The sequence below is a fragment of the Triticum dicoccoides genome, chromosome 7B (assembly GCF_002162155.2).
Source record: "Triticum dicoccoides isolate Atlit2015 ecotype Zavitan chromosome 7B, WEW_v2.0, whole genome shotgun sequence".
Lineage (NCBI taxonomy): Eukaryota > Viridiplantae > Streptophyta > Magnoliopsida > Poales > Poaceae > Triticum > Triticum dicoccoides.
In genome coordinates this window covers 661,335,905-661,395,431 of record NC_041393.1, presented here as the reverse complement: position 1 = coordinate 661,395,431, position 59,527 = coordinate 661,335,905, and the positions used below count along the sequence as shown (strand labels likewise).

The 59,527-nt window shown below is 43.9% G+C and overlaps 1 protein-coding gene and 1 long non-coding RNA gene across 2 annotated transcripts; one reads left to right on the top strand and one right to left on the bottom strand.

The window, feature by feature from the left end:
- Positions 1-29,026: 29,026 nt before the first annotated feature.
- Positions 29,027-31,609, bottom strand: LOC119335806. Its single transcript, XM_037607881.1, has 4 exons — positions 30,643-31,609; positions 30,359-30,556; positions 30,011-30,290; positions 29,027-29,333 (listed from the first exon to the last, which is right to left on the bottom strand). Exons 1-4 carry the CDS (start codon positions 31,552-31,554, stop codon positions 29,296-29,298), a joined length of 1,428 nt encoding a protein of 475 aa, XP_037463778.1. The 5' UTR covers positions 31,555-31,609; the 3' UTR covers positions 29,027-29,295.
- Positions 31,610-32,154: 545 nt separating this feature from the next.
- On the top strand, positions 32,155-33,866 carry LOC119335260. Its single transcript, XR_005161769.1, has 3 exons — positions 32,155-32,393; positions 32,496-32,680; positions 32,762-33,866. It is a non-coding gene; the product is annotated as an uncharacterized LOC119335260 (long non-coding RNA).
- The last annotated feature ends 25,661 nt before the right edge of the window (positions 33,867-59,527 follow it).

The window sequence follows — 59,527 nt, the reverse complement described above, 5'->3', positions numbered from 1 at the left end:
ATTTAAAAATCCTACCGAGTGGAGAGCAAACCTCCCACTTGGGGGCTTAGCTGCAGTCCCGTACTCGCCTAAGTATTTAAAAATCCTACCGAGTGGAGAGCAAACCTCCCACTCGGGGGCTTAGCTGCAGTCCAGTACTCGCCTAAGTATTTGAAAATCCTACCGAGTGGAGAGCAACCCTCTCACTCGGGGGCTTGGCTGCAGTCCAGTACTCGCCTAAGTATTTGAAAATCCTACCGAGTGGAGAGCAACCCTCTCACTCGGGGGCTTAGCTGCAGTCCAGTACTCACCTAAGTATGAAATCCATTCCGATCCGCAGGCACGACAAAGTGCAGGTCGACTGCCGCCGTCTCCTTCGGAGCTACGCCACAAATACAATGTGCGCTCTGCAAGGACGACGAGGTGCAGGTCGACTGCCGCCTTCTCCTTCGGAGCTACGCCACAAATACAATGTACGCTCTGCAAGGACGACGAGGTGCAGGTCGACTGTTTCCTTCTCCTTCGGAGCTACGCCACAAATACAACATGCGCTCCGCGAGGATGACGAGGTGCGGGTCGACTGCTGCCTTCTCCTTCGGAGCTACGTCACAAATACAACATGCGCTCTGAGGGAGTCCTAGATTTGGGGGTGTTCGGATGGCCGGACTATGACCTTTGGCCGGACTCCTGGACTATGAAGATGCAAGATTGAAGACTCCGTCCCGTGTCCGGATGGGACTTTCCTTGGCGTGGAAGGCAAGCTTGGCGATACGATATGAAGATCTCCTCCCATTGTAACCGACTCTGTGTAACCCTAGTCCTCTCCGGTGTCTATATAAACCGGAGAGTTTTAGTCCTTAGGACGAACAACAATCATACCATAGGCTAGCTTCTAGGGTTTAGCCTCTTTGATCTCGTGGTAGATCCACTCTTGTACTACCCATATCATCAATATTAATCAAGCAGGAGTAGGGTTTTACCTCCATCTAGAGGGCCCAAACCTGGGTAAAAACACCGTGTCCCTTGTCTCCTGTTACCATCCGCCTAGACGCATAGTTCGGCGCCCCCTACCCGAGATCCACCGGTTTTGACACCAACACGCTCCATCCAGGTCCGCAAGGACGCAGGTCGATTGCAATCTGTGCTCCATCCCTACCTGCAAGAGCGATGAGGTGCTGGTCGACTGGAATTTCCACCTCAGAGCTGCGTCACAAGCACTAAAGCATATTCCGAGTGAAGAACAAAGTTTGCTCGAAGGCAAATGCAAGCATATTCAACGATAAGCCAAGTTCAGATAACATCCTACGGATTCAGAAGTGCTCAGGCATCAAGCGTGTAAAAGTTTATCGGTTACAAAACCACTCGGCGTTCCGAGGCAAATTTAAGGTGAAGCATAGAAGTTTTTCTTACTCCTCGGGTGGAGGACTGGAAGGCGCGACGAACTGGCCCAGGTCGATTCCATCAGCAATCCGAGTGGCAGCAGCAATGAAGGTCTCCATGAAAGATTGGAAGTCATGCTTCTTGGTATTAGCCACTTTGAGGGACGCCAGCTTGTCCTCTCGCGCATCCTTGCTGTGGACACGGACCAGGGACAGAGCAACATCAGCACCGCACCTGGCAGAAGACTTCTTCCATTCTTGCACTCGACCTGCAACTTCATTCAATCGAGTCATTAGAGACTCGAGGTCATTCTGAAGCGTCTCTCCTGGCCAGAGTGTCGTGTCGATTCGCGATGCCGCAACCTTCAGTCGAGCAAGGTAGTCAACCACTCCAGCAACACGAGACTCCAGTCGGAGCACGTTCATAGCAGCTTCATCCTTCACAAGAGAGTTAATGGGGTCCAAGCCTATCTCCACTTGACTAGTCTCCTCCTCGAAGTTTTGGCAGAATTCTGTAAACACAACTCAAAGATAAACCAGTAGTTCTACGATAAGTCGATGATTACAAGACAGTCGGGCAGGAGTGATTACCCTCAAGCATGATGAATAATTTCTTGGCGAGCCCTCCCAGATAAGCCTCCAGATCGTTCTTCTTCCCCACCAGTTCACCAACCTTGTCATTCAGAGCTATCTTGTCGTTCTTCAGACAACTGACTTCCTTGTTGGCCGCGTCGAGAGCAGCTTTCAGATTGGCGTTCTCCTCTTCAAGTTTACCGACTGAAGCCAGTTTTTCTTCCGCAAGCTTCATTTTTTCCAAAGCCGCCTTCTGTGCCTCGGCAAGGTCGTGGTCCTTCTTCTTCAGAGCCTCCTTCATTTTATCTGCAAAATGACAAAGAGATCAGAATCAAGAATGGGCAGAAAGATAAAGACAGTTGTCAAGTTCTCACCAATCATACCTTTTGCCTCGTCCTTCACCTTCTTAAAGTTCTCCTGAACAAGCTTCAAGTCAAGGTCGAGCTGGATATGTTTGTTTTCCAACTCAGTATAGCGAGCCACAAGCTCGCAAGATTTCTGCGAAGAGTCAGTCGACAGACATCAAAGAGAGGTTGCTTCCGAGTGACTAAGAGAAAAATTGTAGCATTTCTAAGACTACAACCGAATCAAAATATTCAACAGTAGTCTCCGGGACTACACCCAGTGGGTGCACTCAGCGTGCCCCCACTGGTTCTACCGACTTGGTCTGATCAGTCGACCGAAAGAGACATAGAGGTTATGATCCTAAACCATAGCGAACTGCCAGCAGTCAGCCATGGTCTCATCATGATCTACCAAAAAACAGGTTCTTCAGACTACAGTCGACTGCCAGCAGTCCACCATAGTCTCGGGGACTACACCCAGTGGGTGCACTCAGCGTGCCCCCACCGGTTCCAAGATTCCATTCGACATGGTCCGACCAGACCGAGTGAAGAAGTTAGAGTGAAAAAATTCAAGATACAAAGACTACAGTCGACTACCAGCAGTCCACCATAGTCTCGGGGACTACACCCAGTGGGTGCACTCAGCATGCCCCCACCAATCCAAAAATTCAATCGACACACCCAGTGGGTGTACAGAAACAAAGATCTTCGGAAAGAAAGTCTTCAGATAGCATATCCTAACAGAACAAGCGGTGACCAACTAACCTGGACGTTGCTCTGAAGGGCTGAGCTAGCGTCATAGGCCGCTTGGCTGGCTTCCCGGATCACCTTCACCTGCTCCATCATGATCCCCGCCTGGCGTATAGCATCCTTAGCAGCACCCGCTTGGTCCTCTAGGACGTGCTGTGTGGCAAAAAGGGAGGGCGGGTCAGCAGTCGACGACGAAGGCCGGGCACTCGTCAGTGGCACAGCGAAGGACACAGAGTTCCGAGTGGTGTTGCCACCCTCTGGAACCAATGTCTCAGGCACTGATGCAGTCTGAGTAGTCTTGCCAGCCGGCGCCTTTCTATTCCTCCTTGACCTCAGTGACGCCTCGTCATCATCATCAGGGAGATCGATGACATGAGGAGGAACTACAACAAAATCCAAAGCTGAAATCGAAAATCCAATCGACCAAAAGTGAAACTACAGAGAGCGTACCAAGGTTGGAGGTGGTGGCGTCTTCCATTTCCTGGTCTTCGTTCTTGGTGGAGGTCTCGGAAGTAGTAGCACTGCAGATTTCAGAAACCAGTCGGATAGTCAATGAGTCAACCAAGAGTTCGTCCGAGCTAAACGAGAAAACACAAGTTCTGTTGTTACCCAGAAATGGTGGGAATGGCCATTCTCATCTTGGGCAAGGCCTTCGGCGGCTTTGATGGCGCCGCTCGTGGATGCTTCAGTGCTTTTTCAGTCGGCGCTGGAGAAGCCGCTTGAGGGCACTTCGACGATTGCCCAACGGGCACAGTCGCTTTTCCATGCTCACTCGCGGGATCGTGGGTGAGCTTGGATCGCCTTTCCGTGCAAGGATGATCGACTTCCTCCTCCTCCTCCTCTTCACTGGAGCCATCGTCGTCCTGTTCCTCCTCACCATCAGATTGCCACTCCTCCTCACTTTCACCTCCACTCGCCTCTTCCTCCTCGGCCTGTTCTTGCGCCCCGTTGGGCATCGAGTACATCTCAGTAGTGGCCTAGAAGACAACAAACAAGACAAAAGTCAGTCGACTGAATTTTAGCAAACGGAATGAAGAAAGCAGGATCACGGTCAGAGATGCAGAATTGGACCTTGTCTGGTTCATATGATTGGTCGAGTGGAGGAATCCTCCTGGCTCCACGGGGGTTGTCTTTGTTCCCTGTGATGCTCGCCAGCCACCTCTCCAGCGTGGCATCGTTAATATCCTCTGGGTGGATCCGAGTGGTGTACTCAGTGCCAGAATACAACCACATTGGATGGCCTCGAGCTTGAAGCGGCTGGATGCATCGTCGGAGGAAGACCTCCAAGAGGTCCATGCCGGTCACCCCGTCACGAATAAGCTAGACAACACGTTCGACCAGCACCTTAACCTGCACCTTCTCTTCCAGGAGCACCTTCAAATAGGAAGGCTTCCTCACTCGGTCCATGGAAAAAGGAGGGAGTCTGGTCGACTGCCCTGGCGTCGGCTGGTCTTTGCAGTAGAACCAGGTCGACTACCACCCATGAACCGAGTCGGGTAGGATCATGGCCGGAAAAACACTTTTCCCCTAATTTGAACCCCAAGACCCCCACACATCTGAATCACTTGTGTTCTCTCGTCACTCGGATTGGCATTTTTCACCATCTGGGAGCGACAGGTGAAGATGTGCTTGAAAAGACCCCAATGAGGCCGACAACCCAAGAAATTCTCACACAAAGACACGAAAGCAGCGAGGTACACGATAGTGTTGGGTGTGAAGTGGTGGAGTTGCGCCCCAAAGAAATTCAGAAATCCCCGAAAGAAAGGGTGAGGCGGCAAAGAAAACCCACGGTCGCATGGGTGGCCAAGAGAACGCACTCACCCTCCTGAGGCTGCGGCTCAGACTCCTTCCCCGGGAGCCGCGCTGATCCATGGGGGATTAGTCCTCCATCGGCCAGGTCGTCAAGATCTGCTTGACGAATCGTCGAGTGGATCCAGTCGCCCTGGATCCAGCCCTGCGGCAAGCCAGCCGTCGATGAAGATCCGCCTCGACTGGTCGCCCTTCCCTTCGCCTTCGTCGTCCCCTTCTTCGCCTGCTCCAGGGCCGCCGTCTTCTCTTTCACCATCGTCACCGGCGAGACGCGCACGGGGTAGCGGCACTAAGACGGAAACGAACATGGCGGATAAATCTAGAGAAGAGAGGAGGAAATGAGAATGCACTGTTCAAAAACCCCCGTCCGGCGCCTTATATGGGGTTACTTCCGAGTGACTGACTTGTAGGCCCGGGCAATCCTGTCAAATCCCGCAACAGTCGTGCGCATGATACGTGGCGAAAAAGGTGGCGCGGAGATCGAGGCGTCCCTGCCTTATCCCATCCGATTACTGCGGCCTCCTCCGCCCCACGCTCTTCCCGAAAATACGAATCCCGCTAAATCCGCGAGCTGCAGAACAACTCGTTAGACGGAAGATCTCCTCCGCTCTGTCGTTCGGAGTTCTCCAAGTAAAAAGATTCACTCGACGGATACAAAGAATGGATCAAGGCGACTGAAAAATAAGTTGGTGCCGTCAAGTAAAGTTCATTGATCCAGAACAAGACATACGCATAGCACGAAAATGGGTCGGAAGTGTGTTCAACTCCTTCCCCACTCAAACCTCGATCCATTCGGGGGCTAATGATGAAGCTATGTACCTAGGGTAGGGTCATGGACCTGTCCAAGACACCCTCCCCAAGGACATCTCTAGAAGAAACCACCTTTCAGTCGACCCGGAAACGTTCCACTCGACGGTCATAAAGCCACTCGGCCATGAAGCCATCCACTCGACAACCAGGAGACCTAAAGTCAGTCTGCACGCAAACGGTTGGTCATTAAGTAGCTTTTATGGTCATTATGGCAATTTATTGGTAGTGTTACCAGTAACGCCCGATCTTAATGTATCTTAAACCCTGAATAACTGAGGGCCGGAGGGGTCTGGCAGACTCTATATAAGCCACCCCCTCCTCAGTGTAAAGGGTTCGCACCCCTATAACTCATACACACATAATATCAGTCGACCGCCTCCGGGCTCCGAGACGTAGGGCTGTTACTTCCTCCGAGAAGGGCATGAACTCGTAAATCCCTTGTGTATACAACTACTCCATAGCTAGGATCTTGCCTCTCCATACCTACCCCCCTTTCTACTGTCAGGCTTAGAACCACGACACCTGCCGAGGTGCTTGTTGACGGGCAGACCAACGGGGTTCTCGATGCCTAGATAATTCATGCAGTAGGAGATGCACTCTTCGGTCAGAAAACCCTTGGCTATGCTTCCCTCTGGACGTGACATGTTGTGAATGTATCCTTTGATGACACCATTCATCCTTTCGAACGGCATCATGTTGTGCAGGAACGTCGGCCCGAGTTGGATGATATCCTCCACGGTATGGACCAGCATATGCACCATAACATCGAAGAATGCGGGTGGGAAGTACATCTCAAGCTCGCATAGTATCACCACGATCTCTTCTTGTAGCCTTCTGAGTTGCCTCACGCCAACCGACTTTCGAGAGATGACGTCGAAAAAGTTGCATAGGCCAAATAGCGTTTCACGGATGTGCGCGTCCATGATCCCACGGATTGCAACTGGAAGTATCTGCGTCATCAACACGTGACAGTCGTGAGAGTTCATCCCGCTGAACTTCTGCTTCGCTGAGTCTAGGTATCTGCTTATCTTCCCCGCATAACCGTAAGGAAGTTTTACTCCTACGAGGCAGGTGAAAAACTGCTCGATCTCCTCCTGACTTAGAGTGAAGCACGCGGGAGGGCAGTCATTTCCGATCTTCTTGGCCTTTTTGCCTTTGCGACGACTTTCCGTGTCCTTCGCCTCATCATCATCATCATTAGCGTGAAGCTCCTCCCTGATGCCCATTGATTTCAAGTCTGCCCTTGCTTTCGGCCCATCTTTGGTCCTCTCTGGCATGTTGAGCAGGGTACCAAGCAGACTCTCGCACATGTTCTTCGTGATATGCATGACATCAAGGCTGTGAGGCACATGGAGGATCTTCCAGTATGGCAAGTCCCAAAAAGTAGACATTGTTTTCCATACCTTCAGCAGCGGCTCTGGCGCCTTTCGCTTCTTTCCCGACGGTGGGCACTCTTTCCAATTTTTCAACAGCTCGTCTATTTCCTCGCTGCTCCTCATACGCGGGCGTCTTCGGGGTTCGGTTTCACCATCGAACAGATCCTTGTGTTTTCTCCATGAGTCATCGTCGCGAAGCCACCTTCGATGTCCCATGAACACGGTTTTCGAAGACCTGGGATCTCTGTCTAGCTGGTGATACATTGTGTCATCCATGCACCTGACGCATCCAGAAAATCCGTGGACCACCTACCCCGCGATATATCCGTAACCGAGATAGTCGTGCACCGTCGTGAGCAGTGCGACTCTCATAAGGAAATATTCTTTCTCTACAGCGTCCCACGAATTGGCTGGCGTTTTCCACAGTGTGTCTAGATCCTCTTTCAGCAGCCCCAGATACAGATTGATGTCGTTCCCTAGTTGTTTTGTCCCTTCAATTAGCATACTCATGTGAATGTACTTCCTCTTCATGCACAACTGGGGGGAAGGTTTTACATCCACACAAACATAGGCCGGGTGCTATGTGTGCTTCTCTGGCTACCAAATGGATTGACTCCATCGGTGCTCGCGCCCAGCATGATGTTTCTTGGATCGTCCCCAAATTCTGGGTGTTCGAAGTTCAATGCTTGCCACTAGCTCGCATCCTTAGGGTGACTCGGCATCTTGTGTTTTCTATTTATCTCCGGATCATTTCCGTCATCTTCTCGTTTCTTATCCTCCCTATCTGCGTGCCAATGCAGGAGCTTTGCTACCTTAGGGTCCGCGAAATACCGCTGCAGACGAGGAGTGATCGGAAAGTACCACACCACTTTTCGAGGAGCTTTCTTCCTCTTCTTGTATCGAGTGACGCTGCACACCGGTCATATGGTAGACTCCGCGTGCTCGTCCCGATAAATGATGCAATTGTTCATGCACACATGGTATTTCACGTGCGGTAAATCCAGAGGACACACGATTTTCTTCGCCTCCTTGAAACTGGTCGGGCACTTCTTCCCCTTGGGAAGACGTTCGTGCCAGAATGACATGTTCTCGTCAAAGCATGCGTCGGTCATTTTGTGTCAGAGCCATGAGCATTACTTTCAGGCGGGTATCCTCGGGCTTGCATCCTTCATACAATGGAGTAACCGCGTCTATCTCCAGTTGATCCAGCTTGGCTTTCTCTCAGGCGGCAGTTCTTGTGTTATCCGTCTGCTTGAGAAGTAGCTCTTAAATATGAGGGTCATGCACCCATCCCATCGATGGTCCATTGTCGTCTACTCCGGCATCTTCATCGCCCTTCGTCTTGATCTTCCTCATCATCATGTCCGGCATCTTCTACATGATGACTGTGTACTGCATCTACTTCGTGATCATGTCCTGGAGATTCTTCGTCTTCACGCCCGCCCTCGCCGCGGTTGTCTTGCTGCCCTTCCTCATTTCTTGCCCGGCCCCCATGGACGACTTCATAATCATCTTCATCACCTTGCCACTGATAGCCATCCATGAAACCACGCAAGAGCAGGTGGTCCCGCACCTGTACGGAATCCGGGTCCATAAGGCTCTTCAGCTTGCATCTTCGACACAGACATCTTATCTCCATCTCGTTCTTTTGAAGCATCTCGGCCTTCACGGAGCTCAAAAACCTATTCATGATGCCTTCGGTCATCGTGCGGACCATGGTTGCCTGCGGGGTAGAGCAAAACAATATTTTAGAACCAAAAAAATTTTGGCATGACTTTGCCTAAAAATAGGACCAAAAAGAATGCATAGTGCCAAATTCTCGCCAAAACGGAAATGAATCAACATTCCAGCAAAATATTGGCAACTATCGCATTTCAAATACCAGTACCTGCAAACACAAGCATATGCAACACCACAAACATGCGTAGATCTAGGCCATAAAAAGTGTGTACGTTGTTGGAGGGTGAAAAAAGTAGATCTAGAACATAAAGAAAGCTTTCCCCTTACTTACCTATCAAAAAAAGGAAATTTAACCACTTAATTTGGGTGAATCTATGGTGCAAATGAGGTGAGGAGGAGGAGGCAGCCGAGACCAAGCTTGGTAGAGGTGGAGAGAATGAAGTGGGGAAAGTGAGTGTGGTAGGTGGTTGTCCAAAATATCTAGCTACTCCCAGGTTACCAATGGCGCACCACCTAAGAATGATCCATTAGTAACCAGGGTTACTAATGGCGCACCTGGTGTGTGGTGCGCCATTACTAGTTTTGAAAAAATTATATAAAAAAACATGTTAGTAGTGGCGCACCAGTGGATAGTGCGCCGTTACAAGTTAAAACTAGTAATGGCGCACTATCCCCTGGTGCGCCACTAATAACAATTTTTTTTATCTTTTTTCAAAACTAGTAATGGTGCACCACATGCCAGGTGCGCCATTAGTAATGTGGCCAATAATGCCGTACTTGTATCTGGTGCGCCACTGCTATATAGCAGTGGTGCACCACATACATGGTGCGCCATTAGGTGTCCATATTAGCTATAGCCGTTTTCCTAGTAGTGAGGCATGGTGTGATACAAATTGTTGTATGAGATGATCATATTTTGTAACAAAGTTATCGGCAACTGGCAGGAGCCATATGGTTGTCGCTTTATTGTATGCAATGCAATCGCCATGTAATTGTTTTACTTTTATCACTAAGCGGTAGCGATAGTCGTAGTAACAATAGTTGGCGAGACGACAACGATGGTACGATGGAGATCAAGGTGTCACGCCGGTGACGACAGAGATCATGATGATGCTTCGGTGATGGAGATCATGAGCACAAGATGATGATGGCCATATCATGTCACATATTTTGATTGCATATGATGTTTATCTTTTATGCATCTTATTTTTCTTAGTACGACGGTAGCATTATAAGATGATTCCTTACTAAATTTCAAGGTATTAGTGTTCTCCCTAGGTATGCATCGTTGCTACAGTTCATCGTGCCGAGACACCACATGATGACCGGGTGTGATAAGCACTATGTTCACATACAACGGGTGCAAGCCAGTTTTGCACACGCAGAATACTCGGGTTAAAGTTGACAAGCCTAACATCTGCAGATACGGCCTCGGAACACTAAGACCGAAAGGTCGAACGTGAATCATATAGTAGATATGATCAACATAGTAATGTTCACCATTGAAAGCTACTCCATCTCACGTGATGATTGAACATGGTTTAGTTGATTTGGATCACGTGATCATTTAGATGACTAGAGGGATGTCTATCTAAGTGGGAGTTCTTAAGTAATATGATTAATTAAACTTTAATTTATCATGAACTTAGTCTTGATAGTATTTTGCAAATTATGTTGTAAATCAGTAGCTCGCGTTATAGCTTCCCTATGTTTTTTATATGTTCCTACAGAAAACTAAGTTAAAAGATGATAGTACCAATGATGCGGACTGGGTCCGTGATTTGAGGTGTATCCTCATTGCCGCATAGAAGAATTATGTCCTTGATGCACCGCTAGGTGACAGACCTATTGCAGGAGCAGATGCAGACGTTATGAACGTTTGGCTAGCTCAATATAATGACTACTTGATAGTTTACTGCACCATGCTTTACGGCTTAGAACCGGGACTTCAAAAACGTTACGTCACGGAGCATATGAGATGTTCCAAGAGCTGAAATTGGTATTTCAGACTCATGACCGTGTCAAGACTGAGCATGTATTCAGAATGTCTGGGTACTACAATCGCCTAAAAGATGGAGGAGAATTGCTCAACTAGTGAGCATGTACTCAGAATGTCTGGGTACTACAATCGCTTGAATCAAGTGGGAGTTAATCTTCTAGATGAGATAGTGATTGATAGAGTTCTCTAGTCACCATCACCAAGTTACTGGAACTTCATGATGAACTATAGTATGCAAGGGATGACAAAAACGATTCCCGATCTCTTCATGATGCTGAAATCGACGAAGGTAGAAATCAAGAAGAAGCATCAAGTGTTGATGATTAAATAAGACCACTAGTTTCAATAAAAGGGCAAAGGGAAAGAAAGGGAACTTCAAGAAGAATGGCAAGCAAGTTGTCACTCCCGTGAAGAAGCCCAAAGTTGGACCTAAGCCTGAAACTGAATGCTTCTACTGCAAAGGAAATGGTTACTGGAAGTGGAACTGCCCCAAATATTTGGCGCGATGAGAAGGATGGCAAAGTGAACAAAGGTATATTTGATATACATGTTATTGATGTGTACCTTACTAGTTCTCGTAGTAATCCCTGGTTATTTGATACTTGTTCGGTTGCTAAGATTAGTAACTCGAAACAGGAGTTGTAGAATAAATAGAGACTAGTTGAGGATGAAATGATGATGTGTGTTGGAAGTGGTTCCAAGATTGATATGATCATCATCGAGCACACCCTATACTTTCGGGATTAGTGTTGAACCTAAATAAATGGTATTTGGTGTTTGCGTTGAGCATGAATATGATTAGATCATGTTAATTGCAATACGGCTATTCATTTAAGACAGAGAATAATTGTTATTCTATTTACATGAATAAAACCTTCTATGGTCATACACCCAATATTGATGGTTTATTGAATCTCGATCGTGGTAATACACATATTCATAGTATTGATGCCAAAAGATGCAAAGTTGATAATGATAGTGCAACTTATTTGTGGCACTGCTGTTTGGGTCATATCAGTGTAAAGCGCATGAAGAAACTCCATGCTGATGGACTTTTGGAATCACTTGATTATGAATCACTTGATTATGAATCACTTGGTGCTTTTGAACTGTGCCTCATGGGAAAGATGACTAAAACTCCGTTCTCCAGAACAATGGAACGAGCTACTGACTTATTAGAAATAATACATTCCGATGTATACTATCCAATGAGTGTTGGTACTCGTGGCGGGTATCGTTATTTTCTGACCTTCATAGATGATTTGAGCAGATATGGGAATATCTACTTAATGAAACACAAGTCTGAAACATTTGAACAGTTCAAAGAATTTCAAAGTGAAGTGGAGAATCATCATAACAAGAAAAAATAAAGTTTCTACAATCTAATCGTGGAGGAGAATATTTGAGTTACGAGTTTGGCCTTCATTTAAAACAATGTGGAATAGTTTCACAGCTCACGCCACCTGGAACACCACAACGTAATGGTGTGTCCGAACATCGTAACCGCACTTTATTGGATATGGTGCAATCTATGATGTCTCTTACTAGGTTATCACTATTGTTTTGGGGTTATGCATTAGAGACAGCTACATTCATGTTAAACAGGGCACCATCAAAATCCGTTGAGATGACGCCTTATGAACTGTGGTTTGGCAAGAAACCAAAGTTGTCGTTTCTTAAAGTTTGGGGCTACGATGCTCATGTGAAAAGGCTTCAACCTGATAAGCTCGAACCCAAATCGGAGAAGTGCATCTTCATAGGATACCCAAAGGAAACTGTTGGGTACACCTTCTATCACAGAACCGAAGGCAAGATATTCATTGCTAAGAATGGATCCTTTCTAGAGAAGAAGTTTCTCTCGAAAGAAGTGAGTGGGAGGAAAGTAGAGCTTGATGAGGTAATTGTACCTTCTCCCGAATTGGAAAGTAGTTCATCACAGAAATCAGTTTCATTGATTCCTACACCAATTAGTGAGGAAGCTAATGATGATGATCATTAAACTTCAGATCAACTTACTACAGAACCTCATAGGTCTTCCAGAGTACGGTCCGCATCAGAGTGGTACGATAATACTATTCTTGAAGTCATGTTACTAGACCATGATGAACCTATGAACTATGAGGAAGCGATGATGAGCCCAGATTCCGTGAAATCGCTAGAGGCCACGAAATCTGAGATGGGATCCATGTATGAGAACAAAGTGTGGACTTTGGTGGACTTGCCCGATGATCGGCAAGCCATATTAAATAAATGTATCTTCAAGAGGAAGACGTACACTGATAGTAGTGTTACTATCTAGAAAGCTCGACTTGTCGCAAAAGGTTTTTGACAAGTTCAAGGAGTTGACTACGATGAGAATTTCTCACCCGTAGTGATGCTTAAGTCTGTCCGAATCATTTTAGCAATTGCTGCATTTTATGATTATGAAATTTGGCCGATGGATGTCAAAACTGCATTCCTGAATGGATTTCTGGAAGAAGAGTTGTATATGATGCAACCAGAAGGTTTCGTCGATCCAAAGGGTGCTAACAAAGTGTGCAAGCTCCAGCGATCCATTTTTGGACTGGTGCAAGCCTCTCGGAGTTGGAATAAATGCTTTGATGGTATGATCAAAGCATATGGTTTTATAAAGACTTTTGGAGAAGCCTATATTTACAAGAAAGTGAGTGGGAGCTCTATAGTATTTATAATATTATATGTGGATGACATATTGTTGATTGGAAATGATATAGAATTTCTGGATAGCATAAAGGGATACTTGAATAAAAGTTTTTCAATGAAAGACCTCGGTGAAGCTGCTTACATATTAGGCATCAAGATCTATAGAGATAGATCAAGATGCTTGATAAGATTTTTCAAATGAGTATATACCTTGACAAGTTTTTGAAAGAGTTCAAAATGGATCAGTCAAAGAAGAAGTTCTTGTCTGTATTACAAGGTGTAAAGTTGAGTAAGACTCAAAGCCCGACCATGGCAGAAGATAGAAAGAAAATGAAAGTCATTCCCTATGCATCGGTCATAGGTTCTATAAAGTATGTTATGTTGTGTACCAGACCTATTGTGTACCATGCCATGAGTTTGGCAAAGGGGAACAATAGTGATTTAGGAGTAGATCACCGTACAATGGTCAAAATTATCCTTAGCGAGGACTAAGGAAATATTTCTCGGTTATGGAAGTGGTAAAGAGTTCGTCGTAAAGAGTTACTCGATGCAAGATTTTACACCGATCCAGATGACTCTAAGTCTCAATCTGGATACATATTGAAAGTGGGAGCTATTAGCTAGAGTATCTCCATGCACAGCATTATAAACATAGAATATTTGCAAAATACACACGGCTCTGAATGTGACAGACCCGTTGACTAAAATTCTCTCACGAGCAAAACATGATCACACCTTAGTAATCTTTGGGTATTAATCACAGTGATGTGAACTAGATTATTGACTCTAGTGAACCCTTCAGGTGTTGGTCACATGGTGATGTGAACTATGGGTGTTAATCACATATAGATGTGAACTATTGGTGTTAAATCACATGGCGATGTGAACTAGATTATTAACTCTAGTGCAAGTGGGAGACTGAAGGAAATATGCCCTAGAGGCAATAATAAAGTTATTATTTATTTCGTTATTTGATGATAAATGTTTATTATTCATGCTAGAATTGTATTAATCGGAAATTTAGTACATGTGTGAATACATAGACAAAACATATTGTCCCTAGTATGCCTGTACTTGGCTAGCTCGTTAATCAAAGATGGCGATGTTTCCTAACCATAGACATGTGTTGTCATTTAATGAACGGGATCACATCATTAGGAGAATGATGTGATGGACATGAACCATCCGTTAGCTTAGCATTATGATCATGACAGTTTCATTTCTACTGCTCTCTTCATGACTTATACATGTTCCTCGGACTATGAGATTATGCAACTCCCGAATACCGGAGGAACACTTTGTGTGCTACCAAACATCACAACGTAAATGGGTGATTATAAAGGTTCTCTACAGGTGTCTCTGAAGGTGTTTGTTGGGTTGGCATAGATCGAGATTAGGATTTGTCACTCCGTGTTTCGGAGAGGTATCTTTGGGCCCTCTCGGTAATACTCATCACTATAAGCCTTGCAAGCATTGTGACTAATGAGTTAGCTGCAGGATGAAGTATTATGGATCAAGTAAAGAGACTTGCCGGTAATGAGATTGAACTAGGTATGATGATACCGACGATCGAATCTCGGGCAAGTAACATATCGATGACAAAGGGAACAACGTATGTTGTTATGTGGTTTGGCCAATAAAGATCTTCGTAGAAGATGTAGGAGCCAATATGAGCATCCAGGTTCCGCTATTGGTTATTGACCGGAGATGTGTCTCGGTCATGTCTACATAGTTCTCGAACCCGTAGGGTCCGCACGCTTAACGTTCGATGATGATTTGTATTATGAGTTATGTGATTTTATGACCGAAGTTTGTTCAGAGTCCCGGATGAGATCACGGACGTGACGAGGAGTCTTGAAATGGTCGAGACGTAAAGATCGGTATATTGGAAGGCTATATTCGGACATCGGAAAGGTTCCGAGTGATTCGGGTATTTTTCGGAGTACCGGAGAGTTATTGGAATTCGCCGGGGAAGTAATGGGCCTTAATGGGCCATATGGGAAAGGAGAGAAGGGGCTCAGGGGGTGGCCGCTCCCCATGGGCTGGTCCGAATTGGACTAGGAGGGGGCGGCGCCCCCCTCCTTCCTTCTCCCCTCTTCCTCCTTCCCTCTTTCTCCTACTAGGAATAGGAAAGAGGAGGGGAATCCTACTTGGACTGGGGAGACCTAGTAGGATTTCCCACACCTGGCATGCCCCCCTTGGGCCGGCCACCTCTTCTCTCCCCTACTTTATATACGTGGCCAGGGGGCACCCCATAGACACACAAGTTGATCTTTTAGCCGTGTGCGGTGCCCTCCCCCCTCCCCCCTCCACAGTTGTACACACCTCGGTCATATCGTCGTAGTGCTTAGGCGAAGCCCTGCGCCAGTAACTTCATCATCACTGTCACGACGCCGTCATGCTGGTGGAACTCTCCCTCGGCCTCAGCTGGATCTAGAGTTCGAGGTACGTCACCGAGCTGAACGTGTGCAGATCACGGAGGTGTCGTGCGTTCGGTACTTGAGCGGTTGGATCACAAAGACGTTCAACTACATCAACCGCGTTACTTAATGCTTCTGATTTTGGTCTACGAGGGTACGTGGACACACTCTCCCCCTTGTTGCTATGCATCACCTATATAGATCCTACGTGATCGTAGGATTTTTTTTGAAATTACTGCGTTCCCCAACAGTGGTATCAGAGCCAGGTCTATGTGTAGATGTTATATGCACGAGTAGAACATAAAGAGTTGTGGGCGATAAAGTCATACTGCTTACCATCATGTCATACTTGGATTCGGCGGTATTGTTGGATGAAGTGGCCCAGACCGACATTAAATGACCACGTTCATGAGACTGGTTCTACCAACATGCTTATGCACATAGGTGGCCGGCGGGTGTCTGTTTCTCCAACTTTAGTTGAATCGAGTGTGGCTACGCCCGGTCCTTGTTTAAGGTTAAAACAGCACACTTGACAAAAAATTGTTGTGGTTTTGATGCGTAGGTAAGAACGGTTCTTGCTGGAAGCCCGTAGCAGCCACGTAAAACTTGCAACAACAAATTAGAGGACGTCTAACTTGTTTTTGCGGGGCTTGCTGTGATGTGATATGGTCAAGGCATGATGTGATATAAATTGTTGTATGAGATGATCATGTTTTGTAACAAAGTTATCTGCAACTGGCAAGAGCCATATGGTTGTCGCTTTATTGTATGCAATGCAATCGCCATGTAATTGTTTTACTTTATCACTAAGCGGTAGCGATAGTCGTAGTAACAATAGTTGGCGAGACGACAACGATGCTACGATGGAGATCAAGGTGTCGCGTCGGTGACGATGGAGATCATGATGATGCTTCGGTGATGGAGATCATGAGCACAAGATGATGATGGCCATATCATGTCACATATTTTGATTGCATGTGATGTTTATCTTTCATGCATCTTATTTTGCTTAGTACGATGGTAGAATTATAAGATGATCCCTTACTAAATTTCAAGGTATTAGTGCTCTCCCTGAGTATGCACCGTTGCTACAGTTCGTCGTGTCGAGACACCACATGATGATCGGGTGTCATAAGCTCTAGGTTCACATAGAACGGGTGCAAGCCAGTTTTGCACATGCAGAATACTTAGGTTAAACTTGACGAGCCTAGCATATGCAGGTACGGGCTCGGAACACTGAGACCAAAAGGTCGAACGTGAATCATATAGTAGATATGATCAACATAGTGATGTTCACCATTGAAAGCTACTCCATCTCACATGATGATCGGACATGGTTTAGTTGATTTGGATCCCGTGATCATTTAGATGACTAGAGGGATGTCTATCTAAGTGGGAGTTCTTAAGTAATATGATCAGACATGGTTTAGTGTACATCAAGCCGTCTTCATATCAGACGGCGAAGTCACCTTATGAAACTGTTGGACACTATGTACCTTTTCTCCCTCTCTTCGATCGCATTCAAACAACACACCAACACATCCTTGTCCCATGTGTACGTGTAGCGTGAGCAAGCGAGCTCGTCTGCTCTATCGCCACTCTCATTGATCGCCAATTTTATAAGTCATTTACATTGTGTGGCAACTATTCATCCATCCAGGATCCAGCCTTACATATTTTGCTTCCTTTTCTTGTTTTGGTCTAAACTCGAGCTTCTAGAACAGAGAAATAATAAGTAAACAATTTTATGGTGTAGTGGAAAGAATCAGATTGGAGACCTTCGGTGTGGAATCAGTAAAATGCTTTTCATCACTTCTCAACTAATCTTTCATACAACTTTTAGCTTGATAATTTGATTTTTTGTAGCTTCCATGGCTTTCCTTCCAATAGTACTCTCCATGAATAATCTCTTCCCCGGCGTTGTATACTCCAAGATAGTGATTACCACTTGGTTCTAGTAAATTAGTGGTTGCGTAAGCTTGTAGTAATAATCATCTATATGCCCCATGAGTCCTAGCTTGCAAGTTAAGAAAAGCTCCTTTGCCTGCCGTCGGCGCCATCGCTGGTTTGCCCCGTCTTCGGTGGCCTTAGGACCATGGCAGCGTGGTGGATCCCGACCCTTGCCAGTGGGAGGGCTCTATTTTTAGATGTTCCTTCGAGTTCTGTTAGGGTATATGTTCAGCTCATGAAGGAGAGACGGTGATGGCTCACTTAAGATGAAATAAGGTTCTCCCCGCCTAGCCTCCGCTCAAGTGGCGGTGTGTTTAGCATCGTTGGTGGACGTATGAAGGTGTGTGTCCGGCGGATCTGTGCTTGGTGGATTTGCTTGGATCTAGTCGTAGTTTGTCTACGTTGGTGTGTCTTCAGGTTGGATTCTTCCGATCTATGCAACTCTTCATCAGTGATGATTGTTGTTCTACTGCACTGGTCCTATGGTGAATTAGCACGACGACCTCTCGACTGTCTACTATAAGAAGTTTTTCCTGACTTCAGCGAGGGAGGGGTAACGATGGCAGCGCACTTTCGGCTAGCTTCAATTCTTGTAGTCGTTGCTAGGTGGTCTAAGGATATGGATTTATTTTTTTTCATGTGTTCGTTGTACTGTCATGATTGAAGATGAATAGAATGGAAGTTTCCTCGCAAAATAAAAAATTAGTGATTGCGTACAATTTTGAAAATTCACACTACTTTAAGCGGACAATTTCTTCTAATGGAAATATTAGCACTTTTCCGATTAGACTAATCCACGAGTAAACGGTAAGCATGGCATAAACAGTATGCATCTCATAGTGATACCTAAGCATACTAGCACGTGCAGAACATAGAAGCGAACCATCTATGAGCAGCACATATACGGCTAGCACAAATACGAGTAAACGAAGGATGAATAGATCATACCCTCTGGTTGGCCAGGCCAACACGGCGGCGGTAGCAGCAGCCTTGGCTTCGTCCGTGGCCTTCTTCTTCTTGGCGGCGGCGGCGGCCATGGTGTCGATGCAGGGGAGGTAGTGGAAGCAGAGGCGGATCGAGAGAAATCGCGTCGAGATGCTCCCCCAAAAACCTTATTGTCGTTCTCCCAGGCAGGATCTCAAACGATAGGGTTCCGGAGGCACCTGCTCTCCCGACCAACCGTGCACGCGGTCATCGGGATGGGATCGCCGGAGGTAGCGCGGAGCAAGGAGCAATAGATGACTGCTAGGTTACGCGAGAGGGAGTGAGTGAACTGAACTAGGTCACTCCAGTGGCCAGAGCCTTCTTATATAGTCCGTCGGATAGAAAGTCGTGGGCCTGGGCGGAGGTCCACGACCGAGGTGATGCACTCCCGGAGAAGGGTCGCACACCCGCGAACAGAGTCGACGAATCCCAACAATGCAAACCAGCCCACAGTCCAACGTCTCGGATAATGACCCACCTGTTGGCGACTCGTTAATTAATCCCTGATTAATTAATTCGTTCCTAAGCAACAAAAATAAGTTTCGGCTCGGCTCATTTCTACAAGACGCGGCGTGCACGCGTCATGACGAGGCGAGACGGGCGGCGGAGGAGGAGGAGCGCGCGTGTACCACTCCTCTTCCCAAGCTCCCAATGGCAAGTGGTAGAGCGGCCCTTATAAAGGGGTCTCAACTCTCCTCAACTAGCAAGGTGGGACTAAACTCCCCACCACCTGCCATACCATTGATGGGCCTCAAGATTAACCGGGAATCATTGTTCATATGGGCCTAAAGCCCATCTATGATTCAACAACCCCCACCAGATCTCGAGGCACATAAGTTTGTCAATTGTTCCAAACAATGTTTGATATATCAGAAAATTCAGTGGAGACTGTTAAGTTGAACTTCCACCTAGAGCAACAGGATTAGACTTCTTCACAACTGAACAATGGACTATGCCTTGAATTGTCAGTTTGGCGTGCAGAAGTTTCGCCTATTGTCAGCTGATACATGGCTACTGAAGGCTAAACCCACGGGTAGAGCTTATTAGTCATACTCCGTACCTTCTCATGAGCTTCCTAGAGATTACCCAATCTCGTAGACTGTGGCCAGCAGTCGGGCTCACATAGGTGTGTTCGTCCAAAGAATGATCGGTAGGTTAGCATCTTGCTTACACAAGCTTTGGAACACATTAAGACAAAAGTCATCCTGCCTTACATAATTGAGAGTATTAGTGCATATCCAATGGAGTGGGTTAATTAAGGATACTCTCCTCAGTTGACCATTGGATTGTTTTCCCAGGTCCTAATTCACGGGATCTCTGATCATATAGGTTGGGTTACCCCCATGGCAACTTACGTGGGTCTCATACCCATCTCCCTCGATGCATTTTCTCTCACAATCCATGATAGCCCTTTCGTAAAAGGGTCTTCCAGATTCTTAGCCGTCTGGATATAATCCAACGCTATTACTCCAGAGTTTCTTGATTTTCTAACAGATTTCAATCTTCTTCTTATGTGCTTCGTGGATTTCATGTTGTCCTTTGCACTCTTAGCCTTGGCAATCACCGTTTGATTGTCACAGTTCATAAGGACAGCCGGCACTGGTTTATCAACCACCGGCAAATCCATCAAAAGCTCTCGAAGCCATTCTACTTCGACGCATGATGTGTCTAATGCTGTGAGTTCTACTTCCATAGTCGATCTGGTTAAGATCATCTGCTTGCAAGACTTCCAGGAAACAACACCACCAATGTGAAGACATGTCCACTTGTGGCTTTCATCTCATCAGCATGAGATATCCAATTCAAATCACTATACCCCTCAAGTACCGTCGGGTACCCAGAATAGTGAATTCCATAGTTTGCAGTACCTTGCAAGTGACGCATCACTCGCTCAACAGCATGCCAATGCACATCTCCCGGAATGGAAACAAACCGGCTCAGTTTGCACACAGCAAATGAGATGTAAGGACGAGTAGCACATGCTAGGTACATCAGTGAACCAACCACTTGAGAATATCTCAATTGATCTACAACTGTGCCTTCGAACTTTCGAATCCGCACGCTAGGATCATATGGTGTTGCAGAAGGTTTGCAGTCCGAATATCCAAAACAGCTCAATATCTTCTCAATATAGTGGGATTGGAAAAGTGTAATTCCACCCTTAGAATTTCTTAGTAGCTTGATGTTCAAGATAACATCAGCCACTCCCAGGTCTTTCATCTCAAAGTTATGAGATAGAAAAGCCTTGACCTCCTCAATGACCTTGAGGTGGGTCCCAAATATGAGTATGTCATTGACATACAGACAGAGTATAATTCCTTCGCCCCCACCATAGCGATAGTATACACATTTGTCAGCTTCGTTAACAACAAAGCCAACAGATGTTAGAGTAGTGTTGAACTTCTCATGCCATTGCTTAGGCGCTTGTTTCAGGCCATACAAGGATTTCACTAGCTTCCACACCTTTCTTTCTTGGCCATTTACTACAAAGTCATCTGGATATTGCATGTAAATTTCCTCGTCTAGCTCTCCATTAAGGAAAGTCGTCTTAACGTCCATCTGATGAACGAGAAGACCATGTGAGGCAGCCAAAGCGAGTAACACTCAAATGGTTGTCAGTCTAGCCACAGGTGAGTAAGTGTCGAAGAAATCCTCTTCTTCTTTCTGGGTATAACCCTTGGCCACAATCCTAGCCTTGTACTTCTCAACAGTACCATCGGGCCTAAGCTTCCTTTTGAACACCCACTTACATCCCAGTGGTTGGCAACCATAAGGACAATCAGTGATCTCCCAAGTCCCGTTAGCCAAGATGGAATTCATCTCGCTACGGACCGCATCCTTCTAATAGTCAGCATCCGAAGATGCATAAGCTTCTGAAATGGAACTGGGTGTGTCATCATCCACGAGGTACACGAGGAAATCATCACCAAAAGACTTTGCAGTCCTCTGTCTCTTGCTCTAAAAGGAGCTTCCTCATCATCCTCCGTGGAACTCTCATCACTTTTATGTTCATAATATTCCATCAGAATGGTTGGTTCAAGAGTCTCATCAGATTCCAATCTAGAAGTGCTTTGCATATATCTCATGGGGAAAATATCCTCAAAGAATGTAGAATCCCTAGACTCCATGATCGTACCAACCTTCATGTCGTGTACATCAGATTTCACCACTAGAAATCTATAGCCAATGCTATGCTTGGCATAGCCAAGAAAAACGCAGTCCACAGTCTTTGGTCCCAACTTGCGCTTTTTGGTTATCGGCACATTGACTTTCGCCAAACAGTCCCAAGTGCGTAAGTAAGAGAGTGTAGTTCTTTTATTTTCCCATTGCTCACAGGGAGTAGTCTCATTATCCTTTGTGGGAACTTTATTCAGGACATGACATGATGTCGATACAGCCTCCCCCCACCATGCCTTGGATAAACCCGATGTATCTAACATGGCGTTAACCAAATCAGTTAGAGTATGGTTTTTCCGTTCGGCAACCCCGTTTGACTGGGGTGAGTAGGGAGGCGTCCTCTCATGAATAATACCATGTTCTACACAGAATAAATCAAACTCATAAGAAAAGTACTCTCCACCATGATCAGACCGGACTCGTTTTATTTTCTTCTCTAGTTGGTTCTCAACTTCAACCTTATAGACATTAAAATAGTGTAGAGCCTCATAGTGTTTAACAAATACACATAGCAAAATCTAGTGGAATCATCAATCAGAGTCATGAATTATTTCTTTCCACCTTTAGTCAACACACCATTCATCTCACAAAGATCTGAATGTATGAGCTCTAAGGGTGCCAGGTGTCTCTCCTTCACAAGCTTGTGAGGCTTACTAGGTTGCTTAGCTTACACACACACATGGCACTTAGAGCCTTAGTTAAAGTGAAACTCGGAATTAAATCCATCTTAGCTAGCCGTGTCATACAACCAAAATTTATGTGACAAAGACGTGAATGCCAAATCGCAGATTCGTTCACACTAGAATGAATTTGGTTCACTACTTTATTACAGAAATCCTCCAGGGAAAGGCGGAACAAACCACCACAATCATATCCTTTTTCAACAAATAGTCCATGCCAAGATACTACTACTTTGTTAGACTCGAATATTGTCTTAAACCCTTCTTTACATAGAAGGGAGCCACTAACGAGATTCTTCTTGATGGCCGGGACCTGCTGCACGTTCTTCAGTTGCACGATCTTTCTCGAAGTAAACTTCAGATCTACCGTGCCAACACCATGAACAGAAGCATGCGAGCCATTTCCCATCAGGACGGAACAATCTCGTGCGACCTAGTAAGAAGAAAACAAAGACACATCGGCACACACATGAATATTGGCCCCAGTGTCAACCCACCAATTGGTGGACTAACAAACTGAAAGTATGGTAAACAGATTACCATACCCAGATGCCCCATCATTGTTGCTCAGAGTGACGTTGACAGACTTGGGGTCCTGTCCTGGCTTCTTGCACTTGTCTGGGCACTTGTTTGCCCAATGTTCCTCTGAACCACACGTAAAGCAGCCATCTCTCCTTTTGTCTTTCTTCTTACCCTTCTTCTTAAAGGTAGTATTCTGCTGGACAGAGTTCTTTCCCTTGAACTTGTGGAAGTTCTTCTGCACCACATTGGCGCTAGAAGAACCCTTTGCCCCCTTCACGTGTGAGTCCTTTGCTCTTGAGTTCTGCTCAACACTGAGATGACCGATGACATCCTCAACAGTGAACTCACGTCTCAAGTGCTTGAGAGAAGTAGCAAAGTTCCTCCAACTAGGAGGGAGTTTTGCAATAATGCAACCCGCAACAAACTTGTCTTGTTACTCACACTTCAGGAGCTCCAGCTCCTTAGCAATGCATTATATCTCATGAGTCTGGTCCAATACAGGACGGTTATCAGCCATCTTGTAATCATGGAACTACTCCATGGCATACAACTCACTGCGAGCATCAGTTGCGCCGAATTTGACTTCGAGTGCATCCCACAAGTTTTTGGCAACCCACATATGAATATATGCGTCAACCAACTTGTCTATAATCACACTCAGAACTGCTCCCACAAAGATTGTGGTTGCCACCCTAAACGCCTTCTCTTGCTCAGGAGCAATTGTTTCTGTGGGGGGCACACCACCAACCCAGAACACATTCATCGTTGTGAGCCTCAAGGTGGTCCTTGAAGGAAATATTCCCTAGAGGCAATAATAAAGTTATTATTTATTTCCTTAATTCATGATAAATGTTTATTATTCATGCTAGAATTGTATTAACTGGAAACTTAGTACATGCGTGAATACATAGACAAAACATATAGTCCCTAGTATGCCTCTACTTGACTAGCTCGTTGATCAAAGATGGTTACGTTTCCTAACCATAGACATGTGTTGTCATTTGATGAACGGGATCACATCATTAGGAGAATGATGTGATGGACATGACCCATCCGTTAGCTTAGCATTATGATCATGTCAGTTTCATTGCTACTACTTTCTTTCATGACTTATACAAGTTCCTCAGACTATGAGATTATGCAACTCCCGAATACCGGAGGAACACTTTGTGTGCTACCAAACGTCACAACGTAAATGGGTGATTATAAAGGTGCTCTACAGGTGTCTCCGAAGGAGTTTGTTGGGTTGGCATAGATCGAGATTAGGATTTGTCACTATGTGCTTCGGAGAGGTATCTATGGGCCCTCTCGGTAATACTCATCACTGTAAGCCTTGCAAGCATTGTGACTAATGAGTTAGTTGCGGGATGAAGTATTATGGAACGAGTAAAGAGACTTGAAGGTAACGAGATTGAACTAGGTACAATGATACCGATGATCGAATCTCGAGCAAGTGACATACCGATGACAAAAGGAACAACGTATGTTGTTATGCGGTTTGACCGATAAAGATCTTCGTCGAATATGTAGGAACCAATATGAGCATCCAGGTTCCGCTATTGGCTATTGACCAGAGACGTGTCTCGGTCATGTCTACATAGTTCTCGAACCCGTAGGGTCCGCACGCTTAACGTTCGATGATGATTGGTATTATGAGTTTATGTGATATGATGTACCGAAGGTTGTTCGGAGTCCCGGATGTGATCACGGACATGACGAGGAGTCTCGAAATGGTCGAGACATAAAGATTGATATATTGACGATTATGTTTGGACACCCGAATGGTTTCGGATGAGTCCGGGCATTTACCGGAGTACCGGGAGGTTACCGGAACCCCCCGGGGGGTCAATGGGCCTTCATGGCCCTTAGTGGAAATAGAGGACAGCAAGGGAGCTATGAGGCGCGCCCCCCTAGGCCCAAACCGAATTGGTTTAGGGCTTGGGGTGCCGGCCCCCTCTTTCCTTCCCCTCCTAGTTGGACTAGGAAAGGGGGAACCTACTCCTAGTAGGAGTAGGATTCCCCCCTTGGGGCGCACCCTATGAGGCCACTGGCCCCTTCCCCTTGCTCCTTTATATACGGGGGTAGGGGGGCACCTTAGTACACGCAAGTTGATTGTTTAGCTGTGTGCGGTGCCCCCTCCACATATTTCCACCTCGGTCATATCGTCGTAGTGCTTAGGCGAAGCCCTACGCTGGTAACTTCATCATCACTGTCATCATGTCGTCGTGCTGACGAAACTCTCCCTCGACCTCAGCTGGATCTAGAGTTTGCGGGACATCTCCGAGCTGAACGTGTGCAGATCGCTGAGGTGTCGTACCTTCGGTGCTAGGATTGGTCAGATCGTGAAGACGTACGACTATATCAATCATATTGTCATAACGCTTCCGTTTTCGGTCTACGAGGGTATGTAGACAACACTCTCCCCTCTCGTTGCTATGCATCTCCAAGATAGATCCTGCGTGATCATAGGAATTTTTTTTAAATTACCGCGTTCCCCAACAGTGGTATCCGAGCCAGGTCTATGCGTAGATGTTATATGCACGAGTAGAACACAAAGAGTTGTGGGTAATAATAGTCATACTGCTTACCAGCATGTCATACTTTGATTCGGCGATATTGTTGTTGAAGCGGCTCAGACCGACATAACGCGTACGCTTACGCGAGACTGGTTGTACCGACGTGCTTCGCACACAGGTGGCTGGTGAGTGTCAGTTTCTCCAACTTTAGTTGAATCGAGTGTGGCTACGCCCGATCCTTGTTGAAGGTTAAAACAGCACACTTGATGAAAAATCGTTGTGGTTTTGATGCGTAGGTAAGAATGGTTCTTACTAGAAGCCCGTAGCAGCCACGTAAAACTTGCAACAACAAAGTAGAGGATGTCTAACTTGTTTTTGGAGGGCTTGTTGTGATGTGATATGGTCAAGACATGATTTGATATAAATTGTTGTATGAGATGATCATGTTTTGTAACAAAGTTATCGACAACTGGCAGGAGCCATATGGTTGACGAGGCAAGGCGGGCGGAGGAGGAGGAGCACGCCTGTAACATTCCTCTTCCCAAGCTCCCAATAGCAAGTGGTAGAGCAGACCTTATAAAGGGGTCTCAACTCTCCTCAACCAGCAATGTGGGACTAAACTTCCCACCACCTACCGTACCATTGATGGGCCTCAAGATTAACCAAGAATAATTGTTCATATGGGCCTAACGCCCATCTATGATTCAACATCTTCTATGTTAAATTAAACCATCAATGTTGAAATCTATAAAATTCGATAGGCACGAATTCAACTTCGTCTGTGGGCCGACTATTAGGCCTATGTTTGTAGCCACACTTTGATTTTGCAATTTGGGCCAAAGAATTTCCACCTTGCAACCTTTGCCCTTTGTCACCACTTTGATTATTTTTTTTAAAATTCCCGCAAACTTTGTGATAGATCAATAAAGTCTGGATGTCTTTGCTAAAAACAAAAATATTTGTATAAAAAATGAATTGGAGATGGGAGGTATCAATCCCCCTGCCTCTTATTAGCATACATAAGCGCTCTACCATTTGAGCTACATCCCCATTTTTACCCTCTACACCGATCCAGGCTATTTATATATATATTAGTTAAATGTTATTGGGGAATAACCTGCCGACAGTAATCTTCCATCCAATTCATTCGTGCAAGTGCAAACTTTGCTTCACGTACCCTAGTCTTGTACGTGCATTTCGGTTTGCATATTTTGAGCCACAGATGTCTGGGTGCCAAGACAATCTGAACATTTTCTCGTGTCTTGCTGTTACATACTCTACATCACATCAGTACATTACTTGGAGCACATACATCAGCAAATACAAAAGGTGAAGGGTCTGGCTTGTTCAATACAGTAGGATCTCTGATTTTACTAGGCGAAAGTTGTGAACAAACTCTCCCCCAGCTGGTCAATACTGACGTTGCAAGGTGACACAGGGTATAGCTAGAATGAATACAGATGCATATTTGTTCATCAGTTCAGAGAAGAGAGGAAACTGACCATAATTCACAAGCGAAGACGGTGGGCTGATCACTAAGCATCAAAATGAAGAGCTAGGAAGTGAACATTCTCTGCTGCTCGATATACTTGTGGAGAAGAACCAGGGCATCAAAACAAAATGAAACCGTGAAAAGCAATAGAAATCATAGGGCCAACAGAATCACTTGCAGCACAAGACTGACATACATCGGTTGAGCAGAATAACTTGGACAACTAAAATATGACTAAGGGTGCAATAGTCTGAGCCTACAGCAGCAGTGCACTGCGAAGACAAACACCTAATTTTATGGGTTGAAGAAACCAAGCAAAATCCTGAAACCAGCCTCTCTCTTATATATCTTTACGGAGGGAGTAATATATATAGAGTTGTCCGGCATGGGAAAATCATGCCTTTAGGCAATTTTGTAGCCTTGATTTCGCAATTTGGGCCGAGGAATTTCCACCTTCCAGCTAAGGATGGCAATTTTATCAATGGACATGGATATCCGACCCGAATGGATAGGGTTTGGATGTGCTTTTGTGTCCATGGGCGGCGCCCAAACCCGACCCGATTGTTCGTGGGTAGGGCATGGATATAATATTATACCTATGGATATAACCAAACCCGACCCGATAGTATGACTTAATGGGGAAAAATGTGCTATCCCTACCCCACGATCACACGTCCCACAACAATTTTACACTTTTTTTTATCTAAAACATGCATAAGAAGTTACACAATCCTCATTGTAACTTTTATGAGTTGACATTCAATCCCCTCCATAACATACTCCAATGCCCCTTCCCTTATTTTTATCTCCTTAAATGACTCGTCATTCTCATCTGTTAGAAAAATACTAAATGATCTTAGGTTGTTAGTGGATGTTGATTTACCATATGTGAAGCCTAGCCTGCCACAAGGTGAAGAATGGAAGAGTTTATGTTAATATTGTGTTATGTCTTATTTATATGTCCCCAGAGGACCCAATGGATATCCAATGGGTATGGATATCCATCGGATTTGGACATGGACACAGTTTTTCGCCCATGAATTTTTTCATGGGCGGGCAAAGACTGTCTTCATGGATATGGATATGGAGTTCATATTGTTCAACCCGATCCAAACCCGACCCATTGCCATCCTTTTCCAGCCGTTACCATTTTTTCCACTGGTTTCCTAAAAAAACCTTTTTTTTCCTGGTAATTATTTATAGGAAAAAAGGTTGAGTTGGAGATGGGAGGTATCGATCCCCCTGCCTCTTATTAGCATATATAAGCGCTCTACCATTTGAGCTACATCCCCATTTTATGCTCTTAAAACTAATCCTGGCTATTTATGTACTAACCTGTTTCCTATTGACAGCAGTTAGAAGCAGACCTACTGTTTGTATAAATTCAGTTGCCTTAATTTGCCTAGACATACAGAGAAAGATTTGCTCTGTAAAGATTTGCCATCTGTGGCTCAGAATTTGCACAACAATATGTTGAAACAAAACATATTCCTCAATGTCTTGGTGCCAGAGATCATCAATAAACCTTTCCGCATTTCTTGCTGTTACATACATCGATACAATAACCAACATGTTCGATTATTTATAGACACATAGCGACATCAAACACCAGCAAACACTGAAGGTGAAAGGTCTGACTTGTTCAATATAGTGCAATCTGTGACCTTATACTAAGCGGAAGTTGCCGGCAAACTCTCACAAGTCAATAGTGAATTTACAAAGTGACCCAAGGAATAGCTAGAATGAGTACAGATGCAACTTTGTTCATCATATGGGTGCGGTAGTTCAGAGAAGAGAGAAAACATCACGCAATTCACACACACACCAAGACGGTGGGCTGATCACCATGCATCAAAATAAAGACCTATGGGGTGAATATTTTCTGCTGCTCAATATATTTCTAGTAAAGAAACAGGGCATCAAAATGAAACGAGACAGTGAAATGCAATAGAAATCATAGGGTTAACAGAATCGCTTGGACCACGAATCTGACATATATCGGTTGAGCAGAATATCTAGGACCAAAAAATACTCCTACCTAAGAGTGCAACAATCTGAGCCTACAGCAGCAGTACACTGCCAAAACAAGCCCTCTTTTTACGGGCTGAAGAAACCAAGCAAAATCCTGAAACCAACTAATGTATAGAGATGTCCGGCATGGGGAAGGATGATCTTGTCCATGCAAGGATGAGAATCATGTCAACCGGCAACCTTGGCTGCGATGCACTAACCCTGAATTGAAAGCAGCTCCGGTTAGTATCATAGCATGCAATTATAGTCATTTAGTTATATATCTAGAAGATTGTTCTTACTGGCAAATAAATCATGTTTTCAAACGAGCCAAAAGACTTGCCATTTTCATAAGAAGCAGAGAGTTGGAACAAAATAGCAAAGTACTTGCTCAACAGAATGTAGCTGGAACTGAATAATTTTGGGCGGCCAAACCTAAAGACTGACGAAATTCAGAGATACTACAACTAACTTCAGCTATGACGAAACTTTCTATGGTTACTGAGTACAGATGCAAAAGGAAATGGTATAGCTAATAAAGAAGATTGCATCAAGCAAAACGGCAACTACATAAAATGTTTCAAATGTTTTAATTCCATCCACCATTCAGCTTCAGTTTTATAAAAATAAAAGGGAATGTCCAGACAAATTCAGCAGTAATATATCACATTTTTTTCTCAACACGCATTGAAAGCATGCCATTATGTTTTAATATGAAATAGTAGCATATTTAGGTGATAACAAGGATACATGTGCAGCCAAACCTTATAATTGGCATGTATAGGCCACATTGCAACAACCTAGAGATTTTGCACAACATGAAAATTTACTGACGGCTTAGCTCATATTCTTGCTACATCAAAGAGCATACAAATCATGCATGCAGAACATGTACTTACCAGAGCTGAGATAAACATTGCATTTCACAGAAGAATACCCCCTGAAGATGTCATATATTTCCGTGCATCTATCATTACTTGTCAAGACCTCATCTGACAGCCTCACAATCATTCTTTTAAGCATTGGTGCACAGCTGAATATTAGTTTCAAGAAATGAAGCTCATGTGCATCTCCTCTGAAGCCATCTATTTCTACTTCTTCAAGAGCAGTCAAGGAGATAATTTGGGTCCTCCAGTTCGTAGACTCACAAGGACAATTTGCAGGGCATATTTCTTCTTCCTAAAACCAAATATATGAATTACTATGAAATGTTACTGTTGAGATATATAAGCAAAGTGGAGCATTACCTCTAATCTCAGAAGGTTGACCTTAAGCCTCCGTATAGCGTTACGAATCCGATTCAGCCCAAGAAGATGCGACACAAATGCTCCAAAAACATGGCCCATTGCTGACAAATGTAGCTCCAAAGCAGAGAAGTCGACAATCATATGCTTCTCTATCTCCTGTGCAAAGTTGGCCTCTTCATCGGAAAAGGTAAACCAGCTCTGAAAAGCAAATTGGCAGATTTGTATCATTCATAAAATTTAGCTCAGCGGTCAATGCCAGTAAATTGACTAGAAGAGGAGCACACCTTGCAGGCATGAATCTGCAGAAAAGAGGCCTGTTCCTGTTTCTCTGCGGTATGTAGGCTCAGCTTCTCCAGGGTCCAAAGACCAAACCCAATAATTCCCGTGCCGTAGAGGCATTGCCACGAGACATTCTCCAGCATTGGTGCCAAGATGGAGACGGTCACTTGATTGTAGGCGTGCAAGAACAGCGTCAGTTGCTTGAGCATGGGGGCAACGATGTCGACCGGCCGTGCCCTCAAATTCTCGCTGTCCATGACAAGCTCCTGCAGTGACGTTGAGTGGACTGTCCAGTCGTAGTCGCCGAGCCAAATGAGGCCCTTGAGCCTGAGCACGCGTAGGTGTGGGCAGAGGGAGAGCAAGGCGCCGAGGTCGTCCACTTGGCAGCCCGTGAGGGTCAGCGTCTGGAGCGCGGGGAACTCGGCCCCGGCAGCCGGTGTGCGGAGGACGAAGGGGATCCACTCCAGCACGATCGAGGTGGCGCGGTGGAAGCACGGCAGGTCCACCTCTGTGGAAGTCGGATCTGGGTCCCACGGAAGGGCGAAGACGAGCTTCTCCGGCGCGAGCAGTGCGGCAGCGCGCAGCACCGATGTGACGTCATCGTCGTCGGAGATGAGCAGGTGTTCATCGGAGACGCGGATCTGGAGGAGGGAGACCGCCGGAGGGGGGAGGGCGACGCGGCCGAGCGCCACCTGGAGCGACGGGAAGGCGACGCCCCGGAAGGCGAGATCGCGGAGGCGGGCCCACAGGCCGCGCCATCGGCGGGAGACGAGGCCGGTGCGCGCGGCGGCGGCGGCGCAGCCGAGGCGGGCGAGGACAAGGAGGAGAAGATCCTCGGGGAGGGCGCTGAGGTAGTCCGGTCCGCCGGCAGGGCCTGGCTCGGAGGAACGCCGGCGGCGCCTCGTACCCAACTCCATTGAAGTGAGCAAACCCCCGCCTCCGATGGCTACAGTGCAGTGAGCAATTGACGGTCTAGCTTAGGGCACGGTCGATGCAGGGCGTAGGATTGGATGACAATAAAAGTAGGTTCAAATGGAAAAGCGGGATTCTGAGGGGTGTTAGGTTTAGAAGTCCTAGGACTTTTTCTAGTCTCAGGGACTAATTAAAAAAGACTCTTCACTAGAGTCTTTTTCTAGTCCCTATAGAAAAAGTCCCTCCCGTTTGGTTCCGAGGGACTTTTTAGGAACTTTTTTTAGTCTCTGGGACTAAAAAGTTCCTAAAAAGTCCCTGAACCAAACACCCCCTGAGTGCTTGGAGAAAAAAAATGTGATCAGCGAATAAAATTGAAAAGTTGAGATGAAAAGTAGGGATGCATGTGCGGACGTGGAGTTTCTGGTCACGAGCACATATGTGCTCGTTATCTACGACGTTGCGTATAGTGTGGGGATCTATGCCATATGGGTTTGTGGTGGAATACGGGAGAGTTGAAAAATGACACGGTCTGTCAGACACGTACGCGGTTGTCATGTCACGTGGGCCGCGTCAACGTACTCCGTCCGTTGTTTGCGACGGACTCCGTTCGATGTTTTCCCGAGCCGTGGATCAGTTCGTCGGTGAGGATGTTGGTCCGTAGAACAGGAAGGTAGCTTTCCGTCGAGGGTTGGTGTGTAGAATTAATTTAGGAGCGGCTGTAGTGTTGGGTGATTTCTCGTCTGCACGGAGGACACTTGGGCCGTTGTTCCAGGTAATGAGTTCGAGCAAAGGCGGCGCTCCCGATTTCGTCGGCAATGGAGTTTCTAATGCTGCCGATAAGCAGGTTAGCAGAGCATAATCCATGTTTCCTCTGGGGTGTGTTGCGTTTGGTTAATCGTTTGTCTGATTCTGCTGCCATTTTCGTTGTGTCCTTGCTTGGATCTAGATTCCCCCTGATAGAGGATGTGGATGAAAGGGCACCGCCGCTGAATCTGGTAGTGCGCGACGCCGCCGCATCGATGGTGGGTGCGGCCGTGCGGGGGTGGTGGATGGGCGGCGGGAGTCGTCGCCGCAGGCATCCGAACTATCCATCGGGAAGATGAACAAGTAGGCTCCTCGCTCGACTAAGAGGTACGACCTGCTGATGAAGAATCCCTTTCGCTGGTGCTGGTGTTTTGATGTATGTGTCGTGGTATAATGGCATGGTTGCAGAGATGTGCAGCACAGGGATGAGACGTGAGGCGGAAGGCCTCGCCGCAGGCATCGGAATTGTCCACCGGGAAGATGAACCTGCAGGCATCTGATTGGGCTAAGAGGTGCGTCCCCATTAATGTCAGTGTGTAGTTTTCAATTTTTCGCTGGCATGGAGCAGGTTTGCATGAATAGGTTTGGGAATCTGGTAAATTTATTAGACTGAGTTCTGGTGGTCATGGTAGTGTGAAATGGATTATCAGACGTGGAACCCCTAGTAAACTGGTCTGGATGCAGCGTTTAAACTTTTTAGAGAGAATTTAACCATGGTCATGGACACGTATAGTGAATAGGGCGTTCATATTTTGTAAGACAGTTGGGAATGTCTGGCGTTTAATTATCGACACAGAAAATAGAGAAGTAAAATTTTGAATTTGATGCAATTTTCTGTTGATCTTCAGAAGTGAGTAAGTGCTACCTGTAATGAACTTTATTAGTAATTTGATTGCTGAAGATAAGCCGGTCTGCTGTAAGTTGTAATATATGTGGCTAGACTTCCTCGGACATGGCCTGTGGAATTATAGTGTGATAATAATTAGCAATGGATTGTCAGATTTAAATCCCGTAGTCTGAACTGGTATGGATGCAGCGTTTAATTTTCGAGAGAGAAGTTATCCATGATCATGAAGACGTGTAGTGAATAGTGGATTCTATTATGTAAGACAGTTCGGAATGTTTGACGTTTAATTATCAATACAGGAGATAGAAAATCAAAACCTTGAACCTGATGCAATTTCCGGTTAATACTTTAGAATTGAGGGAATGCTACCAGCAATGAAATTTCAGAGTAATTTGGTGGCTGAAGATAAAACGGTTTCCTATAAGTATTAATATATGTGGCAAGAATTTCTGATACATGGCCTTTGGCCTGTGTATAGGATAGGTGCATCAGCCCCAAGCCCCTCCTGTGTGAGGGGTGTGAGGGGCTATGCAGAGAACCCTTCAGAAACTGTGAGTGTGCCGACTTTAGGTACAAGCTTTTACTCGCTCGGAGAGCTTTTGATTCCTACAACTTATATTCCTGGAGAAATATTTTGTAATAAGACATGGAAGAGCAGATTGGATGTGGAGGGAACAAATGCATGCAAGAAAATCGTATGTGGGTGCTCGGTAAGTACAGTCAGGAATGTTGTCGTTTTGTTATACCCCTGAAAATCATAGGAATGTTAAACAACATATAATGTTTCACAGGGGGAAGCCGGTGTAGAGAACAACTTGCCCGACACGGGCGACGTCCCGAAACTGCCAAGAAAGCCAAGACGATCCAAGAATTATTGTGTTGGAGAGCATCGGAAGAACAGTTGCACGAAGACAATGGAAATGAGATTGCCCTGTTTCTAATGCGCTGTGTTGTGATGTCAAAAAAGCTAGTTTTCTTTTTCTTAAGTGTGAGGCTAGTGCCATTAGAACTATGAGGCTGGCGTTTGTTTAGATTTGTGATTGCAACTGTTGTAACTGTAGTGCGATTTGATGCTGGCCCAGTGGGCGCCTTGTTGCAGTACGAGCCCTGATTATAACATTTGTTCGAGACTGAAAAATTATATGTTGGAATGTGGAAACATTTGTTCTGGGCTTTTCCCGTCCGTGTTTGTTTCGTGTGTAGATTACATACCCATAGTTTGCTGATGTTGTGTTGAACAAATGTTAGAGCATCTCCAGCCGCGCCCCCAGAAAGACCTCCCTGGACGAAAAAACAGCAGTCGCGCCCTCAGGAGCCCGATTTTCACCGGCCTGGGCCGAAATCAGCGTCGGCGGACCCAGGCCAAACCCGGGGCGCTGGGGGCGCCGGGGCGAGCGGTTTTGGCGCGAAAGAGACGCGGGCCAGCCGCGGCAGCAACACCGCGCCTCGTCTTCCCCTAACGCCTCGGTTTCCCGCGGAGAATCAATGACAAGGCTGCTGCCAGTCAGCCTTGCCATTGATTCCTCACGGGCGGCGCGTCGACGCCTCCCCTCCCGCGCACGCGTACACACGGGCGCGGTGTGGCTATATAAGCCGGTGGCCTCGCTCGCCTCTGGCCACACCAGCCCTAGCCACCAAGCTCTCCCTCTCCCGTGCGCCGCCGCCGAGCCCTCCCTCTCCCGTGCATACGCCGCCAAGCCCTCCCTCTCCCTCTCCCCATTCCGATGGCCGAGCGTTTCCCCGGCGACGAGGCGGCGGCCAGCGGCTTCGGCCGCCGCTCGCTCCGCGAACAGGAGTCGTGGCTCCTGTTCCAGGCCAACATCCCGGCTGAAAGATCGAGGATGTCGCCTAGAGGGGGGTGAATAGGTGCTTTTAAAATAATTACGGTTTAGGCTTGAACAAATGCGGAATAAAACTAGCGGTTAATTTGTCAAGCACAAAACCTACAACAACTAGGCTCACCTATGTGCACCAACAACTTATGCTAAGCAAGATAAGCAACTATGTGATAGCAAGATATATGACAAAGAACAATATGGCTATCACAAAGTAAAGTGCATAAGTAAAGGGGCTCGGGTAAGAGATAACCGAGGCACGCGGAGATGACAATGTATCCCGAAGTTCACACCCTTGCGGATGCTAATCTCCGTTCGGAGCGGTGTGGAGGCACAATGCTCCCCAAAAAGCCACTAGGGCCACCGTAATCTCCTCACGCCCTCGCACAATGCAAGATGCCGTGATTCCACTAAGGGACCCTTGAGGGCGGTCACCGAACCCGTACAAATGGCGACCCTTGGGGGCGGTCACCGAACCCGTACACTTTGGCAACCCTTGGGGCGGTCACTGGTACCCGTCAAATTGCTCGGGGCGATCTCCATAACCTAATTGGAGACCCCGACGCTTGCCCGGAGCTTTACACCATAATGATTGAGCTCCGAACACCACCAACCGTCTAGGACGCCCAAGCACCCAAGAGGAACAAGCTCAAGGGCACTAAGCACCCAAGAGTAATAAGCTTCTCAACTTGTAACTTCCATGTATCACGTGGAGAACTCAAACCGATGCATCAAATGCAATGGCAAGGGCACACGGAGTGCCCAAGTCATTCTCTCCCAAATTTCACCAAAGCAACTAATGCTAGGGAGGAAAATGAGAGTAAGAACGAAAGAAGAACATGAAGAACTCCAAGATCTAGATCCAAGGGGTTCCCCTCACTTAGAGGAGAAAGTGATTGGTGGAAACGTGGATCTAGATCTCCTCTCTCTTTTCCCTCAAGAACTAGCAAGAATCCATGGAGGGATTGAGAGTTAGCAAGCTCGAAGAAGGTCAACAATGGGGGAAAAACACGAGCTCGAGGGATTAGGTTCATTGGGGAAGAAGACCCCCTTTTATAGGACCTCCCGAATCCAACCGTTATGTGCTCAGGTCGTGCACAGGCGGTACTACCACTTGGAGGAGCGGTACTACCGCTTAGCACGGTCAAAACAGCCCAAACGAGAGAGAAAACACGAGAATTTGGTCCGGGGCGGTACTACCGCTTAGGAGCCACGGTAGTACTGCTCTGGAGAGGTACTACCGCTCAGGAGCAGCGGTAGTACCGCTTTGGAGCGGTAGTAAAAAATTACATCCGCTCTAGTCGCGGTAGTACCGCTGCAGCCTTTACCAAAATAGCCGCAACTTTTGCAAACGGACTCCGAATTCAACGAAACCAAGTTTGTTGGAAAGCTAACGACATGGGCTAACACAATATTGATAGAAATATCAAGAATAAGCAAATGAGAAAAGTCCCATAATAAAATGGTGAGAACCCTTCATCGGATAAGACCGGTAAAACCTCCAACACCGAAAACATCATAGAAGACGCATGCGAACTCCGTTTTCGATGAACTCAAGTTTGTCATCAAGATGACCATAAGCTCTAAGACTCACAAAGATAACCAAACAAGAACCAAGAAACATGATGCAAGGATGCAATGGTTTGAGCTCTCTACTAATGATACGATCAAGCTACCAACTTGAGAGCCCCCCTTGATAGTACGGCAAACGATCCTATAACTCGGTCTCCCAACTACCACCACAAGACCGGTAAAATAGAAAACCTATCAAGGGAAAACCTTTGCCTTGCACATGGTCCACTTGAGCTAGATGAAGACGATCTTGACGCCCTCAAGTTGGACCACCTTTCTTGATTGCGTTGGCTCGATGAAGACTAGATGATTGCCCCCCCATAGTTCACTATGGGTGAGCCACTCTTCGGCACATCTTCACAAGTCCATTGACACCACAATGGATGGCAAGATTCAAGCACTTGATCTCTTCGTGATGCTCCACCTGAACTTGCACACGGCAATCTTGATGACGATCACCACTTGATGTCATCCTTTCCATGGGTTGTATGATATCTTCCTCTTGACGCAAGCCCATGGATACGTACCTAACCCCACATACAACTCTCACATAGACCATGGGTTAGTACATAAAGTGCAATGGACAATGCTTACCATACCATGGGATCACTTGATCCCTCTCGGTACATCTTCTACGCTTTGTGAGTTGATCAACTTGATTCACCCTTGACTTAGTCTTGATCAACCTTGAATCTTTGCAACTCTCTTCATTTGGATGATGTCTTGAAGGTAAACATGAATGATCACACAACCTTCTTCTTCAAGACATGCTTGCAATAAGCTCAACACTCATATGACCAATCTTTGGATAATTCCTTAATAGCACATTGGTCATCACAAACTCTCATTGAAACCAACAAATGGACTCCAAGAAAAGCCTATGGGCAAACCCTTCAAATATAACTCAAGGCAACCATTAGTCCATAGAGATTGTCATCAATTACCAAAACCACACATGGGGGCACCACATGTCCTTTCAATCTCCCCCATTTTGGTAATTGATGACAATCACTTTCAAGAGAGTTTATACAAGGAATTATGCATCACCATTCAATGCACCAACCAATAATGCATGCGTATGAGATGCAAATGCTAAGGAAACAAAAACCAAAGCTACTCCACAAAACTCTCTGAAACTTCTCCCCCATTGGCATCGATTGCCAAAATGGGCGAAAATCTAAGAAGCCCAATATAAATTGTGGTCCTTCATAAATTGTGTATTTCTCAACAAGAGAGTGGAATGCAATACACATACCCAACTGCCAATACTTGGAGGAAGACAAACTATATTAATGTCCAAAGATTGCAACAAAAAGATATGCCACAAAGACATAACAAAGAGAGACACAAGCAATCAGAAGATACCAATTAAAGCAAGCAATCAACGGATATCAATTGAACCAACTAGACCAATGATCCTACATGCCACAAGAATAAAGATACTATGAAAAGCGCAAAGGAGTGTCCTAAAGAAACTAGAGAAGCTCCCCATGATTTGTGCACACATAAGAATTTTTGTATTTGAATACAAAGTGCACAAAATAGGATCATAGCTCCCCCAAAATCAATAGAAACTCACATCCAGTGCAAGTGAGCATATAGGAAACAAAGCCTAGCGCTTGCAACAAGCACATGGTTGAGCAACATGTAAAAGAGGCAACTTAAGAATAGGCTCAACCAAAATGATGTGTGTGAGTCATGGCGAAGCACTTGAGAAGACTAAGATTAGGATGAGCATTAAGCATCAACATAGTCTTGAAAGAATGAGGCACACGGTGCAAGGCCTATCATTCCCACACACAACTGGCAAATGGGTTCACAAGCTTACTAATAAGCAAAAGAGAACCTATGCTTGTGACAACCCGTGGTGAAGATAGACGAGGGGAGGATCATCAAGACGAGGGATACCAATTAAGATGGCAAAAACCTCGTAAAGACAAGCAAGAGGAAAATAATCTTCACCACACAAGAGTGCAACAAGATGCAACGATAGAGGACACGCACTCAAGGCAAAAGTTTTCACGGAGCCACCAAAGAAATAACATAAGAAAGACAAGATGGACGTGAAAGAAAAGATATCAACTAGAGATGTAATTTCTCTCAAGTGTATAAGGTTCTATGTAGACGAAATCATGATGATATATATATCTACAAAGAAGGATGTACACCCGAAATAGTTACAACACGAAGGAACAAGATATCCACAAGGAAGTCATAAATATACCAATAAGATATTTGCTTGAAAGCATAGCACTTGGCTAGATATGGTCTTATTGTATATAAATGAAGTCCAAACACACATCCATCAAAGGCATCACAACTAGCAACAAGAGATCATCGTTGGGATGCTTTGAGAAAGGAAACAAGTATCACAAGATATGAAATTAATATCATGCCAAGATGCAACCTACACAAGGTTGAATGCAAGAGGAGAAAACATGAATAGATACTCGTTGCCGAGATATCATTGGAAGGATGTAGTAGATACCAACTGAAGGTAGATAGTAGTTCATTGATCATCCTTGCTTGACTCCAATATGCACATGGTGACAACACCTTCCTTGTGAGTGAGCCGAGCATCCAATGCATCTCCAAATGTTACTAGAAGAACAACACAAACTAAACGGTACCCAAACTCATCGGGACCAAATAGTTAGAAACACCAATACATAGAACAAACTCCACATAAATATGTGCATATAGATATGAAAATGAATTTCATGCACATCTCATCCAAATTGAGACTAGGTGGAGTTTCCCCTATATATTAAGTCAACGAAAGAAAGCATGCCAAATAGAATACATGAAGTAAAAATGCATGCTCAAAACTTTCAAGAACCGATACCAAAAGACAAAGAAATGCCAAGTGAAAAGGATACCAAATGGAGAAATCATCACTTGGAAGATATCATTAAAGATACATCAAGGAATGAGATATCCATTGATACACACTAAATTAAAGATGTCAAACTCCCAAAGAGAGGATGGTTCCAAACAAACCAAGCTCCCAACAAAGTTTCATGATGGCACAAGGTACCAAAAGAAAATGGCTTGCCTTCCACCAACACACACTTGATAAGGATCACAAGAAGAGTGTTCTAAAGAAAATAGGATAGCTCCCCCACGAGTTGTGCATTATCAAGAATTTCCTTTTGAATACAAAATCCACAAGGTGGGATCATCACTTTCACTATATCTAGAAAACACTAGACAAGAACAAGAAATTAACAAGATCCACAAGTGGTATGGAAGACAACGGGAGTTGACACAAACCTTGGCAAGAGAAAAGGCAAATAAAAACAAAAGCCAATGTAAAGATCAATTAAATTCTACCACACATAAGTGATTATCAATTGTCAAAAGACAAGAAGTATTTGGAAATAATTCCCGGTGGTAGATTGCAAGGATATCCGACATCATCTTCACTCCAAACAAAAAGCAAATTGCAACTTGTAGATCTAACATGCCACCTAGGAACAAGATAATTTACAATATCAATTATAGGTGACAATATCTCAAATGTACACATTTTCTAGGCTTGTAATATGCACATAGCATATTACTCCCCCATAATGTGATACCAATGAAGAAAACTTAACAAGAGGCAATAAGAGGATCCAACACGAGATAATCAATGGAATTTTTAGAATTTGAATTTCTCATGAGAGATATACCACCTAGCGACTAGATAATCTTGAAATATCAATACTAGATGGTATTACTCATGTGCACACATTTATAGGATTGTGAGGTGCACAAAGCACACCACTCCCCCATAATGGATATTCCATTAATCTCTCACAAGAGCCAACTAAGAAATAAACAAGATGCACTAAGGCTCAACGAACGACACACAAGTACATGATGTGCAAACCAACATACACAAAGGCAATTTGGAGACACATCATATACAAACACATGCAAGGAACAAAACCAAAACATGCAAAGGGGCAAGTAACTTTCAATGTAAACAATTTAAGTACAAGTTACCGCAAGGAGGCACATTGGATATAAGATAGAAACTTGACAACCCAATTGACTTGGCTTGAGACAACAAGAAAGATGAAGTCCCCTTAATTCTTCATAATGTAGCCAAGTCTCCAATGACCTCCAACAACACCTATTGATCAAGTTTGGGCTTGTTGGTCCCCAACCAAGTTGGGTCCTAAGAGGTTAGTCACAATAGGTTTGGCTACCCAAATGGTTCTTTGCTTGACACCACTTTGAGTACCAACAAACTTGGCAAACACATTGCCAACCTTATCCTTACCAAGAGAATAGATATCATCAATAATAATTGGGTTGGATAAGTTACCACTAGTGCATGAAGAAGCGACGTGACCTTTCTCACGACATAAGTAGCAACGTCTACTCTTCACTTTCTTCTCACTTGATTTCTCAATTTGAGAAGCATTAACTTGAGTCTTCTTGGGAAGAGGCCTTTCTTCAACTTGATGTTGAGCATGAGATTGAACTTGTGCCCTATTCCCTTGTTGATTGACACTAATGGCCTTCTTCTTCAATGGACAAGATCTAACATGATGCCCTTCGACTTTGCACTTGAAGCAAACAATCTTGGCCGAATTCTTGACTTGTTCTTGGCCCTTTTTCTTGTTCAACTTGGACTTCTTCTTCTTGTTGGAGTTGAATCCAAGTCCACCTTTGTCATTGGGGGATTTTTGCACACTCAGGATATTGTTGAGTGTGGCCTTCCCTTCATGACACTTTTCCAAGTCTTTCTTCAAAGAAGTGACTTGGGCCTTGAGCTCTTTGATTTCCTCTACATGGTTAGTCTCAACACAAGTACTAGAGGAAGTATAAGCTTCATCGTTAGAGCAACAAGGCAAGGAAAGCAATTCATCACAAGATGTACCAACATTGTGAGTAGATGAATTACAAGGACTAGCACATGGCAATATACTATTTTGACTAGAAGTAGTGCTAGTATCCACATGAGGCTCACTAGATGTTACCTTAGCAATCATGGCCTCATGAGCTATCTTTAGCACACTATGGGATACTAGAAGATCATCATGAGAGCTTGAGAGCTTTTCATGACTTTCTTCCAATTTCCCATAATTGCAAGATAGCACCTCAAGTTGAGCCCATAGCTCAACATTCTCCTTCAAAATGGATGCTTCACAAGTAATAGAATTAGTAGCACAAGCATCATCATTAACAACAAGAGGAGAAGGCAACTTGGAAAGCTCTTTTAAATAAGAAGCTTCAAGTTGAGCATGAGACTCGGTGAGTTTGATGAGCTCACCCTTGATGACCCTTGAGCCATTTTCGAGGTGCTCAAAATCCTCAAGGAGTCTAGCATGAGCAACTTCAAGATTAGCATTTTTAGTTTCAAAAATATTGGCCACCTCAAGAGCTCTATCAGTAGATTCCTTCACTCTAGACAATTCTAGAGCAAAAGTCTCCTCAAGAGATTCCTTGGTGGTTTGTTCATGTTCAAGAGCTTGAGATAGCTCCGCGATCTCATTTGCGTAATCACGCCCATGAGCTTCCATTTTCTCAATGGTGACCTCATGCTCCTCGAGATGAGATTCCAACTCCTCAGTATATTTCTTGCCCTCAATGGCAATGGACATAATTTCCATGAAGTTGTAACGAGCAATTTTATTTTTATGAAGAGCTTTAAAAATCATCTCCCCCCTTAGTTTTTAAGGAGGCAACATTATCATTCTCTTCATCATTAGCATCAACATCATCATCAAGAGACATATTGGGGTACAAAGTAGGAGATACCTTTGATGCCTTAGCCATAAGGCAAAAAGCAATAGATGATGATGTAGGATCCTTTGAGGCACCATTAAACACCACATCTTGTTCCATTGAGTGTTCGGTTTCCTCTACATTGTTAGCACAATAATTCGAGGAAATAGATGCATTTTTATCATGGCAACAAGACATAGCAAGCATATCATCATGCGATTTAGTCAAGCAATTTCTACATGATATGCAAGGACTATCAACACAAGCATGTGAAACATTTAGAGTGCTCGAAGTGTTAAAGCCCAAAGAAGGAGCATTGCAATAATATAGTGATGAAGGATCATCCACAGTAAGCATACTATCATCATTGCAATGACCAACACTACTCACCATATCATTTCCTTGTGGCAAACCACATGTAGGTGAAGTAGAAGAATTTGAGAAGACTATACGACCGGAGGTGGAGGGAGAACAATCATCCCCACAAATATTGGGCACACCATATTTATCTTGAAGCTTTGTCCATAACTCATGAGCATCCCGGAACGGCATGAGTTCAAATATAACTACATTGCTCAAAGCATCAAAAAGCACATTAGAAGCTTGAGCATTGAGATAAGAGTTTTTCTCATACTCTAAAGATAATCTTTGGGGATCCTTTGGAGGAGAAAAACCCATATCTACAATTCGCTCTAAATTTGGGTCCATGACCCTAAAGAGATTAAGCATGCGAATTACCCAAACATCAAAATTTGTGCCATCAAAACTAAGAGTGTCAGAGAATCCTAATCCTCTAGTGGACATCTTTACTCTCTAGGCGGTAAAGCCTAATAAAGAGAGACGAGGCTCTGATACCAATTGAAAGATCGAGGATGTCGCCTAGAGGGGAGGTGAATAGGCGCTTTAAAATAATTACGGTTTAGGCTTGAACAAATGCGAAATAAAACTAGCGGTTAATTTGTCAAGCACAAAACCTACAACAACTAGGCTCACCTATGTGCACCAACAACTTATGCTAAGCAAGATAAGCAACTATGTGATAGCAAGATATATGACAAAGAACAATATGGCTATCACAAAGTAAAGTGCATAAGTAAAGGGGCTCGGATAAGAGATAACCGAGGCACGCGGAGACGACAATGTATCCCGAAGTTCACACCCTTGCGGATGCTAATCTCCGTTTGGAGCGGCGTGGAGGCACAATGCTCCCCAAGAAGCCACTAGGGCCACCGTGCACTACTAGGGAAAAGGCTTGCAGCAGCGCGGGTTTTTAGGCTAGCAGCAGCGCGGGTGGCCGCGCTACTAATAAGGCGCTACAGCTAACTCATAGTAGTAGCGCGGTCCTAACCCGCGCTACTACTATTGACGATATCAGCAGCGCTTTTTGGGAACACGCTACTATTAACTAGCTGTAGCGATTTCGCCATCCCTCGCTACTGCTATATCTTTCATCATTTTCCCATTTCAGTTCTCCTTTCAGATACTAGATACTAGGTACTACTAGTAGATATCAAATTCATAAACCATTACTAGGTACGGTAGTACTCCCATCGTTCCAAATTACTCGCCGTGGTTTTAGTTCAAACCACGACGAGTAATTTGGAACGAAGGGAGTACTAGATAACAATTTCATGCATAGCCAACATGCATCCTCAAGCAGTACAAGGTCATATCAACGGCCATCCTCATATGTAGTTCTAGATGATATCAACGACGATCATCATATGTAGTTCTAGATGATATAGCCACACACACATATGTAGTTCTAGATGATATAGCCACACACACATATGTAGTTCTAGATGATACAACCACACACACATATGTAGTTCTAGATGATATCGAAGACAATCATCATCCTCAAGCCTGGGCGGTTGGTGTTCCTGATAGTAATTAGGATGGCCTGTCCAACACGAAGATTCTTGCCATCGAGGAATTTCTTCCACCCAACCAAGTTTAAGTGTGTGCGACCGTCCGTGTCCACGCGGTAAGTACAGGTTGTGACACAATGCAGTAATGCCAACACTAAAAATAAAATAGTTATTACATTTCATCTAATTTCTTACCGCCGCATGACGAAAACTCGGCTGGAAGTAGATGCCGAACAGCTCTCCAGTTGCAAGGTTGCTGATGCATCTTGACTTGCACAGTTGACATAGTGGTGGTGGTGGTGGCGCCATTCTTCCTAAAGCAATATGAGCAAAGGATTAACGATCAACTAAATCAAAATGTTCTAAGTGAACTAAATCAACTAGCCTACTAAATCAACTAAATCAAAATGTTCTAAGTCAACTAAATCAACTAGCCTACTAAATCAACCAAATCAAAATGTTCTAAGTCAACTAAATCAACTAGCCTACTAAATCAACTAAATCAAAATGTTCTAAGTCAACTAAATCAACTAGCCTACTAAATCAACTAAATCAAAATGTTCTAAGTCAACTAAATCAACTAGCCTACTAAATCAACTAAATCAAAATGTTCTAAGTCAACTAAATCAACTAGCCTACTAAATCAACTAAATCAAAATGTTCTAAGTCAACTAAATCAACTAGCCTACTAAATCAACTAAATCAAAATGTTCTAAGTCAACTAAATTAACTAAATGAATTAGCCTACTAAATCAACTAAATCAAAATGTTCTAAGTCAACTAAATCAACTAGCCTACTATGTCAACTAAATTATATTAACTAAATCAAAATGTTGCATATGAGGAGGAGGGAGAAGGAGGGGCGACTCGAGGAGGGAGAAGAGAGTAGGATGGAGGAGGAAGGCAGAGCGAGGAGGGGCCGACCGGCGCGGCCAGTTGAGGGAGGACGAAGGAGGAAGGCGGAGCGAGGAGGGGCCGGCCGGCGCGGCCAGTTGAGGAAGGACGGAGGAGGAAGGCGGAGCGAGGAGGGGCCGGCCAGCGGTGAGTGGAGAGGGAGGACGGAGGAGGAGGCCGGTACCGAGTCCAGCAAGAAGGAGGAGGTGACGGCGCGCGGTGCAGACGGAGGAGGGGCGACGGGGGCGCGCGGCGCAGACGGATCAGAGAGGATTGAGTGGCTGTGTGTGTGAGTGGATCCGAATGGGGGAGATGAGGGAGTGAATGGCTTAGCAGTAGCCTCTTCAGGAAAAGACGCCACTGCTAAGCTACCTAGCAGCAGCGCCTTTCACAGTAAAGCGCTACTGCTATGTGTCAGCATGTAAAAATAGACTTTGTTCAATATATCAAAAACACATTGATCATCAACGATCTTTTTGTGTACAATCTGATTTGACAATATGAGTCCTCACCGGTTTAGGAACAGGTGAAGACTCATATTGCAGCCATAAATTCTACACATAGAGTTCAATGAAGATCAAGTGCTTGTCAAAGTGTGAGAAGTAACATATTTAAGGTGGTAGAAACTCTCTTCACGGAGCGAGGTGGGACTAAATTTTTGTAGGAAACTTAGCAGTAGCGCTTATCAGAGAAATGCGCTGCTACTATGCCACGTAGCAGTAGCGCGCATCACCTTAACGCGTTGCTACTATAACTACCCTCGCGGCGGCCTCGTAGGAATTATAGCAGCAGCGCGTCTTTGTGGTGACGCGCTACTGCTATATTTGTCTTAGCAGCGGGTTTCGTCTGTCCGCGCTACTGCTAGTTAGCAGCAGCGAGTTATTTTGGAGCGCGCTGCTGGTAAAATTCTGTGTATAGGCTTTTCCCTAGTAGTGGTAATCTCCTCACGCCCTTGCACAATGCAAGATACCGTGATTCCACTAAGGGACCCTTGAGGGCGGTCACCGAACCCGTACAAATTGCGACCCTCGGGGGCGGTCACCGAACCCGTACACTTTGGCAACCCTTGGGGGCGGTCACCGGTACCCGTCAAATTGCTCGGGGCGATCTTCACAACCTAATTGGAGACCCCGACGCTTGCCCGGAGCTTTACACCATAATGATTGAGCTCCGAACACCACCAACCGTCTAGGGCGCCCAAGCACCCAAGAGGAACAAGCTCAAGGGCACCAAGCACCCAAGAGTAATAAGCTTCTCAACTTGTAACTTCCATGTATCACGTGGAGAACTCAAACCGATGCACCAAATGCAATGGCAAGGGCACACGGAGTGCCCAAGTCCTTCTCTCCCAAATTCCATCAAAGCAACTAATGCTAGGGAGGAAAACGAGAGGAAGAACGAAAGAAGAACACGAAGAACTCCAAGATCTAGATCTAAGGGGTTCCCCTCACTTAGAGGAGAAAGTGGTTGGTGGAAACGTGGATCTAGATCTCCTCTCTCTTTTCCCTCAAGAACTAGCAAGAATCCATGGAGGGATTGAGAGTTAGCAAGCTCGAAGAAGGTAAACAATGGGGGAAGAACACGAGCTCAAGGGATTAGGTTCATTGGGGAAGAAGACCCCCTTTTATAGGACCTCCCGAATCCAACCGTTATGTGCTCAGGTCGTGCACAAGCGGTACTACCGCTTGGAGGAGCGGTACTACCGCTTAGCACGGTCAAAACATCCCAAACGGGAGAGAAAACACGAGATTTTGGTCCGGGGCGGTACTACCGCTTAGGAGCCACGGTAGTACTGCTCTGAAGCGGTACTACCGCTTAGGAGCAGCGGTAGTACCGCTCTGGAGCGGTAGTAAAAAATTACATCCGCTCTAGTCGCGGTAGTACCGCTGCAGCCTTTACCAAAACAGCCACAACTTTTGCAAACGGACTCCGAATTCAACGAAACCAAGTTTGTTGGAAAGCTAACGACATGGGCTAACACAATATTGATAGAAATATCAAGAATAAGGAAATGAGAAAAGTCCCATAAGAAAATGGTGAGAACCCTTCATCGGATAAGACCGGTAAAACCTCCAACACCGAAAACATCATAGAAGACGCATGCGAACTCCGTTTTCGATGAACTCAAGCTTGTCATCAAGATGACCATAAGCTCTAAGACTCACAAAGATAACCAAACAAGAACCAAGAAACATGATGCAAGGATGCAATAGTTTGAGCTCTCTACTAATGATACGATCAAGCTACCAACTTGAGAGCCTCCCTTGATAGTACGGCAAACGATCCTATAACTCGGTCTCCCAACTACCATCACAATACCGGTAAAATAGAAAACCTATCAAGGGAAAACCTTTGCCTTGCACATGGTCCACTTGAGCTAGATGAAGACGATCTTGACGCCCTCAAGTTGGACCACCTTTCTTGATTGCGTTGGCTCGATGAAGACTAGATGATTGCCCCCCCATAGTTCACTATGGGTGAGCCACTCTTCGGCACATCTTCACAAGTCCATTGACACCAAATGGATGGCAAGATTCAAGAACTTGATCTCTTCGTGATGCTCCACCTGAACTTGCACACGGCAATCTTGATGACGATCACCACTTGATGTCATCCTTTCCATGGGTTGTATGATATCTTCCTCTTGACGCAAGCCCATGGATACATACCTAACCCCACATACAACTCTCACATAGACCATGGGTTAGTACATAAAGTGCAATGGACAATGCTTACCATACCATGGGATCACTTGATCCCTCTCGATACATCTTCTACGCTTTGTGAGTTGATTAACTTGATTCACTCTTGACTTAGTCTTGATGAACCTTGAATCTTTGCAACTCTCTTCATTTGGATGATGTCTTGAAGGTAAACATGAATGATCACACAACCTTCTTCTTCAAGACATGCTTGCAATAAGCTCAACACTCATATGACCAATCTTTGGATAATTCCTTAATAGCACCTTGGTCATCACAAACTCTCATTGAAACCAACAAATGGACTCCAAAAAAAACCTATGGGCAAACCCTTCAAATATAACTCAAGGCAACCATTAGTCCATAGAGATTGTCATCAATTACCAAAACCACACATGGGGGCACCACATGTCCTTTCACCGGCGTCGCCGGACATGCGCGTCGGGCCGACGGGGTGGAGGCTCAGCAACGGGGGAGTGCCCATTCCCCCGTTGCCCGACGTCGAGGCGCGCCCTCGCTACTTCGCCCACGAGGTGGAGATCGTGCGCGCCTCCCTCGCCGACGAGCAACGCGCCCTCCCCCAGTACGCCGCCGGCAGCCCGGCAACCACGCGGCGTGGGCGGCGTACTTCGAGCGCCGTCAGCAGCAGAGGCTGGCGTCCACCAACGGGGCGCCGGTGGTGGGCGGCACGAAGAACAGCGAGGGGCGCCACCTGTGGTGGGATGGCCGCGTCAAGCAGGAGAAGGCCGCCGCCGCCGCCGGCGGCGACGACTCGGCGTTCAGCGATTTTTGTTTTAGTTATATTTACTATGTACCGCCAAACATGTCAATATATGCCAAATTTGACCGAAATTTAGTCGTGTTTAAACGAATTCGCCGAATGTTTTTTTATATAAAAATTATGCGCATCTGGGGGCGGCCCTGGGGCCGGCGACTGGGGGCCAACTCGCCCCAGGCCCTTTTTTGCGCCGGCTCGTCCCCGAGCGGCGATTTTAGGCGTCCCCTGGGGGGCCAACGGCTGAAGATGCTCTTAGTGACCACCTTGATCTGTTATAGTGTAACCAAAATTGCAGTGTTCTATTTGTATGCGGAAACTAGATTAAAATTATACAATAATATTTAAAAATGTTTTGGACTTGTGATTGAGTTAAGATGGACGGGGAGGCCGGGAGGGGTCGTGTGGTTTCGGAGCTAGCTGCGCCGTCCAAAATCGAGCGAGTAGGGCTGTTTTGCATTCAGGCAAAACAAATAATTACCTGACAACATCATGTCTAGTTCAACTTAAGTCTGCCTGCATGGCTTGGGCATTCGAAAGTTTGATCCCATTTTTACTTGTATAGTAAACGCAAGATAAGGCTTGTAGACAGTTTGAAAGTTTGAATTTCAAACACACTGACCCGGGAGAGAACTGAGGTAGCCTACAAAAGTTTGTGCTAAAGCAGTACTCCAAGGCAGACAACAAAAACTCGGCGGACAAAATATCATTCAGACAAGGGGATAGGAAGATTGTAGAAGAAGGCAATGGGTGCGGCTGGCGTGGCCGCGTTGGTAGGTTCGATCATATTTTTTTCCTGGCAAAAAAAAGGGCAATGGCGTACGGCTGGCGTGGGTGAGTGAAATATATAAATGTGCCGGCCCAGAATGGTTAACATCATGGCCCAGAACGTGAGTCGCCGTCTGTTCCTTTCAGTCAGCCAGCATTAAATTCGTTGCAGGGGTGGGCCGTGCGTGTCGCAGGAAATCAAATACCCCGGAGAATACGCTGGTGGAATACAGCTCCGTTCCCGAATCTTATCGCTAACGAACCGCGGAGATAACGCGAGCATCTGAGCTCGTGCTCAGAAAGGCATTTTTGTGCATGTGCTCCCTTTTTATTCTTTGATGACGCCACTATTGGTAGCTTGCATTGGGGAGAAAAATCAACATAGATGCCTCAAATTATTTTTTGTCATGAGGCATTTATATCTATATGCTACCATTGTACATGTCCTTAGATCATCTTCAATGCTTGCCCTATATCAGGATTTAACCATTTTTTAGGGATTTTGAGGTTAAAACTTAAAAGCCTCTCCAGCAGTTGTCTTATCATAAAATTTTGACACGAATGTTTTTTGGCAGCTCAAAAAAAGGCCCCAAGACTCCACGTGTTGCAAATATACAACACTTGAGCAGCTATCGTAAACTAAATCCCCCATGTGTGACCCAGGCGTTCAATTTCTTCCCCTCGCCTGTCGGCCCCTGCCACCGCCATGTCTAGCCCCTCGGACGTTGTGCCCGACCCAGGGGTAGGCCCTGGTGTATGGCCACAGAGGCGACGGCTCAGGGACCAAGCTTGGGGGGCCATAATCTGGTACTCCCTCTGTAATGAACTAAAACCACGGCGAGTAAATCGGAACGCATGGAGTATATATGTAGTATAGCCCCGAAATCCCTATTCGCCGCATTCTGTAGGAAGTAGTCGACCTACCGCACATGTTCGATACTAAACAGGCCAGCCCAGTTAGCGATTTTTTACGTGGGATCGTTTCCCGGTTTTGGAAACCTTCTGGATGGTTCTTGGCCGGTTTTGGGAACCTTCCAGAAGATTCTTGAACCGGGTTTTCTGTTTTTTTTTTGTCTTTTCTTCTTCTTTTTCGTTTTTAGTTATTTGTGTTTCTTTTTTCTTTTTGTTTTTTTCTTTGTTTTTTTATTTCTTTTTCTTTTCTTCTCTTTTTTCAAAAATATCGAAAAAATTGAATTTTGTTCGTGTCTCCAAAAAATGTGCAGATTTTGAAAAAAATGTTCTCAAAATTCAAAAATTGTTCTCGTTACAAAAAAAGTTCAAAACTCGAAATTCAGAAAATGTACTGGATTTCAATTTTTTGTTCACGTATTCAAAAGATGTTCGTGCTTCCAAATTTGTTCAGGATTTTTCAAAGTTGTTCTACGTTTCAAAATTTGTTCTCAAGATTCAAAAAATGTGTGTGCTTTAAAAAAATGTTCATGCTTCGAAATTTGTTCTCCGTTTCTAAATTTGTTCTCAAGATTCAAAAAATGTTCGTGCTTTAAAAAAATTGTTCACAAATTCCAAAACATTCTTGTTTTCAGAAAATGTTCTGAAAATTCAAAAAATGTTCTCATTACACAAAAAAGTTCAAAACTTTCGAAATTCAGAAAATGTACCAGATTTTAATTTTTTGTTCATGTATTCAAAACAAATTCATGCTTCCAAATTTGTTCGAGATTTTTCAAAGTTGTTCTCTGTTTCAAAATTTGTTCTCAAAATTCAAAAAATGTGTGTGCTTTAAAAAATACATTAGCTACAGTGCTTTAAAATATAATTTGAATTTTTAAATGTGTTCGGTTTTAATAAAATGCATTAGCTAGAGTGCTCATACAATATCGTTTTACTTATCTACAACATGTCAATAGGAGCAGATAGTTCTTAAAACTATCTCAACAAAGTTTGTGTGGTCTGTTGGCAAACGTTGCGTGCGCTTCCAATTGAGGTCCTGTGTTTGTTTCCATGCAGGCGCTCGCATGTTTTAATTTGTTTTTCGATTTTGCGATACAGTGCACTACTGGGCCGGCCCATTTCAGACTCTCTCTGTGCGTTCGCTCGACACTTTGCCGCAGAACGCGACGCATAGGAGCTCCCGTATAGCCCAGCAAATAAAACAGATAGAAAAACATTATATGGGTAAAAGAACGAGATGAGCTAGGCCCAGCTTCGTTAGCCTACGCTAGGCAGGCGGGGACCTCCTATATTCCGCGTATTGCGGCGAACAGACGAGGCTTCGCACAGGAGGCCGCTGACCTGGGCCGGCCCATTTGCATGACACACATTTAAAAATCAACAAAAATACCTGCATCTGGTGGGATTCGAACCCCGATCACCAGCTTACTCGCACGCGTAGCTGGCGAACGCGACCAGACGCCTGTAGTTGAAGATTAACAACGCGGCACTTATAGAAACGAACAACAGGGGCAAAACATAAAGGAACAGCTCGCAAAAAATTCCCAAAAAACGTGTTTTAGTGGGACCGAACACATGACCTCCCGTGAGAGAACGACGTTATTAGCTGAGCAACTTTTTTTAAAAAAATCAAATGAGATTTTCTGCTCACAAACGTAAACTGTTTTTCCCGAAACGAAGTTTTTAACAACAAATGACATTTTTTTTAAAAACAATCATTTTTTGGGAAAGCTGAAAAATAAAATAAAGGAGCAATATTGAAAACGAGATTTTTATAAAATCTACTAATACCTATTTGAACAAAATGCGAACGCTTTTTGAAACAGAAACAAATTTGAAAAATGCGAACATTGTTCTCAAAACAAGAACATTTTATGAAATTCCTGATTTTTTTGAAATACGAAAATTTTATGAAAATAAGAATATTTTTGAATTTGTAAACAAATTTCGCAAAGGACAACATTTTTTAAGAATTTATGAACTTTTTTCAAATTGTGAACAGATTAAAATGCGAACATTTTTTGAAAAATAATGAACATTTTCTGAAACATGAACATTTTTTAATTTATGAACAAATTAACATATTTTGAAATATCTGAACATTTTCTGAAACTTTAAACAAATTTTGAAAAGAAGAACATTATTTTAAATTCTTGGACATTTTTTAAACTCTCCAAATTTGCTAACACACTTGAAAAAAATGGAACATTTTCAAAAACACAAACATTTTTTCAAAATCATGAACAATTTTTTTGAACTGGGAACATTTTTTAAAATTCCAGAACAAGAGTTGAAAATAGGAACATTTTTCGAATTCATGAATAATTTTTGAAACTAGAACATGTTTTGAAAAAACTAAAAAGGAAAACATGAACATTTTTTGGAATTTATGAACACTTTTTGAAAACCGAAACATATTTTGAAATTCCAATTTTTTTCGAAAAGTTGTGAAAATTTTGAATAAAAATTTCGAGCTGGAAAACATGAACATTTTTGGAATTTGAGAACATTTTTTTAAGGCACGAACGATTTTTGAAGCTTGAGAACAAATTTGGAAGCGCGAACTATTTTTTAAAGCACGAACATTTTTTGAATCTGGAGGACAAATTTTGAAACGGAGAACAATTTTAAAAAATCCCGAACAAATTTGGGAGCACGAACAATTTTGTAAAGCACGAACATTTTTTGAATCTTGAGAACAAATTTTGAAACAGAGTACAATTTTGAAAGAGTGAACCTTTTTTGAATATGTGAACAGAAAATTGAAATCTGGTAGATTTGCTAAATTTTGAAAGTTTTCAACTTTTTTGTGTTACGAGAACAATTTTTGAATTTTGAGAAAAGTTTTTGAAAAAACTCATTTTGTCTTAAAACATGAACAAAATTCAAATTTTTGATATTTTTTGAAAAAAGGAGAAGAAAAGAAAAGGAACAAATTTTAGAACAAGAATATTTTCTGAATTGTTGAACAAATATGGAAGACAGAAACATATTTCTTAAACCGAACATTTTTAGTTCGTGAACAAAAAATTAAAAGGACATACACTTTTTGAAATTTGGAACATTTTTTGAAAATAAGAGAACATTTTTTGCAATTCTAAACTTTTTCGAAATTTCTGAACAAAAATTTAAAAGCTGGAACATTTTCTGAAAAATCAAACAAAATTTTTAATTTTCTTTTTTCTAAATTTCTGAAACATTCGTTAAAAATAGAAAGAGTTCGAAGAGAAAAGAGCAAGAAGAAAGAAAAAAAATAGAAAACAGACAGAAATAAAGAAACAGAAAAAAAGATAGAGAAAAGACGAAAAAGGAAAGATTAATCAAAAGTAAAAACAAAAAAAGATATATAAAAAGAAAAACCGGTTCAGGAACCTTCTAGAAGGTTCCCAAAACCGGAAAAATCGGCTGGGAACATCCATAGAAGGTTCCCAAAACCAGTATGGTTGGAACGCTAACAGGCCGGCCTACCCCGCGATTGCTGAGTCGATACCTGTGCGGTAGCCCGACTGTTTGCCACAAAGAGCGGCAAATAGGGTTTTCCAGGCAGGCGCACATGACCACGCATGAATCTATTGCTTCGCTTAGTCTTCCTTTGTTCGCACCGCTCAACCGTCGCTCGGCTCGGTCGTCGTCGTCATATAGAAACCTTATATGCGCTGCCACCCAGTCAAACGGGCTGGGACGTAGGCACGGTTAGCCCACTTAGGGCCGTCTAATTTTGGGTTGTTTTTTGGTCTACTTCAGCCGTTTTGGGTGGCTAATATATAAAAGAAAGTCTTTGACTTAAAAAATATAAATAATCTTGAAAAAAACTAGAAGGTAAATGGCACTCGTGTCCAGGCACAACCCTAGGAGGGCTACGTGTCAGCACAGCCTAATTATAACCGTGTCAGGCCAAGCTCATCATGGGCCGTACACCGGCAACAACCATGGCGGCGGCAGCAACAACCAACTGTCTCTTGTCTTCACACACAAGAGCGTCGTTAGAGGAGGGCACAACCGCATCAGTGCCCGGGAAAGGAAGCTCCATCACTCTTCCTCCCCCGGCGCACAAACACCTCTATCGCGGCCCAAGTCGAAGGCCTTGATGACGTCGCGGATCTGCTAGCGGCTATGGCGGATATGGAGCGGCATGTCCTTCTCGATCTTGGGGCTTGGGCAGGAAGAGAAGGTGAGGGGTGGGAAGAGGGTAAGGGGCCGCGGAGGTGGGTAAGAGGGTGGAGTCCGGCGGCGAGGTCGTCGGTGGTAGCCGAGATCGACGGTGGTGGCATGATGCCGAGGAGAAGAGGGCGGTGGCTAATAGAGAATGAGTCGCGAGAGGGAGAGGGCAAGGATAGGGTTACAGCTCGTAGACCCTTTTCTTTTCTTTCTTTTTCATTTGGTTGAACTCTCTCTCTCTCCCTTTTCTCGCTGAAATGAAATGTTATTTTGGGTAGCCCGGGGCACGGGAGTTGCGCTAGTACTACGCCCAGTAGTTATAGCGCAGCCTGGGACAAAAGTGCTACTACTAAGTGGGGCCCACCAACTAGCCTCGTCTATCCATAGTAGTAGCGCTGGGTGTCCCACCTGCGCTAAAGCTATCCACTTAGTAGTTTTGCAGGTTTTACACCCCACGCTATTACTACTGCCTGTCCTGGGGGCCAGGGGCAGAGCCAAAAAAATTAGCCATTGGGTTCATTGAGTTGAGCTGTTTTGAGAATTTGATACAGATTAATTACATGTAAAGTGTAATTTCATATAACCTTACGACAAGAGTATAGCAAATTTTCTTAAGAGTAGAAACTAAAGAATGATGTACATACATGTTAAATGAAATCATTAAACCTCTTTCTTACACATTATAAATAGAGTGGTACCAAAATAACTTCATAACTTTAGGTCTTAGGTGTAGTTTGTTATCTTCCTGAAAAAAATGAAACAAATGACAAGTTAATTTGACAAGTTTAAAATAAGTATCATCAAGAAAAAGAAGCATGTTAAGTCACTCACATTTTAGGGTGCCCCGTTTCAATTTTTTTGTCATTTGAAAAGATCAAACAATTAATACTAATGGTAGAAAATATAGTTTTCTCCACATAGAAAATTAAAGAATCACTCACGGACCACTTACCCATTTTGTTACGCAACTTTTTCTTCATAGCATTCATAACTAAAAATCACTGCTTCCATGATATTGTGGCAGCTGGCAATAGCTTTAGAATGTGTTAGACCAAAGAAAAAGTAACATGCTTATTGATCAAACCATTCTAGATTAAATTTTCATGAAACATCACCAATGGACCTTTGTGGACAATCAAAATTAGGAAGTGGCATGTAAGTTCCCTTGATTAAATATCTTAGCTTAATATTACCATCCACTAAAATTCTCCTTTAATTAGCTGGAATGTTTTTTGACCAACTACAGTAAGGAAAATTCCCTACTATGATCTTTTTCATTATGAGGTTAGGGGTTAAAAACATAGTACATGGTAGCCATGATTATGCCAGTTACATCCAATTAGTCTAGTTATATCACAACAATATGAATTCTTACATACTGTCTAGCCATGACAACATTCCCTCTTCGATACTAGGCTTAGCCTTGATCATAGTGTCTTGAAAATATCTTTTGGAGCTAGTCTTGCAGTTTGTGATGGAGCATTGGATGTCTTCAAATATTTTGTCATTTGTCTGATTCCATATGGCCTAGCTTCCAGTGATTAAGACATTCATGAAGAAATCCCAATTATATCTTTGTTTTGCCTCCATGATCATCATGTGAGTGCCTAGATCAGTGTTCCATTAAGTACCAATACTCCACCAGAAACCTTGACTAAAGGAGTAGCTGAATAGCAGATGAATTATGTCTTCCATATTATCCTGCATAATATACAATATGTGATATCCAGTGTGAAGTTTTTTCTAGTGAGTAGATCACAGGTGTTTATTTTGTCGTTGAGCATCAGCCAGCAGAAGAATTTATGTCTTGGAAGACAGCATGTTTCCCATATCCATTACATTGTCAAGGGGGCTTGTTGATTTCCCATAAGGATTTCATAGATTTTATTTGCAGAATATTTGGAGTTTCTCCACATAAAAACCCATTCCAGGTTATCTTTGATTTCTTCAAGTTGTTCAGATAGGCCGATTAATTGACCATATGCAATCATAAATAGAGGGAGTTGGAACATGCTACTATGGCCAATCACATATTTCGCCTGCTGGATTGTGATGTTGGTTTTTGTTGCATATGAATGTAGTTCAACCCACTTTCTTTTAAGAATACTATATTTCCATACATCTTCCCATAGTAGAACAAAGTTTCCTTTATTTACTTGGCAAGTTGTCATACCTCTATATAAATCCGTTAAACTTACACAGTCCTTCCACCAAAATGATCCTTTATTATTGCATGCATGAGGTATTGTGTTGTAAGAATAATAGGCTTGCCACACCATATTGACCCATGGGATGTTCTCATGATTGTAGAATTTGTGAAGGTGCTTGATCATTACAGCAATATTCTGGATTCTGAGATTTAGGACACTAAGTCCACCTTGTTTTTTTAGTTTGCAAATCATCTTCCAACTAGCAAGACATTTCCTTTTTTTGTTTATATCATTTCCATACCAAAGGAAATTTTTGGCAGCTTTGTTGACATGATCCAAGATGATGTAGTGAACCTTGAATGTGCACATAGAAAAAATGGGCATAGATGCAACCACTGAATTAACATATGTCAATCTGTCAGCATAATTCATGAAATTTGCAACTCCAGATAGTCTTTTATCAATTTTAGCTATGGTTGGCATAAGATCATGAACAGAGGGTTTGGTGGTTCCTAGGGGTAATGCCAACTATGTAAAAGGAAGACTTTCAATTCTACATCCAAATTTTTCAGCTAAGTCAACGTCAATAGCATTATCAATGTTGATGGGGACAAAGGAAGATTTGTTGTAGTTTACAAACAACCCTGTAGACATGCTGAAAGTATATAATAAAGATTTGGGGTGCATCAGTTTGCTCCTTATTAGCAGGCATAATAAGGAGTGTATCATCGGCATACTAAATGATTGGATATTGTTGGCCATAACTATCATCCACTCGAAGTGAAAATTCACCATTTATCCATGCCATATTTACAATTGTTTGTAGTAGATCAGCATCAACGACATATAGAAGGGGTGATATAGGATCTCCTTGTCTTACACCTCTTTTGCATATAATTCTTTTCCCAGGAACACCATTTAACAGAATAGAGGTGGAGGCTAAATTAAGTATTCTTGTTACACAATTAATCCATCTGGGCCGAAAACCTTTGCCTTAAGCATCTTAATGGTAGCATTATATTCAATTTTATCAAAAGTCTTCTCAAAATCAAGCTTAAGAATGATAATCGCCTTTTTTGATTTGTGGCATATGCTGAGGTATTCAAAAGTATATCCAAGGCAGTCTTGAATATTTCTCCCTTTAGTGAATCCGTATTGATTTTGGTGAATAATCTTAGTGATCTCCTTTTGTAGTCTGTTGGTCATGAGTTTAGTAAAAAAATCGGAGGCAATGTAACCAAGGAAATTGGCTTGTAGTCATTCATATTCTCATGAGATTTTTTCTTTGGTATGAGTGTAATGTATGCAGTGTTGATGCTCTGAATGTCAGAATTGCCCTCAAAGAAATCCCATATCATTTTACAGAAATCTTCTTTTATAATTGGCCAACACTTTTTGAGAAAATTTCCATCAAAACCATTAGGGTCCAAGTGCTCCGTCATTTGGAAAATCCTTGACCACTTCCTCAATTTCATCCATGTTGAATGGCTCATCCAAGTGTTCAAGATTTCGTGGCTGAATCATCTCAGATAAGTTGAACAACATAGTGGATTTAATAGAAGTCCCCAGTCTCTCTTTCTATGATTGGCATATAACATTAGCCTTTTGGCAATCAGAGCGGTGAGTTGTATCATCATTTGTGGTGATAGAGGAAATATAGTTCTTTCTGTAGTTCATGGTAGCCATGGCATGAAAGAATTTGGAGTTTTCATCACAAAAAACAATGTCCCTTCTTTTATACCTGCTTTTCCAATATATCCTTTTAGCCTCAAGAAGTTTCAATACGTGTCTTTTAAGTATCTTCCTAAAATTATGTTCCATTACAGATAGATACCTTTGTTCCACTAGGCCAATCATGAGAGTCATCACATAGCAACATTTTTCAATAGTGGAATTTAATCTGGATAATTTCCCGCTCCACTGTTTGAGGGCTTTTCTCGAGCATTTGAATATGGCAGCAACATCACTTAAAGAGTTGGATAATGTGCCATTAATGTTCCATGCATTGCAGACAATATCATAGAAACCCTCAAATTCCATCTAATAATTTTCAAATCTAAAAATAGCTGCTCTGGGTATGTCACTGCAAATTAATATGACTGGGAGTATGATTAGAAGTCACTTTAGCTAGATGGCTAGCAATAGTACTTGGGAAAGAGATAGTCCATTCATCATTTGTGAATATCCGATCCAACTTTTCAAGCCAGGGATTATACTGTATATTACTCCATGTAAAGGAACAGCTCGCAAAAAATTCCCAAAAAACGTGTTTTAGTGGGACCGAACACATGACCTCCCGTGAGAGAACGACGTTATTAGCTGAGCAACTTTTTTTAAAAAAATCAAATGAGATTTTCTGCTCACAAACGTAAACTGTTTTTCCCGAAACAAAGTTTTTAACAACAAATGACATTTTTTTTAAAAACAATCATTTTTTGGGAAAGCTGAAAAATAAAATAAAGGAGCAATATTGAAACGAGATTTTTATAAAATCTACTAATACCTATTTGAACAAAATGCGAACGCTTTTTGAAACAGAAACAAATTTGAAAAATGCGAACATTGTTCTCAAAACAAGAACATTTTATGAAATTCCTGATTTTTTTTGAAATACGAAAATTTTATGAAAATAAGAATATTTTTGAATTTGTAAACAAATTTCGCAAAGGACAACATTTTTTAAGAATTTATGAACTTTTTTCAAATTGTGAACAGATTAAAATGCGAACATTTTTTGAAAAATAATGAACATTTTCTGAAACATGAACATTTTTTAACTTATGAACAAATTAACATATTTTGAAATATCTGAACATTTTCTGAAACTTTAAACAAATTTTGAAAAGAAGAACATTATTTTAAATTCTTGGACATTTTTTAAACTCTCCAAATTTGCTAACACACTTGAAAAAAATGGAACATTTTCAAAAACACAAACATTTTTTCAAAATCATGAACAATTTTTTTGA

What these genes read in the sequence shown, in the direction of transcription:
- LOC119335806 (XM_037607881.1), bottom strand. Translation starts at nt 31,554, where the DNA reads ATGGAGTTGGGTACGAGGCGCCGCCGGCGTTCCTCCGAGCCAGGCCCT. An exon ending in TGCAGATTCATGCCTGCAAG is followed by an intron (nt 30,557 to 30,642) that starts GTGTGCTCCTCT and finishes TTTGCTTTTCAG; the next exon opens with AGCTGGTTTACCTTTTCCGA. An exon ending in CAATGTTTATCTCAGCTCTG is followed by an intron (nt 29,334 to 30,010) that starts GTAAGTACATGT and finishes CTTTCAATTCAG; the next exon opens with GGTTAGTGCATCGCAGCCAA.